Below are 72089 nucleotides of genomic sequence, written 5' to 3'. Positions count from 1 at the left end.
AGTTTCTCGCTCTCTGCACACTGTTCAATTGTGGGTCTCTGTATTGGTTCCTATCTACTCCAGGAGGAAGTTTCTTTAATGATAACTGAATGAGACATTGATCTATGGGAACAGCAGAATACTATTAGGAGTCATTTGATTGCTGTGTTCCCTTGGCAGAACAATAGGATTTGGTTCTTCTCCTAGGTCCATGGTGTATCAGGTTCTTGGCCACCTGAGCAGACATGAGCACCATCTCATGGAGTAGGCCTTCAATCTAATCAGATAGAGTGTGCTTACTACCACAATGTTCGTACCACTATTACACGAATGTATCATACAGGCAGGTCCCCATTGTAAATTAAAGCTTGTAGCTGGGCTAGTGTTTACCTTTCTCCTCAGACAGCATCAAAGTGCCTTCTAGTACCACAACACTAATCAGTATGGCTATGGTTGAAGGCTCTAGTTAGAGACCAGTTCAACTTCTCTGCATTCAAGGAGACATGTAAGTGATGTCTTCAGCAATAGGAGCTTATCATCTATTTGTGGGGAGAAACCAGCAGCCGTGGCAATAGTCTGAACTGTTGGGTGTTTCCGTGGAACCCCTTTGGCCAACAGCCCAGATGTAACCCGTTCCTGGTACTGAGGTGGCTAGAGATGTCTAGCTGGGTTGCCTCTCCGTTATTTCATGTATGTGTGTTTCTTGTTCTTTTTCTTTGTTTGTTATTGTTGTCGTTGTTTATTTTTACTTGCCTGTTTGTTTTCTACAGAGAGAGAAAGAGGGAATGGAATATGATGGGTAGATCTAGGAGGGGGAGACCATGATTAGAATATATTGTATGAATCCTGCCAGGCGGGCGGTGGTGGCGCACACCTTTAATCCCAGCACTCAGGAGGCAGAGGCAGGTGGATTTCTGTGAGTTCAAAGCTAGCCTGGTCTACCTGCAAAATATGCTAGGGCAATGATGGCACAGAGCTTGTGGGAGTAACTAACCAATGTCTGATCTGACCCACCCCACATGATGGAACCCATGCCTGACACTGCTTGGGTGACGAGGAATCGGAGATTAGATGGCCCAGGGACCCAGGATAAAACCAAATGCTATCAGGCTTTTAAAAAGTTGTAATAAAATGACTCCTAATGACAACCTAATATAGTTACAGATCAGCGCTTTATCCAGTCATCATCAGAGACTACATTGTAACTAGTTGGAGGTTTCTAAATCCTTTAAGTACACGTCTGCCTTACACCTACATCCCATTCCCAGGCATGGTCCAGTGAAACAAGACCCAGGGAAATTCATGGTCAGACTGGCGGGCAACCGTGCACACAATGGTGTGCTGTCCAGTGGTGGAAAGCGCATGCTGCAGATGCACAGAAGAGCCAAGACGAATCTCAGAATAAGAAGGTCAGCAAAAGACGTTGGGCACAAAAAGAACACAGCCATGTGGCTCCATTTCTCTGTGACTTCAGAACGTGCAGGGTTAGTTTGGGAGTTTGAGGGAAAAGGAGGTGAAGAAATGTTGAGGACGAAGGATGTGCTCCCTATCTCGGATGTGATAGTTTCACAGTCTATGTACGCCAAAATTTCCCGAGTATCTTAAATATGTGAGGTTTACATCAATTATAACGTAACCATTTGATAGGGGTGGGGACTAGAGGAAGAAGACTAGCTTTAACAAGGGCAGTCAGGAAAAGGAAACAGAACACCTTTTTGGAGTGTTCGAAGACCCCAGCAGTTCTGGCTCAAGGTCAAAGGGAAGGTCCCTCTCTCTGACCCTCCTTGCCTGCAGCCTGAACTCAGTTCACTCACTGTCTCCTGCTTTCCTGTCCAGGCCTCTGAGCCCTTCCCTGGGCCAGTTCCTGGAACCAGGCTGGCCCAATGCTCCAGGCACTTGGCAGCTTCCCACGGGATTGTGGGGTGGAAAAGCGAAGGCAGGAAAGGTAGGAAGGTTTGTCAATACACACAGCTCAGCCTTGCAGGAGATGGAGTTGGCTAAGTCAGTCAAACCCAGCACCCCTTCTCCCTCTGCAGTGATTTGAGCTGGTGTGGTAATGGTGGCAGCATGCTGGGAATGACTAGAAAATGCTTGGCTTTCCTGTACTAAAAGGAAAAGGACAAATATTAATTATGCTTCCTTCCTTCTTTCATGCTGTCTGGAGTGCAGTTGCGATGCCCAGAGTTGTGAACAGGAGAGACAGGAGACACAAGATCAAGAGGAACGGCCACCTGCCCTCAAACTGCTGCCCTGAGAGGGAAGTAACCCCTCTGTGGCAGCCACTCTACTTACCTGTCCCCCACCGCAAGGGAAGTCTAGATGCTGTCATCAGAGCAACAGGGACAAGGACTAGGAAATAGGCAGACAAGAACGTCTTCAAGGTGATGGAAGGCCTGGGCGATGGAAGCCAAAGGAGGCAGGAGAGGAGAAGTCACTGAAGGCAGCTGAGGCCATGACAAACATTCACGAGAAACTGAGAAAGGGTCACTGGAACGTGAAGAACTAGGGAGAGCCATCAGCAAGGAAGGCTGGGGTCTGGATGCTTCAAATCCTTCCAAATTTGGACTGCATAATAGGAGCCAGGACTCACTCCTGGGACTGCAGATCCACACCCAGGAACAGAGGCAGGTGGTTGATGTCACTTGTACCCAGGTCCTCTGCATCCAGAGGGACCACCTTTTACCATTCTACAAATAGCTCCCTAAGCCAATGTGTAGCCAGGGCGGGGAGTTTCTGGGAGCATTGCCTTTTGACAGAGATAGGATAGTAGGTAATAGGGTGGGGGTAAACACACAGCACAGGACAAGCCTCGTCTTAGGGTAATCTGTAACCCCACACTGCAGTGTAGATTGTAAGCTGTCAGGTGGGCGTCTCAGCTAGGGTTTCTATTGCTGTGAAGAGACATCACATCCACAGCAACTCTTACAAAGGAAAACATTTAATTGGTGCTCGCTTACACTTCAGAGGCTTAGTCGTTACCGCCATGGCAGGAAGCATGGTGGTGTGCAGGCAGACATGGCAATGGAGAGGTAGCTGAGAGTCCTACATTTCGATCCACAGGCAACAGAGTACCACACTGGGTGGAACCTGAGCATATGAGACCTCAAAGCCCACCCCCACAGTGACGTACTTCCTACTCCAACAAGGCCACACCTACTCCAACAAGACAACACCTACTCCAACAAAGCCACGCCTACTCTGACAAGGCCACACCTACTCCAACAGGGCCATGCCTAATCCAACAAGGCCACGCCTACTCCAACAGGGTCACAACTCCTAACAGTGCCACTACCTATACGTCAAGCATTCAAACACATGAGTCTCTGGGGGCCATTCCTATTCAAACCACCACGGTGGGTTTTAGCAGTAAGGACTTAGAATAAATCTAGTAGTGGGCTTTTATCAGCCTTTCTTTCTGGTTTTTTTTTTTTGGTTTGGTTGATTGGTTAGTAGGTTTTTTGAGATGGAGTTTCTCTGTGTAACAGCCCTGGGTGTCCTTGAACTCAGAGATCTGCCTGCCTCTGTTTCCCAAGTGCTAGGATGTCCCACCACCACCCAGCATTTATCAGTCTTTCTCAGGGTTTCCAGTAGCCAGCTTGTTCTACTGGCACCATCTGACATTTCTGACTTTGTAGACATCACCCTTTTTTCTCATTTGGCTTACAAGTGAGGAAGTTGAGGCTCAGAGAGGTTAAGGAACTGGCCCCGGTCACACAGCTGTCAAGCAGTAGCACAGAAGCAAAATCCATCCTGGGTCATTCACCCTAGAGTCCAACATGAGAGGGAGTTGGTTGATGGAGAGGCTTGTGGATTTCTCCAGGCCCGCTTTCCCACATCGGCCTAGTTCATAAAGCCACAGGTTGTATTATTCTTCCAAAAGCAGCTTCTGGAAGTACAGTAATACAATTCTCCCTTACGCTCAATGCATGTTCCTGGCAAGGTGGGGAAGGAAGGGGCAGCCACATCAGTCCACAGGAAACTAGCCACTCGAGGCTGCTTCTCTCAGGGAACTCTGAAATTCATGGATGTTGTCAGCATCACTCTCACCATAATGATTAGTAAGCATTGAGCTGCTTTATCAATAAAGTGATGAATCCTCACATGGTTCTTGATACGGATGCTATTATTATCCATATGGTCTACAGAGCTTAGACTACCTGTACAGCACATGCAGCAAAGGCAACAGCTCTACACACAGGTCTTGATGTTGTAGGAGGCTGCTTGTTCGTTTCCTGGGTACCCAGTCTCCCGAAATAACAATACACAAACTGTATTAATTAAATCACTGCTTGGCCAATCACTATAGCATATTCTTAGCAAGCTCTTACATCTTTTCCCTCTGGTGGCTACGTGGTGTCCCCTGGATTCTGCCTACTGTCTCTCTATACATCTCTTCCAGCCTGGCTATATTCTGTTAAGCCATTAGCCGAAAGCAGTTTTTTTTATTAACCAATAAAAGCAATACATAGAAGGACTTCCCACATCACTTCCCCTTTTCTGTTTAAATAAAAAGGAAGGTTTTAACTTTAGTATAGTAAAATTACATATAACAAAACAGGTATCAAATAAAAATTACAGTTACAATATTTATATCTACCTTATCTTTTATCATAACTAAGGAAAACTATAATTATAACTATCTATTCTTCAACTCCATCAAAGACCCAAGAAGGATATACTATTACCTAAGTTAGCAGGAAGTGCATTGGAAGCAACTTCTAAAACCCTAGAATTGACAGACATCTCACTGCCTGGACAGTCACCCAAAGTTCTTATGTAATGTTGCACATACCCATCTTCAGCCATAGTATTCGGCAGACTTTTCCATGAAGCAGGAAATTTCAAAGACAGTTCCACCTATATTGGCAGTCTGTCAGTCACTTTCTTCTGTGTCCTGCAGAATGTCTGTCAGACTCTTTCATGAAGCAGGAACCCCTGAGAATTGTCTCACCTTTAGGTAAGTTCAGCAGTCATCCCGTCGTGGATCCTGCACATACAGCTCATACAGCATAACATCAAGCAGTCCAGGCAAGAGCAGTTTCTTGCCCAAATGGCTAGCAAACTCCATAAGGAGCCTCTTCGATGCCCATCTTAAAGTTATTGGTGCTGCCAGGAGCAAATGTGTCTCATGTCATAAAAAGTCCTAGTTATTAAAACATTTTAAATGCCATATTCTGTAGGTCTTTGAAAGGTTTAAAGATTATCTATCTAACTGAAATATATCACTATATATCTAGAAAACCTAACTGACCTTACTACAAGCTTGACTATTATAGATGACTCTCTATTAACCTATATTTCTTAATTATACATTACATTTTTAAATGAGCTGGACAAACACAATACCTTAATCAAGGTCAGAAATACATATGCACAGTATAACAAAATTGATCTTAAATTTGTATCAATAAACCAAGACACATACCAATGCAAAGTATCCATCTCTATAGCATATCCCTCTTTAAATGTAAATAAACATTTATAAACAATCATTTAGGGAATTTGGACATAGTTCTCTCCAAACTACTTCCTGCTTTTTGTTGGGTAAAGTTATTTTTGGGGGTGTTTACAGGAACCTTTCAGGGGGTCTTGGTCCATCAAATCACATTAGTCTGGAACGATTCCACAGGTTCTTACTCTCTGTGGAAACAAAAGAAGAACCTCTTTTCCAAAGCAACATATTCATAGACTCAAACTTTGAAGTCAAGAAACCTTTAAAACATATTTGTTGGTTTAGCTTAGCAGTACCCAGAATCAAATATCTCTTTGCAATCAAAAAAATCAAAGAAAACACAATAATATACATAATCCAGACTCTCTGTGTATATTCCATTTTTACATAGCTTATTTTTCTTTATTCCTATTACTTTTTCTGCAAGTTTAACTTTCTATACTCTTTTTCTTCTCTCTCCCAAGCCTATGTACATTTATCTAACACTGAGACCCATTTAGATGTCTTTTTTAATCTGAATATGTCTTTATTGTATATCCGTAATTATTATTATTATTATTACTTAGTGGATGTGTCTAGGGCCAACAAGGCTTCTTTGCCTTTTGGCTCTGCCCAGTCCAACATGTCAGAGGTCCGTTTATTGCCTCTGAGAACCATTCTCCCCATCCCAGATCCAGGGTCAGGTGGCAGCAGGTCTGTATAGCCATTAAGCAAGTTGAAGCGCTCTGTTCACAAACCCCATTTAAATGCTCCATAGCTGGACCTCCCAAAAGAGTCAGAGTTCATGCTGGCAGTTCGGCCCAAGAAGCTGCCGTTTCAAAACCATGCAAGGTTTTTTTGTTGTTGTTGTTGTTGTTACCGCTGAATTAGGAAGACCTCTTCTAAAGGAGCCATGGCATTAAGCCATGCTTAACTGTTCTTTGTGTCTAGAATTTCTTTCCAAGCTTTCTCAGGTTTAACGTAGATATAGTTGACCACGTTGGCATGCCACCTTGAGACAAGCAACAAAGCCTTGATGCTGCTGAGGTGGGATGGGAGATGAGCTTCCACAGTGGTGCCTACTGTGGTCCGAGACACTGTCTCTGGCACAGCCAGCCCATTGGTGACCCCACAGTGGCCCCATGGGACTAGGGTTTCACACCCAGCATCACACCGCTGATATAGCCTATGCTGTTCAGCTTCCCTTACATACCTGTGATAAAGTGTACCCTCCCACGAGGCCAAGCAGTTAACCAAGACTGACAAATTTAGATTCAATAAACCAGTGGAAAATATCTTATGAAGTCCAGTCAGATTATGAAGAAGCTATGAAAAACACAAAAGTCACTTCACTGTGATTAACAAAGTGTTGGCACACTATAAAGTCAACCAAGTTCCTCCAAATTCTTCCTTCCAAAGGATGGCTCACCTCTTCATGGCAGCCAACTTCATGGGCCACCCTCTCTCTCCTCCACCTCTCCTCTGACCGTGACAAACTTTGTAGTGAAGGCCTGAGGTAAATCCCTACCAAAATGCTCCCATATTCTCAGTCTCTTAATTTCTAAAATCCACACAACATTCAGGGGTAATATTGCCTCAGAAGAACAGAGGACTCTCCAATATTAGACCTGAGTTTTCCCTTCTAAAAATCTTTATCCACAAGGCATTGTGGTACCTTGTAAGACTTTTTAATAAATTTAATTCAGTTGGCTTTGGTCAAGGTACTTCAGAGTCAGTGGCCAAAGTATGAATTCTTCTGCCTCTGGCCTTTCATAACAATAAATAGGCCAGTTGAATTCTCTGATTGGCTGCCTCTCTGGGTTATTTGTGCCTCATGATTCAAAGAACTATAAAGTATATACTTAATAGTATTTTAATAAACTCAATAGCTTGAGCCTCCTCTCCACACTCCAGGGACATTTCTATCGCTCCTAGACCTCTCAGAAAGCGCCTACCAGTCGGGGATCATGAAGGGGCTGACTAGTCATGCCTTCGTGGGAGCAGCTCCTCCTTCCTGCCCTGGCTACAGAGAAGCCAGTAACCCTCAGGACCTTGGGGTCTTGTTCAGCATCTCAGTCACTGAAACTGGCTAAACACACCCTGCCTCATTTGCCTGTAACTAGATCAGTCCCAGGGTCTTTCGATTGCAATAAGGGACACTAAAGCCCCTTCCATTGGTTTCATCGACCTGTTGTTCTCAAACCCTGCCCAGCATGGATGGCTGCTTCTCCCAAAACAGCAAGTATCTGCAGGTCTAACTCAGGGTACCATGCTCACACCAAAATCTGGCTTCCCTGTTCAGTCATCTCCCCTACCCTCTCGGCCAGCCTCTGTACCTAAAAAATCTCTAGACACTGAGAAGTGTTTACACTCCTAAGCCTCCTTCCCTCAACCTCAGACCCAAAGTATTACCACTGACTGGAAGGAATAGACCAACTAAAACCCGAAGAGAGCTGTGCCTCTCTGGTTGTCTGCATGCATGAAGGGGAGGGAGAAAAGGCCAGAAGTACAAAGAACTCACCCCTGAGCTGCCCAAGCCCATGACTGCGGCCCAACCACCAAGCCTGCTGAGTCCTGCGCCTTTGCAGCCAGCTACAGGCCTTGCCCAGCAATAGAGGCCTGGACTAAAAGCCCACTGATGGATGATTGAAAACAGATCTTAGGAAGATGAATGTTAGGCTCTGAAGACCAGCGGTGACCACTCTAGCAGCTCTCTGCTGCTGTAGCACACACCAATTTCATCTTCCTAAGTGCTAACTAATAGCATTTAAACTCCCCTGTCTGGAAACCAGGGAGCTCAGAATAGCCCCACCAGCCAATTACTCACAGGAGAATGCTCAACCTCACGTAATCCCGGATATTAACAATGAAATGCCCGTTTCACCTTTCAAGATGACAAATTCATTTTTGTTTATAACTAAAGGAAACCGCATACAGCTGGTTAGTGACACACACAAGCCAGAAGTGACTGTGTCTGTCTCCAGTCCTAATGCCCTGCAGTCTGAGATGGAAGGTGGCTGAGTCTCAGTGTTGGAGATTAGCTGGGCCTGCACTGGGGGAAGACATAGAAACAGCACAAAACAAAAGAAATGTATACAGCCTTATCCACACCAAACAAAGGTTTATTTGTTTGCTTGCTTTAAGTTCTGGGGGTTTGGGAGATAGCTCAGCAGGAAAGAGTGGTCCTGTGTAAGCGTGAAGACAGGAGTCAGATCCCCAGAACCCACATAAGTACCAGGTATGCATGGTGGGTCACGTGTGATCCAGTTCTTTACAGCAGCAACATGCTCACCAGAGCAAGATGGCCAGCTAGACTAGCCAAATGGCATGCTCTGGTCTCAAGTGGGAGACCCCATGTCTGTGTACAAGGTGGAAAACAATCAGCTTCTACATATATGTACACCCATATATACACATGGGGGCATGCATGTATGCATGCACACACAACATACATTCCAAAAAAAAGGTTCTAGGGTTAACAAAATGGTTTGACAGGTAAAGTTGTTTGTTGCCAGGCTTGACCACCTGAATTGGAATCCCTTGTCCCATATGACAGAAAGAGATAACCAACCCCTACAAACCATCCTCTGACCCCCAAATCACAGCATGGTGCACACCCGCCCTCAACCCACACATATTAAATAAACAAATACAATTGTTTAAAATTTTAAGTGCTAAACTTTAGTATAAAGAATAAAACTTATGGATATCCATCACATCAATGCTTACAATAACAAAAAAATAACAAACACCATGGGTGTCATGTGACAGAGATTGACTAAATAGACTGGCACCTTCCTTATCATGAGTGGCAGGCAATCAAAATGATATTGTAGAGTTACTTAACGACAGAGAACATATTGCTTATAATACAGTATTAGATGAAAACACTAGTTTAAAAATAGTTAATCTCAAACCGGGCAGTGGTGGCGCACGCCTTTAATCCCAGCACTTGGGAGGCAGAGGTAGGCGGATCTTTGTGAGTTCGAGACCAGCCTGGTCTACAAGAGCTAGTTCCAGGACAGGCTCCAAAACCACAGAGAAACCCTGTCTCGAAAAACCAAAACAAAACAAAACAAAACAAAACAAAAAAAAACAAAAACAAAAAAAATATAGTTAATCTCACTTTTAAAAGGATACGTGCATGTGCACACAAATGTGTGTAAGAAAGCATCTGTACATTTCAAATAGATGTTTCAGAAGGTAATGACTGTCACCCAGTTAATAGAGGGCATAGAAGTGTGTGTGTGTGTGTGTGTGTGTGTGTGTGTGTGAGAGAGAGAGAGAGAGAGAGAGAGAGAGAGAGAGAGATGATGATGATGATGATGATGTCTGTGTGTGCGACATGATCTCATGCAATCTATGCCTCAAACCTACTATGTAACTGAGGCTGACTTTGAACTCATGATTCTCTTGCCTCTGCCTCCCACCTGTTGGTGCTGCAGATGGGTACCACCCCTCCTAGCTTAATTTTATTTTATGTGGAATCTTCTCTTTATTTTTAACCTTTCCCCACCTTGAATGTGCAATAGTTTCTGATCAGAATCATACACTCTTGCTTTCTAATGCCCTTCATAGTTAAACCTGCCTATCTGGGGTTCTCGCCAGTCTTCATTTCGCAGGAAATGAAGGAAGGCTGGAGTTTTTAGACATATCCAGAACATTTCAAGCTAGTAGAGATGAAAACAACTCTGAATGGGGTGGGAATGTCCCAAGAGTACAAAGCTATAGTGTGTCGCTGGTCTAACCTTGATGGAGGAAAGTCATTGGTTAATTAATAAAGAAACTGCTTGGCCTCATAGGTTAGAACATTGGTGGGTGGAGTAAACAGAACAGAATGCTGGGAGGAAGTGAGCTAAGACGCCATGCTCCCCTCTCCCGGGCAGACGCGATGAAGCTCCGACCCAGGATGGATGTAGGCTAGAATCTTCCCGGTAAGCGCACCTTGGAGTGCTACACACATTATTAGAAATGGGCTAGTCCAGGTGTGAGAGTTAGCCGAGAAGAGGCTAGATATAATGGGCCAAGCAGTGTTTAAAAGAATACAATTTGTGTGTTGTTATTTCGGGGCATAAGCTAGCCAGGCGGCCTGGAGCTGGTGGCAGGAACGCAGCCTGAAGCTCCCTCAACATAACCTGGGAGCCATACCTTCTGTGGCCCTGACCTTTATCTACCAGAGGACCCTGCCGGTGATAGCCATATCTACTCTCCCCCTTGAAAGTGCAGTAATGGAAAAGCACAGGTCGCAGCTGCACAACGTGGACAAGGCAGCTATGGGGAAAATCGTGCTGCAGCTCAAAGCCACGTTGGAGAATGTCACCAACCTTCGGCCAGTGGGTGAGGACTTCCAGTAGTATCTGAAGGTGAAATGTGGCAACTCTGGTGAGGTTTCAGAGAAGTGGCAATATATCTGACTGATGGACAGTGTGGCGTTGAGCGGAGGAGGCCGTGGCAGTGCCTCCAGGGTCCAGAAGTGCAAACTGTGTGCACGGGAAAACTCCACTGAAATTCCGAGCAGCACCATCAAGTCTTACAATGCTGAAGAGAATGAGAAGTTCAAGACAATTGACTTCCAGCCCCAGGCCGAGTTTGCTACCTAAGGTGTGGAGTCAGAAACAGTCTTCAGTGACCTCAATCTGTGAGAAAAGGACTGGATAGACTATGAGGAGAAGGCTTGGGGGTCTGTGGGGATCTTTGAGGTCAGCCATCAGTTTGTGAAGTGCTGAGCTGTGTTCCTACAAACCTGCCTGGAAGAACTGAGAGGAGAAAAGGGGTCCTGAGCAGCAAATCCCACGGAGGCTTCTCATGGCGATCTCCTAGCACCTGTACAAGTCCGCACAGTCTGCATGCCGGGGTTTGTCACGGTTCTGAGTCCCACCAATAAAACCCCACTGGTGTGTGAAGGCAGTGTGGGCAGTACTCCCTCTGCAAATAAGAATGGACTCTGGAGGCCTCTGCTTTCTCATGCCTACTCTGTACCTCATCCAGTTTGCAAAATACACAGGAGCATGCAGCCTAGAAAGGCTCTTCAGCTCTTGGGAAACAGGCAGGTCCACCTACAAGCTCAAAGGCTTGAAGGCCAAGTGGCAGTAAGGGCAGAGAAGCCTATGGAGTGACGCTGTGAGCCCAGCAGCTCCAAACGAGAACACGCCCTGATCACCATGGCTCTCCAGTAAACCCAGGCATCTGTTAGCAGCTCGCTTCACCCCAGACCTCAGTCCTGGCATGTATCCTTCCACTCCACACTCCTTCATTTGCTGTGATAGAGTCCTTCCTGTCAGAGTCAACATGGAAGCTCTTCCTCGTGTAGAATCAGCCTCTGTGACCCCTGAAGCACTGCTCCCTGGTCCTGGCTTATCCCTGTGGCCCATATCTGTATGTTCTGCTTCCAGACAACTCTTTGGAGTGAAGACAGCATCATGGCCTGCTGAGTCTCCTGGAACCAAAGATTCCCCGCACAGCAGAGTGGGCCAGTGTAGTACTAGGCCAGGAGAATACTGTGCCTTCATACTTGGAAATCCACCATTTGGGAACCTGTTACACAGACTATATTTCTCCAATATTCTACTGGAGCAGAAACAAAGTTTGTTTGTTTCTTTAAAAAAAAGAGCGGTACATGGCTGTTTCTAAGCCAATGAAGGCAATTCCGCTGGAACTGATCATCTCAGAAGCAGGCGAGTATAGAGGCCTGCAATATCTGTGCTTAGCAGCACAGCCAGACTTTCAGCCACTGGGTTCGAGGTCACCTCACCCTTTGAAAGTCATGGGTTGTAGCATCAGTCCAGGGAGAAAGCATATATTCAACCAAGCAAGTGATGACCTTCCAGAGAAAGAATATGGTGTTTTGACATGGTCAAAATTCCTTGCATGGCAATACTGCTGGACAGAAGCGGGACCCTGCAACTCTTCCTTAAGGAGTGAGGCTCCTGCCAAAAACAGCCACGTGAAAAGCGATCTCTAAGGTCGGGTCATACATATACAAACAACATCATAGCTCACAGCCGTGCAAGATTTGCAAAGTTTTACAAAATGGAATGTCTTAGTGGTATAAAAACTGAATTTCAGTATTTAAACCGAATGAGTTGTCAAGACAAAAGGCACCCTTGAAATCTGACCTCTGCTGGCCCGGTGTTTCATGGCATGTGCCTCCCCCACCCCCAGTGACAACAATGCTGGGCATGGAGGGAATCCCTCATACCTAACTGGTCAGCCACATGGCCCCACAGGTCAACTCAGTTCCGGCAGAGAACACTATTCTCTACAGAGATGGGCACGGTTTACCTTTGACAAGAGCAGGATTGCTTTGGAGACATCCTCCCTCTCTGGGCACTGTCGTGTCTCCCTTCACACAGGTGCCGCAGACAACTCTGGATCGTAAACAATGGGACATTGGGACTTATGAGCCAGATACTGAGAGCGACCAGATCTGGGCAGGACAAATACATCCACTGTGCCGCAGTCTTGTAAGCCCCATGGTATGGCACTCGGCCCGCTGGAGCGAGTCTTCAAAATTAATCCGCAGTATGATAGACAAGATGTGACTAAGGATACTGTTTAGGGGAGGGGTCAGGCCTGGGATGTAGTGTAGTTGGCATAGTCCTTGCCCCGTGTGCACAAAGTCCTAGGTTCAATCTGAATAGAGCAGATATGGTGATTTAGACCTATAATTCCAATATAAATTCGTCCTTGGCTACTGTGGTAGCTTGAATGCATTTGACCCTCATAATCTCATAGGGAGTGGCACTATTAGGAGGCGTAGCCTTGTTGGAGGGGGTGTGGTCTTGTTGGAGGAGGCCTTAATCCAGACTTTGAGGCTGGCAGGTACATCTTTAATCTGGGCCACACCTTCTGTTGGAAGTGTGTCACTGTGGGAGCGGGCTTTGAGGTCTTTTTCTCAAGTTTCACTCCGTGTGACAGTCAGTCAGCTTCTGGTTGCCTGCAAGATGTAGGACCCTCCACTATTTCTCTAGCACCATGCCTGCCAGCACGCCTCCATGCTCCCACCATGATGGACTGAACCTCTGAACTGTAAATGAGCACCCCCAATTAAATGTTTCCTTTATAAGAGTTGCCATGGTCATGGCCTCTCTTCACAGCAATAAAAACCCAAACTAAGACAGCTGTACAGAGTTGCAGGCTAGCCTAGGCTACATGAGGCTCCCTCAAAGAGTAAATTGAGGCTCTAGGGAGATGGCTCAGTCAATAAAAGTACTCGAATTGAAAGCATACAGATACTAAGATCCCCCGCACCCATAGAAAAAGCCAGCAGCAGTGATGTGTGTCTGCATTTTCTTCAGTAGAATCTCAAGCTCAGGAGAGCCAGCAGGCACTCAACAAACACCTCCGTGCCAGGAGGAATCTGGAACTATCGGACCCTGGCCCTCCCAGGTCAGAGCCCAGGGTACAGGGATGGCAGGCTGGCTGTCTCTGATCTTCTCCCATTTGTACTGAAGATAGAATGGAGACAGAGATGTCTCGTATGGGCCACATACAAGCAAGCACGTGCACACGCACGCACACACGCACACATCTAGGAAAAGCGGCTCCATCACTTGCTTACAACCAAATTATCCCATTTCCTGACCTTAAAAAAGAACAGCGGGTTTCCTTAGATTTCAAACCTTATTAGCCACAGTGGGGAACGATGCTTTAATGGGACTATGATGGTCTCAGCCTCGGGTGTCTATGTACGCTGCCGTATTACTTAGCAACACCGTGGCCGTTTAGGTTTAATTTCCTAGCTTTCCTGATAAGGAGACTGCAAATGTAATTTGTGAGGCTGCAAGCTGGGCAAACCTGCAGGGCTATTAGATGAGTCACTGGGTGAGCCAGGCGACTGTGCCCGGCTCTGTGGAAGAAGAGAGATGAGCTCCGATCTGCCGGGGCTGATACCGCTGAGGCAGACACAATTTTCCAGGTGTCTTGGAGCTGGCTTCCCTCCTCTCCTCCTGCTTGCTGGGCTGGTGCCATCATTCATTAAGGAACGCGTCGTTCAGCTCTCAAATCCTGTTACAATGATCTTCTAGCTCTCCGGATTCTGCCTGAACGCTCAGAGCTTGGCAAGATGAAGCAGCAAAGGTAATAGCCGCAATAAGAGGGATAAGACGGCCGGGAGAGCAGCAACAGCAATAGTTTAAGCACTTGGTAAGCACTGCATTGTGCGTTATAAGAATGACCTCTGTTAGGCCCAGAAAGTAAGCATCACTGCTACTCTGTTTTCCACTAAGGAAGCCAGGGCTCAGAGGGTGGCCACCAGCTGTAAGACAATAGAGGGCTGGGGACACTGCCACTCTCTGAACATAGCATGGCCTGCCAAAGGACCCAGCTGTCATTCAGCCCCTACCAACACAACCACGCTTCTCACTGTTCTCCGAAGAGCAGGAAACCCAAGGTTTTTTGTTTTTTTTTTTTTGTTTTTGTTTTTGTTTTTAATTTTCGAGACAAGGTTTCTCCGTAGTTTTTTGGTTCCTGCCCTGGAACTAGACTTTGTAGACCAGGCTGGCCTCGAACTCACAGAGATCTGCCTACCTCTGCCTCCCGAGTGCTGGGATTAAAGGCGTGCACCAGCACCGCCCGGCGAAACCCAAGTTTTCATACAAATTTATATGAGCTGGCTAATTCAGTTATTTGATAATACCTTGAAAACCAAAGCCAACTGGTCTGCCAACCAGATTCAGCTGCTCCCTACCCTGGGAGATTGGCTACCTATCTACAATCTTCTCTGTAGAACAAGCAAGCACGCTCATCAAAAGACCTACTCCAAATGGGATCTCTCCTTCCAAGGGTGGCTGGTATCCCAGGCCCTCTTAACGCCCTCCTTCAGTGTGGCACCGCCCTTCTTCAGTGTGGCACCGCCCTTCTTCAGTGTGGCACCGCCCTCCTTCAGTGTGGCACCGCCCTCCTTCAGTGTGGCACCGCCCTTCTTCAGTGTGGCACCGCCCTCCCATCTGCTTCCGCCTTGGTTGTCTCCTCTCGCAGCTCACCCTCACGCTGTCCCCAGATCCAGTCCGCTCCACCTTTAACACCCAACCACGATCAGTCTGTTTCTCACATCTCCAGCTCGACTACCCTGGCTCAAGGCACCACCATCTCTGGCCACCAGCTCTGCCCCTACATTCCCCCCTATTCTGGTCTTACCAGAACAGCCCAAGTGTCCTTGTTGAACCTGTTTAATCCGGATTCTCTGCTCAGTGTGGTTTAGTGGTTCCCATCCTGCTGAGTGAAAGTCGGCATGCTACGTGGCCACAAGGCCCCTCCTGGTTCCACCCCACCTGCGGAGATTCATCTTCCCTGCACCCCAAGTATGTTACTTCCTCTTGATTCATCTTCCCTGCACCCCAGATATGTTACTTCCTCTTGACTGTTGTCATTCCTACCCAGGGAGTGCTAGCCTCAGGCCCAAGACCCTCACTAAGCCCCTGAAACCTTTGTCTGTGTAAGCTCTGGGCTCTGTTCAGTCTCCACCAAGCTAGAGACAGTTTCCTGGACAATTTAAGGAAACAGCAGTCTCTCACCTTATCCCCCTCATTCCTCACTACTGCCTGCCTCCTCTATTGGCTCAATTATCTGCCCTCCAAGTGGAGCACAAAAGCAAGGGGTGTGATCTCTTCTTCACTGTGTGCCTGGGGTCGGAAAGCAGGCCTGGTGCCTACAACTGTTCATTAGGTGTTTGTTAAATGGATAAGAGAGGCTGTTCTCTAAGTACAGCATACGCACCAGCCTCATCTTGGCCTCTTCCCTCATACGTACCTGAGACAGGGGAGGCCTAACCTCTGCCTATTGTCACCACCACCTCCACCACAGTCCCCACTGAACCGAGGAAGCTCAGTGTGTTGCCCGAGTGACCACTGGCTGGAAAGGGACAAGGAACTTGTGAGTCACCGGTCACTTGTGATCTGTGTGTGCCTTGCCCTGGATGCATTAAGAAACATGAATAAGCAGTCATAACACTGCTTGATTTCATAATCAGCCGTGATGAGGCATGGAGGTTTGTGTGAGGGTAGAACATTCTAGTCCTTGATTATAAAACTAGATAGAGGAGCATTACTCATTTATCGATAGAGTTTGCATGTGTAATTGTTGACCTCATTTTGGTACTATTATTTCTTTGAACACTTACATACAGCGGAGGTCTGCACGCGAATGGACCCCATAGAATCATATGTTTAAATACTTGGTCCCCAGCTGGTGAAACTGTTTGGGAGAGATTGGGAGATTGACCTTGTTGGGGAGATGCATCGCTGGGGGCTGGCCTTGCCATTCCCAGTGTGCTCTCTGCTTCCAGCTGCTCCTTGCCACCACGCCTGTGCTCTGTCATCATGGACTCTAACCCGCTATAATCACAAGCCAAATCAAACACTTCCTTCATGAGTCACCTTGGTCATGGTGTTTTATTACAATAGAAAGCAGTTAAATCCTATATTCCAGGAAGGTAGCTGCAGTTCAGTATTTATGTCAAAGAAACACTAAGGATTGATCACACTACCAAAGACGGAATGTTGGAAGCGACAAGCTACAAATGTCGCGTCACTCTTGAAACCATCCAGCAGTTTGGTGGAACGTTCATTTTCACGGATTTTTAAATTTTCCTATTTTCCCACTACATTCGCCTGTTTCATCCCTTGGAGGTCAGAAAAGGAACTTGATTTAACTTTAATCTCCTTAAATTTAAGACTTGTTTTGTGACCTAACCTAGGTTCTAGCCTGAGGTGCTAGCCTTGTTCACATGACAAGAAACTGTATTCTGTGAGACACCAGATTTTCATCAGAAATATAGGAAGGAGTGAAATGATAATTTCAAAATGCTAGGAGTAAAACCTGTCAGCATAAGAATGTTATGCGCAGAAAAAGCATTCTACAAAAATGAGAGGCGGCTGGGGAGATGAGTCAGTGGGTAAGGGGTTTGCTACACCAGCATGTGACCCTAGTTCAGATCCTCGGTACATAAAAACAGGGCACAATGGTGCACATCTGTGATCCCAGGCTTAGGGAGCCAGGTGGATCCCGTGAGTTCTCTGTCCAGCCAGCCTAGCCAGGCTGGAGATTCCAGGTTCAGTGAGAGACCCTGTCTCAAAAAAATCAGGTGGAAAATAATCAATGGAAATACTTGAAGTCAACCTATTGTATCCACACACACACAGACCCACAGGAATACACGCATATAGCACACACACACACACACACACACACACAAGATGGAGACTTCCCTAGACAAACAAAACTAAAGGAGTTCATCACCACCAGTCTGCCCTGGAACCTAGAGTCGAAAAGGAGGTCTTCAGTTGAAATGAAAGGGTGTAAGTCAGTAACACAGTTGCGTGGGAAAGTACTAAACACATTGATACAGGAAAATATGTAGCCACATATAAAACATGATATCACAGTAATGGGAGTGAGGACATCACTGTTGAACGCATAATAAACATAAAAATATGAAAAATAGCTATAGCCAAAGTATGCTAAAAGATGCATAGTATGAATATATGTAAAACTGTTAAATCAATAAAATATATCATTTTGCAGGTGGTTGTAGCTACATTGTCACTAGTTGATAGTATACTGTTAATATATTTTATGTGTGTATCAAGAAAATACCTGTAGACGTTATACAAAAGAGAAAAGAAGCGACGCTTATTGTTTTAGCTCTCGGAAGGGACATTGCTTCAAATCATAGCATTGCATCCCACCCTTGGTCCCTAAAGTCACATTTGCATCTCATGATACAAAATACATTTAGTCCATCTATGAAAGTTCCTGGAGTCTTCAACAGCCCAACACTGTTCAAAAGCCCAAAGTCTTTTTTGAGGCTTAATATGATCTCTTAGCTGTGAGCAATTTCAGAAATAAATTGTGGAGCCAGAGAAGATGGCTCTGCAGTTAAGAATGCTATCTGCTCTCCCAGAGGACCTGGGTTCTATTCCCAGCAACCCAGCAATGACATGGTAGGTCACCGCCACCTATAACTTCAGTTCCAGGGTATCTGACAATCTCTTCTGGCCTCCAGGTGTACTGTATGCATGTGGTGTATAAACTTTTGGGGGAAATACCCATATACGTTTCTCCTACTCTTAAAAAAGTAAGAACATAAGTAACATACTTCCTATATACAATGACACAGAATAAATATTTTCATTCCAAAAAAAAGAGAGATGAAAGCATAAAAAATCCATCTGGGAAAACACCAAATTCTGCAAATCCGTGTCCAGTCTCTGGAGCTGTGATCTGGACTTTAACAGCCTGGGCAGCTTGGAGCACCCAGCTCTGTTGCCTGCAACTTGTGAAACCTCCTCTCGGGGTTGGCTGTACCATGTGCCTGCAACTTTCTTTTGTGAACATCCCATGGTCCTGGGGTTTCCACTGAGCCGTGGGCCTCTTCACGACTTCACACAGTGGTTACCACTACCAGAGAGTCCAACCCTGTTCCACACTGCCTGTTCTCAGTGGCCCTCTGGGACCAGGGAACAAGACACCATGACCTCCTCAACTGTCTATCTGTCATGCTTTCAAAACCGGAACCATATGGACAATGCCAACAAGTTCTGTTGCCAACTCAAAATACATCTTGGCACCCTTGGACCAAGGTAGAAGTGGCCTCTGTGTGTCGTCGTGACTGCTTTCAAGCAGGGGACAGTTCTCAGCTGCATTCTTAGTTCAGGTTCTGTCCTTTCAAACGCATTTTTATTTTTACAAGTTGAAGGCTGTGATGGGGAGGAGCACTTTTCTCACAGCTCTGGGTCTCTCTTCATGGGGCTCATCCCTCTCATAACTGCTGCTGGATGTGTACCTACCTGTGTGCAACTTTAAACGCTACCCTTTCCCTGCCAACGGGCACATTCTCCATGTCTTCCGGCTCCACTTGCTGCCTTTCTCTCTGTGGACCTGGACAACAGCTTTGAACAGAGATCGGGACACAACTTGAATTTCTCCTGTGACACAGTTTCCTCTGCCAGATATGTAATCCACTACCTCTTAATTCTGTCTCAGTCGGGTTAGGGTGCTGGCAGGATGCAGCCACACAAATGGCCTCTCGCCCAGCTCCTGACAGAAGCCTTACTCTCCTCTATAACCTTACGAGTTGGGCCTCCACTGCCCACATTTCTCTCAGCCTCTGGTCTTCCAGCCCCCTGTGAGCATGGCCGTAAGGTCTGCTTCAGTGTTCTAGCACTCCTCGAGCCCAGAGTTCCAAATTCTACCACTTTCCCCCTTCATTTAGTTCTGAAGGCCTAAGAACCACGTGGACTAGTAAGCAATGACCCAGTCCAGGTACTGATTTTTATGTATTTGTTACTTCTCTCGTTGCCTGACCAGAAGTCACTAAAGGGAAGACGGACTTACTTGGGCTCATGGTTTAAGAAGGAATGTAGTTAATCAAGGCAGGGAAGAAAACTGTGAGGGTCACATGGTACCTACAAGCAGGAAGCAGAGAGATCAAGGCTGGTTTGGGTCGCTCTCCTGTTTTTATTCTGTCTGAGATCCCAGACCTTGGAACAATGCTGCCCACATCCACTTCCAAAGTGTGACTCCTCTGTTTAGCTAAATCTTGCTAGAAATATCTCCACAGGAACATTCAGAGGTATCTTACCATGGAAATTCTAAATTTTGTCAAATTGACAATAAAAATAATCATCACAGCATGTATAACCTTCAAAGGTTCACTCCCAGTAACCTAGTTGACCAGCTGAGCCCCATTCCAAAGGCTCCATAGTCTTTAAGTGATCACCACAGGCAGGGGACTAAGTACTCAAAAGATGAGCCTGTGGTGGGTGGGGATTCCAAATTTAAATTGTAGCAGAGAGGTCAGAGCAGAGGTGAGGAATTTTTCACGTAATTATGGAGGAACAGAAAGCCTATGACCTGCTCTCCAAAACCTCACACACCAGTGATACAACTACTCTGAGGGGTTGAGAGCCAGGCTAGGAGACGAAAGGGCACATCCCAGCTTAAGTAGGCAACAAGCAAAGGAGGCTACTTTCCTCCTCTTCCTCTCAGTGAATTAGATGATACCCAAACACAGTGAAGAGGAAAATCTACTCATTTAGTCCACCAACTCAAACATCTCCCAGACTTACCCCAAACCAAAGTTTATTATGAGCATCCTATGACCCACTGAAATTGGCACATAAAATTAACCACCATGTACATGAGTGTGAAAGCATCCAAAAATACAAAACACACAAAGGGAGAAGTCAGAGAAAAGGGCCATCAGATGAATATAAGACAGTTAAGAGAACAGCAATAGTAAATCCTTCCTCATCAATAATTACCTTAGATGCAAGTGGATTAAACTCTACAGTAAAAAGACAGATGTGGCAGAATGAATGAAAAGAAGATGCAATTACAGACTGTCTACAAGAAACTCGCCTTCGACTTCAAGGCACAGAAGTGTAGCAAAGGCCATAGCAATGCAGTTTATCACAATAAGAACCTATGTTAAAGAGAAGAAAGATGGGGTCAGGAAAATGTCTGTGACCAAGACCATTGCCAAGAAGCCTAATGACCTGAGGTCTCCAGTGGCAGAAAGAGACAAGTGTGTTCTAAAATTGTCCTCTGACCACCAAACACATGCCACACTGTGCACACACACCTCTTCCCACGCATAATAAGTAAATGTAGTACTTTGTTGTTAGAGACAAGAGTTTCTCTGTGTAGCCTTGACTGTCCTAGAACTTGCTCTATAGACCAGCCTGGCCTGGAATTCCTGAGATCCACCTGCCTCTGCCTCCCGAGGAGCTGGGATCAAAGCTGTGTGCCACGAAAGATACAAAATAACAATCAGTTTCTTGCCTCCAGGAATTAGAAAAGAATAAGCCATACATCAACATCAGCTTAACACAGCTAGAGTCTTTTGGGAGGAGGAAACCTCAATTTAAAAAATGCCCCTCCCCAACTGGCCATGGGGAAAACCTGTGGTGAGTTTTCTTTGATGATTGATGTGTGTGGGGAAGGGGTGGGCAGCTCACTGTGGACAGCGCCACCTCTGGGAAGCAAAGAGAATGAGACCACAGGAGGAGATGATGTAAGCGAGACAGGGAACAGAAAGACAGTTTTTAAAAAGTGAAGTAAATCGTTAAAAATCCAGAAAGATAAATACATTGATAGATTAACTTAATAAGAAAAAGAAGGAATGGTCAAATAAAATTAGGAATTAATGGAAGACAGTATAGCTGATGTCAAAGAAATTTTAAAAGGACCATTCAAAACTACGATGACCAATTAATTATACACCAACAGACTGGATAACTCAGAAGAAATTAATTAATCAATTTCAGGAAACACAATATAATCATACCTAAACAATAAAGAGACAGAAAAGTGTATGCCATCCGTACCCAGTAAAGAGACGGACTCGTTGACCAAGATCTCAAGAGAAATTCATTCAAAAGTCCCACAAGTTTAAAATCAATGCCACTCCATCTAACAATCTTCCTAAATGTTCAAGAGGAATAAAGAATTAAGAAGTCAGAATTATTCTGGTATCAAAGCCAGACAAATACCTCAGGATAAGCATCTACAGACCTGTGTCTCTAATGAACCTAGACACAAAGCTTTAAAGGAATTTTAATTCTCTGGTTCTTCACTGATAATTTTTTTGTAACTCAACCAAAAACCAAATTCAACCAGTTGATGTTTGCCTTGGGGAGGTAAGAATGGCTCAACACCTGGAAAACAATGAACAGTTCGGGCTAAATGGCTGAAATTTCCCTGCTACTAAACTCCCACCTCTGGCAGCCTACCTGGTCAGGTGGATTTACTTACAATAGTTATGGTTATGGCTTAGATCTGAAATATTACCCAGGCTCACATGTTGAAAATGGTTCCTAATACAGTTCAGAGAGGGGACATTGTGAGTGATGGACCATGAGCGTTCTGAGTTCATCAATGGATTGACTCACTGATAGGTTCAGAGGTGATGGTAACTGAGGAGATGGGACCTTGTTTGAGGGAGTGGGTGAGGGTGCTCTTAGGAGCTGTGTTTTAACCTAACCTTCTCCCTGGCCCTTCTCCGACTCCTGCTTCTCTCTGCCTCTCCCTCTCTCCCACCCTCTTTCTTGCTGGTGGCCTCCCCTGGCAGGGGTCAGCACCACTGTCTTGCCTCAGGCACCAAACAGCGTGAGTCAGCCAGCCAGGAACTGAAACTGTAAAATGAAGTCGCTCTCTCTGCTTTAAGTGGATTTTCTCAGTTACGTTTTCCCACAGTAACAGAAAGCTAGCACAGTATACAGAATTATTGCACAGATCTTGAGGAAAGAAAGACAAAACATAAGAAAATTTAACTAATAATTACTAAGTTATAAGTGAACATTATAAGGTAATATTTTCTATTACTTGCATATTTTGCAGAAAGCCAACTAAAACAGAATCTGACAGAAGTGATAGCTCAATAAATATTTTCTAAATCATGAGAGTTCTCCTTTAGTTTCTATTTTTTTTTCACATTTTGATGGCTTGGTGGCGTTATATCATAAGACGTGCTATGAGAATTCCACTGCTGATTGTGTCTGCCATTTCAAGTTCCTAACATTACAAACTTCAAAGTAAGCATCTGCACAGATACACACGTGCACACACCTGCCCCGTATTCTCTCTTTCTGGAAATCTCCTCTTGCTGTCGGATGAGTCATCTGCCACTGTTTCCTGAGCCCTGGTGGTGGTGTGTGATCTTTGAGGAGTTATTTCTTCTCCATTTTCCTTGCTCTTCATCCTCTCCCTGGCTGGCTTCAGCTCTGGGGATGACTTGAGTCTGTCTGCAAGCAGCTCAGCCCTCTTTCTGCTCATCTTTACCACAGAGACTTCAGTGAGCAATCCTGAAGCCGATGGCTCCTCTGTCTTCCTTTGTCTCCTTGACGCCCACTAATAGTTTGCATTTTTGTGAAATTCCCCTAACAGGCTCATGGGTTTGGATACTTGGTCCCACCTAGGGGCTCTGTTTGGGAAGTTGTGGAACTCTGGGAAGATAGTGTTTGTTTGTTTGGTTTTTGAGGCAGGGTTTCTCTGGGGGAGATGGGTTTTATCTGGGGTAGGTCGGCTTTGAGATTTCTAGACCAGCCTCCCCTCCTGTCCCAGATCAACATCCTGTTTCTCCAGGACGTGAGAAGGGGCGGAGTCCCACCCTCATGCGCCTATGACTGTGGAGTTGATTGCTGTTTTAGCAGGTGGGTCTCTTGGAGGCAGATGCTATAGGCTATAGCTTGCCCCAGTTCCAGCCCGACCAGTTGCAACCTGATATAAGCAAGATGTGTCCCACTTCTGTCTCCACAGGTCCGGAAGAGTCTTCCCAGGCTCAGTGAGCTGAGATAAGCCTCTTCTCCCTCAGTTGCTTCTTGTCGAGTATTTGGTGCTAGCACGGAGAACAGGGGCCACTCTATCCACTCTGGTGGTGGGCACGCTCTTCAACTCGTACCTTCTAAACTTCTCTACCATCTCCTCCCCTCAGTCTCGGGTGCACTGACCTGCTTTTGCCCAGAGGTAATGTAGCCCCTATGATGCCCCTCCTCCGATTCGGATCACAGCCCCAACGCTGCTTGCTTGAAAGCCTCCTCCTAGCTTTTCAAGGCTTTCCACTGCTTCCGGGTCCGTTCTTGGGCCCTCCGAGGATCTCTCCAACCCTCCGTCTCTAGAACCTCCGTCCACTGTGGGACCCACACACACTAGAACTCTTCAGTGCATTGCAAACATGCATCTCCGTTGCAAACATGCATCTCCGTTGCAAACATGCATCTCCGTTGCAAACATGTATCTCTGCTGCTCACACCGTGCCTGAGTCTGAAGAGGCAGGACTGTCTTCCTGGCCTTTGTATTTCCACAGACAGCACAGTCAAACCTATGGGAACAAAGGCTCTACACAGGCATCTCAGGAAAGTGTCCTCACCACAGCGGTGCCAGGAAGGAGCCTGCAGGGTTATTGCTCTGGGCAAGTAGGACCTCACTCCCAGTATTTACCTGGGCTTTCCACCTGTGACAGGAAAGAGGGCCTGACACCCCAGAAGCCTCTTGAGTCCATACCACCAGAAGTCTCGGGCCAAGGTGCCCAATCCAACTGTCTTGCATCAGAGAGCCCAAACCCCTCCCTCTACAACCGTCAATCATGGGCTGGTTGGTTTTTGTCAACTTGAGGCAGACCCAGACATATTTGGGAAGAGGGACTTTCTATTGAGGAACTGCTTCCATCAGCTATGGGAGTTCCTGTGGGGTGTTTTTCTTGGTTAGTGATTGATGTGGGAGGACTCAGCCATTACGAGCAGCCCCACCCCTGAGCTGGTGGTCCTGGGTTCTATAAAAGAGCAAGCTGAAGCAAGCCGTGGAGAGAAAGCCAGTAAGCAATATTATTTATGGTTTCTGCTTCAGTGCCTGCCTCCATGTTCCTGCCATTAGCTCCTGTCCTGATTTCCCTCAGTGATGAAGTGTACCAAAACAAACCCTTTCCTTCCCAAGCTGTTTGGGTCACAGTGTCCATCACAGCGGCAGAGGGTAAGTAAGACGGACCGTATCTTTCCCTTGCCAATAACACTAAGTAGTCACTAAACTATGGCTGCATTTGCAGGGATGCTGCTAAACACAGACACTTAAAAATACTTTAGAGGAGCCGGACAGTGGTGGCACACGCCTTTAATCCCTGCACTCGGGAGGGAGAAGCAGGCAGATCTCTGTGAGTTTGAGGACAGCCCAGTCTAAAAGAGCTGGTTCCAGGATAGGCTCTAAAGCTACAGAGAAACCTTGTCTTTTAAAAAAAAAAATTACAGGGACAAGGGAAATGGCCTCTTATGTGAAGTGTTTGTACACAAGCATCAGAATCTGAGTTCGGATCCCTGGCACCCATGGGAAACCCGGGCATGGAAGCATGCATCTCTAACTCCAGGGCTGGGATGGGCATGAGCGGATCCCTGGAGCTCACTGGTCAGCCAATCTAGCCAACTCAGTGAGTTCAAGGTTCAATGAGAGATCCTGTCTGAAAAGCTAAGGTTGAGAGGAAGAGAAGAAGACACCCAACTTCACCCTCTAGCCTGCATGTGAACACACAGGTGTACACACACGCACACACACAAATAATTGAGAACAAGGTCGGGAAAGAAACAAGGAGGCTAATTCTCTAGGGTCCAATAGGACCTCAAAGCCCTCTGAGGCAATCCCCATGGCTGTGTTTTCTTGCCTGCTCCACAAAAGCTCCCATAGCAGTCCAGATGGCTGGATCTCTTTGCTATGCATGTGAGGGGACCACACAAATGTGTTGGGTCCAGAGCGAGTGTCGCCAGTGACGGGCTGCTGGCCAGTTCCTATCCTCCTGCTGGGTCCAGAGTGAGTGTCGCCAATGACAGGCTGCTGGCCAGTTCCTATCCTCCTGCTGGGTCCAGAGTGAGTGTCGCCAGTGACGGGCTGCTGGCCAGTTCCTATTCTCCACCTGTTTGTGTATGTGCCATGAGCTAAGAAATGCTTTTTACATGTTTTAATAACTTAAAAAAAAACAATATTTCATGACACATAAAAATTACATAAGGGGCTGGAGAGATGGCTCAGCAGTTGATATCATTTGCTGCTCTTCCAGAGGACTCAAATTCAGTTCCCAGCACCCAGGCCAGGTGGCTCACAGCACATGGGATTTCTGCTCTCTGCCCGCTTCCTTGGGCACCTTCCAACACATGGTATACAGAGAGACGTGCACAAACAGTCCTGTGAAATCCAAATGCCAATGGTCATAAATAAAATTACTCCAAGACACGGCACACTGCTCCATTCATGTGTGTCCTGGGGTTGTGAATGAGAATGGCCCCCGGGCTCAGATGTTCGGATGCTGAGTCTCCAGGGGCGTTTGAAGGGTTGTAAGGATGGCCTTGCTGGAGAAGGTGTGTCCCTGGAGGTGGGCCTATGCCAGCCCCAGTCTCTCTCTGCCTACAGGCCAGAATGCACTGTCCACTGCTACTGCTCCAGTGCCTGCCAGAGGGCCACCATGGCCCCCACCATGATGAAATGGACTGAACCTCTGAAACTCTAAGCTAGCCCAATGTAATGTTCTGTCTTGTAAGAGTTGCCGTGGTCGTGGTGTCTCTTTACAGCGATGCAAGAGTGACTAAGACATTTTCTTCAGTGAATTTCACACTATGATGCCAGGGTAGACCAAAATCATGTTACCTACAAAGTGGAAAATATTTACTTCGAGGCACTTTCCAGAAAAAGGTTGCTGGTCTCTGATCCAGACTGCTCAACACCTGTGAGTACAGAGAAATGAAGATGCAAAAATTCAAGCCAGGTAAGATTGTCACTTTTAACAAAGTAAATAGGTCTGAGTTGTTGTTGCTTTTGTAGATTTTTTTTAAACCATGGGTATATTATGGGGGCAGCATATAGGTGTGTACACATGAATTCAGGTGCCCTTGGAGACCAGCTGAGGGCATTGAGTCCCCTGGAGCTGGAGTTACCACCTGACATGGGTTCAGGTCCTCTGGAATGATCTGTATTCTTTGACTGCTGAGGCATCTCTCCAGCCCCATGTGTGGTTTTGAGGTAGTTTTCACTATGTCCCCTAGGCTGGCCTTAAACTCCTAGGGTAGCCCTTGGCTAGTCTCAGACTGTGTGGTCCCAGATTAGCCTCAAACTCCTAGGGTAGCCTTAGGCTAGTCTCAGACTGTGTGATCCCAGGTTAGCCTCAAACTTCTAGGGCAGCCCTAGGCTAGTCTCAGACTGTGTGGTCCCAGGTTAGCCTCAAACTTCTAGGGCAGCCCTAGGCTAGTCTCAGACTGTGTGGTCCCAGGTAAGCGTTAAAATCGTGGCAATCCTTTTGCCTCCTGAGTGCTAGGAGTATAGATACCTAACTTTTGAGCATCAAATAGTGACAGAGTTAGACAAATGTCTAACTGAAGGGTCCTTTGTCTCTCGTGGCTCTACCTCCTCACTGAAAAAGACAGGTATCTGTGAGACTTTCAGCTATCGCCTCTACAAATTACTTCACGGAAAACTTACCCTTCAGTTGTTCTTCCTGGCTGGTCAGTTTAGATGCTGCGCAAATGGTTGGACAGCGGAGAATGGCGCTCACACCATCCTTCCTCCCAAGATAGCTCAGTCTTCAGTTAACTCAGCAGCTGCTGTTCAACTGTGACTATGTGTGTGTTTCTCCCAGCAAACACAAGTGAAGCCCTAGAGAATTCGCTGTCTCCTTCTTGTGTTCTTTTTCTGCACATTTGAAAGCTTTAGTAGGGGAACTCCATGAGACAAAACTGTGAGAAGTTCTAGGTCTTCCCTGCTTATAGTGCCCTGCAGATTATTAGAGCGATTATATATCTACAAAGCAAACCATACAGCCCAAGTGTCCCTCTGAAAATGAGCATCCACAACCACTGTGTCTGTTTGGAGAACACTTAGTCCTGATCCGCCTGCCCTTCCTGCTTCAGACCCTGAAAGTAACAGAAGAGCAAGAAGATTATGCTCCCAGGTCCACATTTGTTCACACACAGAATTACGAACATTTCGAGGGATTCACAATGAGAACCAGCCAAGTCCTGCCCAGCTCAGAACTGTGCTTGGCATGAGCTACAGAGATGAGGTGAACAGTGGGTCAGGGAAGAAGGACCCTAAAAATCAATCCAAACCCCATGAGATCATGGCACATGCTTTGTGCTTAGAATAGACTTTATAATATATAAGAACTTTAAAATACCACAATAAATAGCCATATATCCAGGAGTGATCTTTATATGCAGAGAGAGAGAGAGAGAATAAAAAAGTCCCCAAAGTAGAATTGTTGGGACAAAGTATATATAACATTGCTGTTGTTTTAAACGGCATGTATACAGCATACATACATGTATAAAGATACTTTAGACTCTGATTTTCTTTGTCCATACTCTATAATTTCTTGACTTAAAATATGCATGACTAGATGGTTAAAATTAAAGTATATCTTTGTAAATTAAGTCTTCCAGGTTAACTGGGGACTAACTCATCCTAAATTAACTATTTGATAAAGTACCTCCCCACTTACATTTGCTTAAGGACAGTCTTCCGCATGCCATCTACCTCTCTACCCCACACAGGGGGTGGCATCCTCTCTATTCCAAGTTCATTCTCCACTCTGTTGCTTATAGGGACTGCAGACACTCAGACCCTTCAGCAGAAATTTGAGCTCACGACGCAGCCAGATCCCACTGACATCACGCAGACCACTAAGCATTCTGACCCCACGAAGGAGACAGATTACCTAGCTTACCCAGCAGGAAAAAAATGCATATTTTCAAAACAGGGAAACTGAGCCCCCTCCTCAGAGATGACTTCAAACAGAGAAACTCACACACACACACACACACATACACACACACACACACCTGCCAGAGGTGATTTCAACTTCAAGAAAAACAATTTTTATTAAATGTTTTGCAAGTGTCTTTTGAGTTAGATAGAATCCCTTTAACAATGTTGGCAAAGGCTTACAGTCTGCCTATAGCCAGAAAACCTAATAAGAAAATATCACTGGGGGAGGAAACTGGGGTTTGAGTTCAGTTAGCAGAACTTTTGTCTACCACACACCAACCCCTGGACTCGGTTCCCAGCGCTACCTTAAACCAGGGAGGTGGTAGACATCTACAAATCCAGCACTCGGGGTGAAGGCAGGAGGATCAGAAGTTCAAGGTCACCCTCAGCTACGTAACAAGTTTGAAGCGAGCCTGAGCTATATGAGATCTTACCTGAAGAAGAGAAAAAAAAGAAAGAAGGAAAGGAGGGAGGGAGAGAGGGAGGGAAGGAGGGAGGGAAGGAAGGAGGGAGGGAGGGAGGGTGAGAGGTTTAGGAATGTCACTTACTGGTAGAACATGCATAGCAGGACCTTGACATGTGCTTAGTGTATATGTAGCATGCATTTAGCGTGTATATGGCATATGCTTAGTGTGTGTGTGGCATGTGTTTAGTGTGTATGTGTAGCATGTACAAGGCTGTTTTATTTTAGTTTTGACCCTCAGCACCAAACTTGAAATATACCCATATTGCCTCAGGCCCACAAGCAGTGCTTCTGAAATGGACAGCAGCTTTGTTAAAATGGAAATCCACATGCTATTGCATTTGGCAGCTTCAGGAATCTGACTTTCACTGAAAATAGTCTCTCCAAGAACTGGACAACCAGAGAGGAGGAACATGTGTCCCTTTCCTTGTAGGAGAATAGCAGCAATGCTTGGGAAGCTGTTGGGGACTGCAGACCCTCAGACCCTGAATTTCCTGAGACCCCTTGCCTGCTGGAGTAAACAGCTTGTTTTCCTCATGAGTTCCTAATGGCAGGGGAATGGTTTCTGGTGGACTTGCAGCTGAGAAATCCTGAGAGCTAGGGTCTGGCCATTAGTCAAGGAGAGCCCTATATAAGCTGCCCTGAAACACAATAAAGGGAGTATTCTTGTTTCAAGGATGACCCGTGTCCGTGTGTGTGTGTGTGTGTGTGTGTGTGTGTGTGTGTGTGTGTGTGTGTATTTCATGTGTTTCAGTCTCCAGGCCCTTGCTCCACTCCTGAACTGCCACGTGGTAGACAGGCGGGACTGTACAGGTGAATGGTACAGGAAGCAGATCTGATGGTCCACATTCCAGAACTTTAACATAAAGCTAGACATTGTCAGTATTATCTGAGGCAGGACAGAAAACCATGAGGACACAGGAAAGGAAGAAGCCCCAGCCCTGAGTCCAGGAAACCCCTCGCCTGCTGAGAATCAGGAATTCAGCATTAAAAAAAAAAAATCACTTAGCAGTGGTTCTCAACCTGTGGGTGACGACCCCCTTGGGGGTTGAACAGCCATTTTACAGGGGTCACATATCAGATATCCTACATATCAGATATTTACATTACCATTCATAACAGCAGCAAATTTACAGTTAGGAAGTAGCAATGATAATTTCTTGGTGGGGGTCGCCATGACAGGAGGAGCTGTTTAAAGGTGTGCAGTGCTACTGAGGTTGAGAATCGCTGCTTTCCCTTGCTCTCCTTTCCTGCTGGAAAGCCTGTAGTCTTCCAGCAAAATCTCCCCTAAAGCCATGTTAGCGGAGAAAGGACCTGCCCTAAAGCCCTTTCGCAACCTGCTGTCTTCTCCTTTAACTTCTCTGATTGCCTTATTCTATCAAGAGCAGTGCTAAACCACACTGTAATCTCATTCCTCAAAGGGGGCCCAGGCGGAAGTCTTAGCAACCCTTCAAGAAATAACTTGAGAGTCACCAAAATAGACACAAGGCTGATGCCTCTCTGAGGCGACCCATTCTCTCACAGTGTGACTTTCTTCCTGAGAGCTTTTCTGTTAACCCCCCATTCATAAAAGCCGTGTCAAAAACATCATTAATAAACTCCATGTCATACTGGTTCATCCCCAAATTCTTTTCTGCAGCGAAGCAAGGATCCTGCTCTGAATTGAGGATCCTCAAGATTAAAGGATCTCCTCAGACTGGGAGAGCATGCAGGCATGACCTGGTGGCCAGCCTTCTTGGCACACTGTTTCTAAGTAAGAAGCTTTGGCAAGGCATGCTCCTGAGCGTCCCTGCGTACACCCTGGGTTCTGAAGCGGCCGGCCGGGTGATGAGCCTGCGCTGGCCATGTTCCTTTTAGGTGCTTCCTCCTCACAGAGACCCCAGTGGTGTGAACGCTCATTGTCCATCTGAGGCAGCATGCTACTCAATCACAGAGGCTTCCACTATAGAGCGCAGAGATCCCCTGGAATTTTCTCTGAGGTAAGTGGTTCATCTTGAGAATCTTTACTGACCCACAGTTCCTTTGATCTTGCGGAGGGGAGGGTTGGGGGGACAGGAGGAGAAGACCCTGTTAACTGTTAAGTTTCTAACCAAGGAAAAACAGCTGAGGTACCTATTTGACATATCAAAGCTGGACAGGGTTGCCAGGTTCGGCCAGCATCCCTCCATCCCTACCCTGAACTCTGCAGCCCAGAGCTGGGCTGCCCTTCCCCCAGCTGCTCTTCCCTATATAATCTAGCCACGTTCGTTACACACCCCTCCCTTCCCTTGGGGGCCTTTGTCCTCCTGGCTGCAGCACTTGATTTCTCTCTCCTCCTCCCCCACAGGGCTCACTCTCCCTGGTGGCCCTGTCTCTGGCTATGCTCTCCCACAGATCTAAGATAACCTTTCTCTTCCATCACATCCAGGAGCGGTCCTGTCCTTTCCTTTCCTTTTTATTCCTTTCTTTTCATTCAGTAACCACAGCAAGCTTGCTGTGAGTGACAGCGCGGAGCTGAGCCTCTGCTCCACCGACTCTGACGTCACCTATTGTTGGGTCTCACGGGCATCCATAGATCTAGAAATGAGCTCAGCTTGGGCTTAGAAGGATTTCTGGAGGGTTAGGTAAAAACCATCATTCCTAGGGAATTTGTGACCAAAGGGGTCACTTCTCTTACTTCTGACAGAGGGACTGTGGCTACCTGTGGTGCCTATCAGCACATCAAAGCCCATACTAGCCTCAGCCTCCCTCGGTATTATAAGTACCTGTTATACATTTCAAAGTCCACACTAGTCTTCTGGTCCTTCCCTCTCCATAGCTACATCCTCCTTAGAGCCCACTATTTTCTATTTTTTACTATTCATATTGTCTCTTTCTCCTCTCTAACCACACTTCCCCATAGTGATATTTCATGTGTATTTTAATAAATAAAGCTTTCCTGAAGATCAGATTGTAAAACAGCCACACTGGTCAGCCTTACAGACCAGACAGTGGCGGCACACACCTTTAATCCCAGTAGCCACAGTAGTTTGCCATAGAAACTGGGCAGTAGTGGTGCACGCCTTTAATTCTAGCCCTAGAGAGGAATATAAAATGGGAGGAGACAGCTCTCACACACAGTCTCATTCTGAGATTCCTGGAGGCAGGATCACCGTTTCAGCCAGTGACTGGCTGTTTTGCTTTTCTGGCCTTCAGGTTGTTTTATTTATTAAAATACAAATGAAATCTCACTACACATCTATCTTGCTAGCTCACTATCTCCACTATTGCCCCTCATTCCCACTTCCCTAGACCTGGCCATGTCCAGTCTGCTTCTTTCTCTCTGTTCTAGACTCTTCCAGGTGCCTCTGGATATTTTATCTCTTGGATTCACAATAAAAACCTTACCCTAATAATGAAACGGTCACGTTGGCAGTCTCTTTACCACACCCCCTCGGATAGATCTAGTGACAAAACCCTTTCATATACCTACCTAACAGCGTGTTACACTTTAAAAACGATACACTCGATGATGGTGTATCATGAATTTAGCATGAATTTAGTAATAGCTCATCAGGAAACAATTTGAAGTATATGCCAAAAGTCTTTGAAATGGAAAGGGGCTGGTGGCGAGTGGTCAATGAAATAGGCAACTTGGTGGGCCCCACAATTGGAACTCTCAGTATATTCATGGTCATGGTGGATACATGACGTACCCAGAGTGAGCTGATCACAGCATCTAATACACACACACAAGGGAGGTACAAGCAATCTCAATATTGGTATGTCGTCCCCATAAATTTGTGTGCCATTAAAAGTTTAGCTATAAGACAGTTAAGATATATGAGGACAATTGTACCAGGCAAAAGCCAGAGGCAGACAAATAGCTCATCTAAAGACATCCATTCTTACTGCTTTAGGGAAACAGACAGATGAGTTATTTTGTTTCAAGGACTCCACTAGAATCCTACTGTAACCTCGTTTGTCACAAGAAACTGGAAACAATTAAAAGTTTGTCATTGTAAAAATAATTTTTGCCTGTGTTATTTATACCATAGAATTCCATGAGATGCTTTAAATGAAACTATAAAGATACAATACCAAGGAAGGGTAGGGAAAGCGATGTGGCCTTTGGAGCCTCCAGGGCATAGATAGTTAGATCAAGGAGAATGGGGCAGAGCGGAGGAACAGATGTCAAAGTCTGACTCTAAAAGAAGTTTAAAACCACCTGGGAAAGGCCAAGACGGGGTTAGAATCAGATAGGAATTAATCATTACACACTGGGGGTGGGGTGAGGCTTTGTAGCACCTGCACTACAAGACGGTTCGCTAGCTGGGAACTAGGCTGGAGACTTACAAACATACCCACAGAGACAGACAGAGACACAGGGACATGGGTCACCCTTGAAACAAGAATGTTAACTTTATTGGGCTCCAAGGAAGCTTATATAGGAATCCTTTACACACCCCAGTGCTTAGGATTTCCAGCTGTGAAACCCACCAGAATTCACTCCCCTGCCATCAGGAACTCATTAGGGTCTCGTGCTCAGAGCAGCTGCAGGCACAGGAAAACAGTTGTTTTGCTCAGTTCACTCCAGCAGGCAAAGGGTCTGAGGCAGGCAAAGAAACTCAAGGGGGCAGGGGTCTGCAGCCCCCAACAAGGTTTTTTTTTAACTCTTTACTCCTTATCCATCAGTAATACAGCCTGAGGTAAATACAGGTGAAATGTCTAGATGAAATTGCTTTAAATCACCATTTTTATTTTTATTTTTATTTTGTAAATAGAAGTTTCTGTCCAGGGGCTGGAGAGTGGCTCAGAGGTTAAGATCACTGACTGCTCTTCCAGAGGTCCTGAGTTCAATTCCCAGCAACCACATGATGGCTCACAACCATCTGTAATGAAATCTGGTGCCCTCTTCTGGCCTGCAGGCATACATGCAGGCAGAACACTGTCTACATAATAAATAAATAAATCTTTAAAAAAAAAAAAAAAGAAGAAGTTTCTGTCCAACGTAGTCCCACAGCTTTTCAGTCCCAAAAAAACACACAGAGGCTTATATTAATTATAAACTGTTCGGCCTATTGCTCAGACTTATTACTAACTAGCTCTTACAACTTAAGTTAGCCCATAATTCTTACCTATGTTTACCCACATGGCTTGGTACCTTTTCTCAGTGCATCTTCACCTTGCTTCCTCTGCTTCTGGCTGGTGACTGCATCTCTGCCTTTCTTCTGCCCAGAATTCTCCTAGTCTTGTTGCCCTGCCTATACTTCCTGCCTGGCTAGTGGTCAATTAGCATTTTATTAAACCAATACAAGTGACAAATCTTTACAGTGTACAAGAACATTATCCCACAGCATTTTAAAATATATATTATTTATACAATTAATAAAAATGAAAGAAAACAAATATTGAAAAGTAGTGACTTCTGAGTGATACAATCCAGTAACCAGTATTTTTCTTTTCACCTTACTCTGTTTTCTCAGTTTTCCGTGACGAATCAGGGGGTGGAAGTAGGGTACATTCAGAAAAATCAGACCAGAAAAATAAGTTGCTCATACATAGGTAATTTAGCACTGATTGTATTAATCTGGAGACAGTCTCTCTTAAGGGGCAATTTACCGCTAGCCTTATCAGCTGAGTGGTTGCAGATGCTCTTAACTGCCCTAACTAGATCTGGAGCCCATTCTCCCATAATAATCCATGTGCTGCTCCCGCCCAAACTGCCCAGGCAACACGGTACCAGTTTCCTGGTGGTCTGGTTTCGTGGGTCTGAGGAATTGTATTTTTAGCTAATTATTCTCAACAGAAGGAGTTCACTGGGATAACAAAGGGTTTTTTATTTTCCTCCCAATTATAGGATACTGAGTAGTTCTCCATAGGGTGCAGGCATATGTAATGACAAGCGCTTCCTAGGTGGTTTGGGGGAGGGAGGCACATGTAGCCTGGCATCCCTGATATAAAGAAACGTGTGTGGATGTGCACGAGATCCTTCTGGAAGAATACATAAGAAAGTGGGGGCAGCGGGGAAGGGAGCTGGGAGGCAAAAGAGAGGGGAGACCTTTTTCTTGATCTTTGATCTTTCTGAGCTTTGCACAAGCATGTTCTAAGATCACGTATAGCAAAGGCGGAAGGAAACCAGATTTCAAGAGGCTCTGCCTTGGCACTCAGCTCCCAGACCCTCCTTTTCTCACACCAGGTTGTTAAAATTTCTCCAAAGGACACATTTTTTTTAATGCAGATATTTTTGCTTTTCCATTTTTCACGGTTAGCATCCACCCTGTAAAAACAGTCATGAAGAATTTCCAGCGCGACTCCTACAGAAGCCACTCCCACTCTGAGGCACACATCTCCCCCCATGGGGATGCTCCAGTTCATCTGAACTGTGAGCTAGGCACAGGAACGCCTATTACAAGTGATCTTAAGACAGTTTGAGCATTTAATTTGGACTAGATGAAACGACAAGGTGATACACACTCTTTTTTTTTCCCTAAGTTTTGAAATAGGGACTGTCGCTAAACAGCCCAGGGTGGCCCTGAATGTGCAATCTTCGGCTTCCACATCACGCCCAGCCTGTGATTATTTTCCCATATTGAACTAATACAGAGATGCTGCTAGGGCTGTCAACCCTGCCACAGAAGTCGATCTCCTCGCCTCCCTCAGGACAGCTGGGCTAGAGGTACTCGGATGAGGACTTCATGTGTCCATGCTCCATGCTTAGAGGCACATCAACATTCCGAAACTCAGAGCTGAAACTAATGAGAAAATTTCATCTGAGATTAACTGCCCTTAGCTGGTTAAGGGAATTTCAAAAATGATTGCCAGAATATAACTCTGGAGTCCCTGCTACTCAGAATTGTTTTAAGCTGGTGTGTGTGTGTGTGTGTGTGTGTGTGTGTGTGTGTGTGTGTGTGTGTGTGTGTGTGTTGAGTATGGTATGTATGGTAGTGTGTGTGGTGTGGTGTAGACAAGTGCACAGGTTCACATACTTGCTTGTGTGCCAAGGTCAGAGGTCAATATCAGGTCTCTTCCTCAATCATATTTCACCTTGATTTTTGAGATCTGGGGCTCAGCAGGACTGGCTAGTCAGCAAGCTCTGGGGAGTGGGGAGGAGCCACCTTCCAAAACTGGGGTTACATAGGTGTGCTATCGTGCCTGGCATTTACACAGGTGATGGGACCTAAAGTTAGGTCTTTGTGCTTATGCAGCAAGTACTTTAGCCACAAAAGTTTCTCCTCAGTCCCAGCTTTCGTCGGTACTATTCAGTGTACCTCTGTTCTACAAGTATAAAGCCCTTCAGGAAAAACAAACAAAATGCAGTGATATTTTGTTTGTGATCCAACAATTAACTCCTGTCTTAAGTTCAGAGTGCAGAGCTAAACCACTTTAGCCATAGAGGCCAGGCAGTGGTGGCGCACACCTTTAATCCCAGCACTTGGGAAACAGAGGTAGAAGGATCTGTTAGTTCAGGGCCACCCTGGGCTACAGGAGATTGAATCTGTCTAAAAGAGAAACACAGCTCACACAAAGGTGATCCCAGCACTTGTGATCACATGCCTTTAATCCCTGCTAGGAAAGTGGAGGCAGGAGCGATATGGCTGGGTGGAGAGAGGAATATAAGGTGGACGTCAGGAGCTCAGTGCAGTCTGAGGCAGCAGACTGAAGCAGCCAGTCTGAGGACAGGATCGCCCCTTTGGTCTGAGCCTTGGTAGTGGCTGACTGCTCTGCTTCTCTGATCCTTCAGCTTCCACCCCTTAATATCTGACTCTGAGTTTTTATTATTTAGACCAATTAGAATTCGTGCTACAAAAAAAAACTTCCATAAAGAAATTTATAATTGGGGGCTAGAGAGATGGCTCAGAAGTTAAGAGCATTGACTGCTCTTCCTGAGGTCCTGAGTTCAATCCCCAGCAACCACATGGTGGCTCACAACCATCTGCTATGAGATCTAATGCCCTTTTCTGGTGTTCAGGTAAAACATGAAGCCAGAATATTGTAAAGCCATTATAAATAAATAATAATTTAAAAAGAAATTTATAGTCAAGACAGAACAGCCTATTTTAAAAAAAAACCCTATCATCACCATGTATGTAGTAGAAAAAAAACACAAAAAGATAAATCAGAAATGTGTCTTGTTTGTCTACCTAGGGCAGGAGAGGAAGAATTCCACCTCCTAAAGTCAGAAAAAATAACCAATGACCCCTGGAAGTTTCACCAAGCCCAGGCATCACGCCACAGGATCCCCTCAGCTCACCAACCATCAAACCCTGCTTCCCTGGCCAGCAGAGTCAGTTCCAGAAGCTAAGGGAGTTCCCAAAAGGTCAGACTTGTGTGCATGTTGCTTAGAACAAGCGGTAGAATATAGAAAAAAGCAGACCGGTAGGACGATCCCATGCGTTGCTACCCTGTGACGGCGAGAATGCAAGAGGCTGCTGCAGGGCTGGGGCTGGACATCAGTGCTACAGTACTTGCCCAGCTTATAAGAGGACCTAGGCTCAATCCACAGTCCTGCAGGGAGGAGGGGAAGAGGGAGGGAGGAAGGTAGAGACAGAGGTGCAAGCCCTGAAGTGTCACTATCCCCCCCCCACCCCAAGCCAGATTTTCCTGCTCAGAGGATCACCAAAAGGGGAGTGAAGGCACTCCTACCACCCGAGTTCATTCTTGGGGTTCCCGAAGATAGGCCCCGGAAGAGATGCACAGCCTTGTAGGATTCATTGCTTCCAGTCCTGGCACAACCTTCCATCTTAACCAAAACCTAGGCAGCCGAACAACCCTTTAAGTTGAAGCTAAAGAAGTCGTGTGGCAGATATTTTAAAACTGAAGCCTGTTTCAAAAGGGCAGAAACGAAGAAAAAAGGAAGAGAAAGGAGGAGGAGGAAGGAGGAAGAAGAAAGAAGGGAAGAAGGAAGAGGAGGAAGAAGAAAGAAAAAGGGAGGAGGAAGAAAAGAAGGAAGGGAGAGAGGGGTGAAGGGAGAGAGGGGAAAGGGAGGGAGGGCGAGAGGAAAGGGAGGAGGAGGAGAAAGGCTAGCTGAGAATTGTTTTGCAACAGTTAAGTCAGGATGGAGGTGTAGAGAAGCTGTCAGAAGCTGTAAGAGGTGTGTGGGGGTTCATATGCTAGTGTCTCTACTGCTGTTCACACAGTAACAAAAACCAAACAGGCCAGGTTTCTTCGGGGATTCCCTTCCCCTTGAACTCATCTCCTAGGGCTTCCTCTTTGCTCTGTGAAAGACCCGTGCCCATCATGACAGGTTTGTAGAAAGCCTTGTTTTGGTTTTGTTGTTGTCTTGTTTCGGAGACAGGGCCTCACTGTGTAGCCCTGGATGGCCTTGGAGTCACAGAAATGCCCGTCTCTGCCTCACGACAGGGTTAAGGCATGCACTGAATCTGGAACACAGACATGCCTCTGCAGGGTGTTGTAACAGTGGGCCACTTCAGTGCCTGGCACCTAGACACACAGCCAACCAGTGAGCACTGGAGCCACTGTCCAGAGGATAGCAGGAAGGCCATGATAAGAGGGCACATGGACTCGGGATTGAGGCAGAAAAAAAAAAAGTAAAACCCTTGCATCTCACCTCTGGTTGTCCCCCGGAAGGTCCTCCTAAAGAGGAGGGCAATCCCTTTCCACTTCCTGCCCCAGCCACCTTCCTTCCTTGTCAGTTTCTCACACATGAGCAGCGCCTGTCCCCAGAAGGCTGCAGCTAGCCCAGACCTCCCTGTCCTGACAGCACCAAGAGGCTAGAGCCAGTAACACTCAGATCACTCACCGCAGAGGAACTCAGAGCCTCAGATGGCATTGCATTATCGTGGAGATGTGTGCTCTAACACTTTACTGGATGAACAAAGGCTTCGTGATGGGTATTTTAGCCAAACAGAACCAAAACAATCAAATCAATTGATATGCTATATTTATACCAGAGATTGAAAAAGAAACATTCACAGGAACAAAATTATAACACTTTAATCATTTAAATAGAACCAACTTCAGGGACATACATACACATACAGAAAATCCAAACCACGTAATTGAACAGTATATGTAAATACATCAAATTCTTAAAAATCTCCCAAATGGACTCAGTGCATGGTGTAAAAAGGCAACTTTGAAGCACTACAGACCAGAGTGAAACAGACAAGGCGGTCACTTTGCAGCTACTGACGAGACTAGCCTGTGGACACGTCACGTTTTGTTAAGAGTTTCTAGAAAATGAGCAAACAGAGCTTTTAGAAGGAATATAGATGATCACCCCAGAAAGATGAAGGAATAGCGAACAATTTCTTTGGTCCTCTAAGCCAAGTCACACCGGTTTTTACCTTAAAATAGCAAGCAAGAGTACTTAGCATTCTACCTAGAAATATCTGAATAGTAACTGGGCTAACATTATTATCAGGTCAGATCTTAAAAGGGAACTCAAAATAACCTAACTATACCTTAGATACTAACTGTGGAAAGTGCCAGGGAGAGGTAGAGATAGGAAATTAATAAAACAAAAAGCCAGCTCCATCGTTGCTTCACCATAAGCTGGTGAGTGGCAGTGGCAGTGGCAGGGCCAGAGGGAGACACTGTCAGCCAGTGGGAGACCTCGTCATGGACCGGCTCTGTCCGTGTGTGTGCAGAGGAGCTGGATGCTGTGCTTTCCCTTGACCCACACTGCTCCAGTGCAGGTCTGAAAGTAAGCGGTAACGAGCTTCCTGAACAGCAGCACCGTCTGAGCGTTCTTGTACTGAAGACAAGACACACACTGACAAGGAAGAACCTAGACCAAAGTCCCCAGTGCACCTGCACAGACACCAGCAGCAGCAGTGGGCACAGCCCCTATGCAGGCTCCCTCAGCCCCTTCTGTGTTCTTCCTAGTTCAGAGGAGCTAGGAGTTTGCAGAGCTGACAGGATAGGAAGTTTCAAAGGGTGCTGGAAATACCTAGAAAAATACTTCGTAAGAGTTTTTGAAAATGCTTTGAAGCCTCTCCTTGGAACAGACAAAACCAACTCCCAGAACTCCTCCCGGGAAATCACAATGGCTAGTCACCTGCAGGGCTGGCCCTTGTCAACTTATGAAGTAATGGCTTTTCCTAAAACGTGAAAGTCCCTCCACTCCAAATGGTGTGATATTCTCATCAAGGCACAGAGTCAACCTCGACATCCACGCATGCCGCCACAGAATGCACTCAATCCAGGAACGAATTCCCTCCACTCAAGTCTAAAATACAGGAAGTGCCTTTTTAACTCACAGCAAAGCGAAAGCCAGACAGCCCACCGCCCTCCCTCAGAAGCTGGTGTTACAGATAGACAGCTAATGACTGTCCCAAGAGTAAAACGTCACTGGCACTTTCACAAGCCTGAGGACAGCAGAGTGGAGTCTACGGTCTCTCTCTGCACATCCAGCGTCCCCAGCACTTCCTTCAGCATTCTACCATGCCCTCTGGAGGTGGAAACCCCGGCACAGTGGCCACAACTCCTGGAATGTCCAGTGCCCTCTGCTAATGAGTCAATTATGATTTTAACCAAATGCATGAGTTCTCCTCCTTGGCAGCACCCCGGGGAATCTGCATGGCAGTGGTTGGTGCAGTTAACCTATACTCTTGGCAATTCACTCTGAACGCTGCCACTAAGAAAGTGGCAAAAAGAAAGCAGAAGGCTCACCCCTCAGTTAATTTCTCTTATTTGACATATCTATAAATAATTATTAAATACAATTCATGGTGAGAAACAAAATTCAATCTGTACAAATTGAAACTGGAATGCATGATTGAGACAGACAATGCCGGGAGCAGTGGGGTCTGCACACCGGGCCACGTGCATACACCGGGCCATGTGCACACACCGAAGTTCAGCTCCTGATGAGCGTGAGAAACTCTTCCCGGGTCTTGGGGTCTTCCCGAAACACGCCCAGCATGGTGCTGGTGACGGTCTTGCTGTTCATTTTCTGCACCCCTCGCATCACCATACACATGTGTCTAGAAAATAAAACGGCAGAGCTGGTTCAAAGGCATAGACAGTGCTGACTTATTTTCAGTTCAACAGAAAGCAGGGCAAAGATGAATTCCAGTTCACAACTATCAAGCATGTCAAAACATCCCTTCTTAGGAAACTATTAAACTTTTTCTTGAATCATTTTTTTGTAATACAGCTATTTGTGATTCAGTCCTTGGTATATGCAACCGGAAAGGAATAAGGCCTTGGTGAAGAAACACGAACGTTCTAAATCAAAAGAAATTCAGAAACCGTGCTTGACCCACCCCCAGGACCATGACGGCTCTGTGCTGACGACAGTGTCCCGAGAGATACTCGTGGACACTGATCCTGCCCGCAGAGAGAAGGTAAAAACTGTCAGTGTGTCTAAGCAACATGGTGAAGCCAGACCGCATGCACAGAGCTTGGGGACTCCATAGCACGGGCAGAATGAATGGCCTCCACAATGCGTGCGATTCTCATAACTCACTCCAGCTTCAAGAGTGTCTGGAGATCACTACACAGAAGGCTCGCACGCTGGTGTGGGATCTGAGAGAGTTGGTCCCATGAACGAATAGTGCTACCCAGTGGCTTAAAGCACTGACTTGGGTAGATGGGCTTGAAGTTAGAGCTAAGTCCAGTGAGAACCTGGCCCGCTGTTGTAGAGGGGTGAGTAGAGATGGCAACGCTGTCTGCATTATTTAATTTTTTTTTACTCATAGGGGAATGATGAATGTCTGGAAAATAATCCAGTTTAAACACTGCGGTCTTACAGCCATCAAGACACCATGTTGTAAATCATCAGCAGGTTGTTTACATGTTTACTAAAACCTCAGTTAACAGTTAAATTGAAAAACAGAAAAAAACTTGCTCTTCTTTTAAAAACAGTGTCTTCTTACTTTTCTTGCAAATCAGTACTCACTAAAAAAAAAAAAAAAGGTAAGGAAAAGGGCAACATAAAAATACTACGGACTGCACATATAAAATTCTGCAGTGATACATACGACTCCCAAGAGCTCCGAAGTTCTCACAAGAGGGAAAACCAAAAACCAGGGGCTAGAAAGATGGCTCAGTGATTCAGAGGACATCAAATGACCTGAGTTTGGTTCCTAGGACCCATTCCGGGAGGCTCATAACTTCTGTCACTCCAACTCTGGCCTCCACAGATATCACCAACACACACATACACAGGATTCAAATAAGATTAAAAACAAACAAAACTCCCTTTTCTATCCCCTGGCTCCTCCATCAGCACCACAGTGAGGAAGCAGCTGCAGGCCCATGAATGGGGGCCACCAGCAGCTGCAAGTGGTCCTTGCTTGACCCTGGAGAAGCTGAGTGGCAGTGAGGTGGAGGTTGCTACTGATTGTCCTGAGACGCATCAAAGGCGGTTTGGACTTACGTTGCTTCAATCACTACCCCAACGCCGGCAGGCTGCAAGGCTTCTGTGATGGCCACCGCAATTTGTTTGGTAAGGCGTTCTTGAACTGTGGGGTGTGACAGAGGAATAGGTTTAAAAGCCAGACACAAACAACTGGAAGTTTTTTTTTTCTTGTCTCTAGAATATTTGTGATCTTACAAAATTGTGGGATTTAACATCCATGGCATGCCAGCTTTCTCTGAGATTATTCTATCTGCTACAGCTCGAAGAAGCCCCTGGTGTGTGTCCTCCCAAGCACGACAAGTCCTGGGGAAACTCTGCAGGGGAGGGTCTCGAGCATCAAGATCTCTTCTGTGTGCATCAAGAACACCGATACCAGCTCACAAGCATCTCCATGGGTCTGGTGGAGTGAAGAGCTCATCACCATGCGGCAGAGTTAGCCTGGAAGCCAACTGCCCGACTGCTGAGAGCCGATGCTGGAGCCTAAACAATTCAGTGCTTGTGTTAACAAAAACAACTCGTCTTTGAACGCATATAAGGGTGTTCTCAGAATCGTGCCAACATCAGGAAACTGACAAAAGTCCCCAAATGTCTACCAAAGCAAAGACTGGCTAGACTTGAAGCATCCACAGGAGTGAATGACACAGTTAGGGGGTGGGATGAGGGGCTGCTCAACATGTGGGAAAGGAAATGGGGAGGGAAGTGAGGCCAGTCACACATGAGCCACCTCTGTTTACATGTGTACGATCTGATTTGAAAATGTCGGCACATGCACGGACACAGAAAGAATATAAAAGCATGACAGGGTTTCTGCTAACGGTGTAAAAAGACTATCTCGTACCTCCCTAGGAAGGCTCCATTTCTGCCCTTCATATTTATTACACTTGCAACAGAGTAAAAACATTTGTTCCACGGGGAAAATGTTTTCTGTAAATAAAACTTGTAAATGTTTACCTTGTAGTCTTCTACTATAGATTTCTACAATCCTGGAAAAGAAGGAATTGTTTTAGTTAAACATTTGAAATGAATTTGGCAAACCTTCCTCATGAGAGGAAAAGGACCTTGTGGCAGCAATGGTGGGATACGGGCAGGAGAGATGGCTTATGGGAAAGAAAGAGATACACACACACACACAAGCAGAGACCTCCAGTCACACTTCAGCTCTGCCCCCTGTGTCCCCAAGGAGAGAGAGGAAGAGCTAGTAAGTCCTCGAGTGTAGCGTTCACTCACGAAAAACAGAATTGCAGGGGTGTAACAAGCCTTGATGCTCCCTGGTCATCAACTTCAGGCTAAGTCCCAAGCACTCTAATTAATCATATTGTCTTATCAGAGCTTAAAGTTCAAGTTAAAAATAAAAAGGCATTTGTTAATTAATAGTAGGCCAACTACTGAACCAGCTAAATCTATTAGAGTAATCAGATTAGTGCGATTAGATTTCTTCAGGCATTTCTTTATGAAAGGTTTATGTAAGTATTTCACGGGATTAATGCTCTCCCAAATAAGAGGTTCCTGGCCTTAAAATGAAACCTGCCAGGTGGCAGTGTGGACAACCCATGAGAAAGTGGAGACTCACGCTATAGACCTATCCTTACACACACACACACCCTCTATACCTCTCTGGACTTGAGTCTCTAACCTGACTTCCTTAGGTGATAGAGTATCACAGAAAAGTTCTAACATGAAATAAACCTGTCCTACCCAATCTGCTTTGGGTTATGGCATGTTATCAGATGGTGCAGTAATCCTAAGTACGAAAAACACCAGTAGCTGAGAGTGGATTATTGCTGCGACCAACATGACCGTGCTGGTATAGGAGGACTGGAAAGGACTTAGGAATTTTGGCCTGGAAAAGTCTTCGTGAGCTGGTGTGGGAACTGCGAAGACAATGAAGACAATGCTGAGAACTATGCAGACAATAGAAGCCAGGTTTGTGAGGTTTCAGAGGGAGTCAGAGTCTATGAGGACCATTCATGTGATATTTTGAATTAAGAATCCATAGCGTCTAGCAAGCTGGAGTTGAAGAATCAGCTATGATTACTAACAAGAGTCTAACACTACTGAAGTGAAACCTTTGCTTTGCCGGGGCCATCCATACGGTCCAGCCAGGGCTGAAGAATCAGCCGTGATTTAGAAGAGACCAGCATCACTGAGGGGAAATGCCCTGAGATGTTTCCTTAGGGTCAGCACACAGAAGCTATAATCCAAAGTGACCCGAGGCTGTATCTCGTGCTGGTAGTCGAACCTAGTCATGTGCTGCCAGTTTTGAAGACATGAAGGGGTCAGGAGAGGCCATTGGTGAAGGAGCAGCCTCGGGGGTATTAGAAGCCTCAGGACTGGGATTGAAAGGGTCATGGAGAGAAGTGGAGACTTGGCACCCTGTGGCAGGGTCACAATCCCTGAAAAGAACCCAGGAGGCTATCGCTGAAAGTACAGCCCCACCTCAACAGAGACCCGAGCATCTTGGAGATGCCAGTACCACAGGATGACCACCAAGTACAGCAGCAGCTGTGGGGTGAGCCACCTGGAGCCGTCGGTCTCCACGTGTGCTGTGGATGTGCGGATGGAGAGCCAGGTGACAAAACTGCTCCAGCTCCTGAGGCCCAGGAGATGAGAGTCCCAGACCCCGACACTGGACTTCATACTGTTGCACTGTGGCTTTGCTTTGATCTGAAGGTAACTGTGCCCTGGGGCTTCCCTCTTGGAGTATGAAAGTGTTTATCAAGCTTTTAATATTTTTTTTCCCTACAGGAACCCACAGTTGAGAGACTTTGAACTTTTAAAGAGATGTTGGATTTTTAAAGAAAACTTGGTCTTTTCAAGTATTGACATATTTAGAGATTGTGGGACAGAACCATCTGTCCATCACCGTCAACCGCACCACCTGTCTTGGTGATATTCATTCTGAGCAGGGCTTTGTGAACATGAACCTGTGGGCGCTTCTTCCGGCTCTTCCTAATCAAGATTCACATCCCTCCTCTGTACCGTGGGGACAGACTATGGCTGAGTGCTGAGTCCTGTACATCTCACTGCAGTTGCCTCTGCATCCCCAAAGCATAACCACTCACATGCAGGGCCGGGCAAGCATCAACAAGTGCATTCACTGCACCTGTGTGAGTGGTTGTTGATTTTAGTGTAAAGCGCTTATATAGCAATGAGTCCCATTGGGTTGAAAACAGCATTGTAACTAACATGTTAGAGGAAATTTTTTTTATATTCAGAGTTTGTAGAACCATATTTGTAAATGAGCTCAATCTATAACTGTTATCTAGTCTTAGCAGGCCCTTATCAGGAGTAGGTGGCATCATCACTTGACTCAAGCAATGTTACAGGTTCTTCTATGAATTCTTCTTGGCTTTTTTGAGAGAGGGTTTCAATGTAACCCTGGCTGTCCTGAAATTCTTTGTGTAGACCAGGCTGGCTTTGAACTCAGAGATCTTCCTGCCTGAGTGTTGGGATTAAAGATATGTACCTCCATACCATTTTATGAATTTATTAATACATCAAAAATTAATGGTTATTTTGGTTAGTCAACAAGGAAGGACTGTTCACAAAACTGGCCAGCTCTGACCCCTTCTTTCCCATAACATTAATCTGACTTCCTCTGTAGTCATGTGCAGTTTCCCTAGCTTTCAATGGACTGCATGAAAGTAGCTGGTCAGGGCAGTAGCTGGCCTAGACAGTCCTTCCACACCGGGGAAATCAATATACAGGTTGGCCAAGGCTACCCCAGGAACTACAGTTCCAAATTCAAGATTTAATTATATTAATTTAGGCAAGAAAACAATCAGATTTTTAGCAACAAAGAGAATTTCTATTTGATGTGAGTTTACTCTAGACTTCCCAGAGAACCAAACCAGCTTACTTCTGGTGTCCTCCTGTTACTTAACAGCTTCCCTGCCTGATATTTGACTTTACAGGAATGGAAAGGTCATGCATTTAAAGGTGAGCACACAACAAACTTCACCACAAGATTAAAATGAACAGTAAGGCTTTGCTAAGATGCAGCTTTCTTTATTACTCCTTATTCTCTAAGCATTCCTACTTCCTAAAAGAAATAGACAGTTGGATAAAAACCTCAGTTGACTTTTCTGTTTAACATGCCCTCTCTTTCAGTTTTTTACAGTGTGAAAGTAACACATACTCAATGCCTTGATTTGGAGTCCCCTTTTATTCCTAAATTTTAATCCTATTAGCAAACGGCAAATCCTCATGCAAGCAATCGGCTTCTTTATATTGCTCCACAGAAGGTTTAACTAGTTAAGATCTTTTCCCCAGGAAAGGACAGAATTAAGACTGTCCTCCTGTGCTTCTGAGTCATCATTTGTTCCATGACCCCACTGGATCACCCTAGAAGCCACTGTTCATACTGTCAGTCAAGACAAGCAGAGGAAGTCTTCAAGGTCTTCTGGGGTCTTGGAGGTATGACTCAGAGGCAGAGCCACTCACTTGCCTAGACTGAGTGAAGCTGTGGGCTTGATCCTCAGCACCAAAGAGAGGGAAATAAAAAGATCACACCTAAGCTTACAGTGCTCTGTGAAACTTTTTTAGTATGGAAGCCATTCCCCAACTCCATCTTCCCTGTATAGACAGTCTGTTACGATCTCAACAGTGCCAGAATTTCCATAATAAAGGCATATAGTTATTATGGGAATTCATTTAGCCAACAGCTTTTGAGGGTACTAGATTTAAGGGCATGGTCTTCTGTCAGTGAACTGATTGCTTTTAAGAGAAAGGAGGGGCTCCCTCACTCTCTTGGGTGGTGGTCGGAGATCTGATGGCAGCTCCTAGCACCCACAGAGCAGAGGACCATCATAGCTGTCTACCTTATTGTTCATGAGTGTTCACCAATAAATATTTTTTTTTCCGAGACAGGATTTCTCTGTAGCTTTGGAGCCTGTCCTGGCAGTAGCTCTTGTAGACCAGGCTGGCCTCGAACTCCCAGAGATCCGCCTGCCTTGCCCAAAAGTGCTGGGATTAAAGGCGTGTGCCACCACTGCCTGGCCACCAATAAATATTTAATTCCTCCCTTTATTTTGTGCTCTCATGGATTCACTTCTTCACGCTTATACCTGGCGCCCAATGTGAGGGTGGAATATGAAGTTTAGGCTCAGGAATCTCTTTTGGAAAAGAAAAAAGAGGGAATGGATAAAATGAGATAATAGGTAGATCAGAGTACCTACTATTAGTTACAGACAATTTACATTGGTGTAGATTCTTGTACATTGATATATATGTAAAATTATCTTTGTATTCCTAAGCTAATTTGTATATTGATACAAATTCAAATTATATTTGTTATACTGTATATACTATTTCTGCTTACAATATTTGTATACATATGTAACATTATTTTCTCATAGTGTATGTATATGTTTCTACCTCTGCTTAAAATATTTTGTATTTTGATGTAATTTTAGGATTTTTTATCATAATGCACTATACATTTCTACCTCTGATCAAGATATTTTATATTGATACAATTTAAAGGTCATTGTCCTCGTGCTGCACATCTACTTAAAGATTGTTTATGTTTTTATATGAAGCTTTTAGTTATACAGGCTATTTAAGAATGACAGGTTAATAGTCACCCATGTTTGTTATACTATTAATCATGTTAGTCAGGCTCTCTAGATGCACAGAGATTGTACTCTCCATAGATAGGAAATCTTCAAACACTTCAAAGACCTGAAGAATATGGCATTTAAATAACTCAGGATTCTGTAGACTTGAGACACGGTTGCTCCTGGCAGCAGCAATATTCCTGAGAGAATGTTGGGCTCTGAAGACACTCCACTCAGAGCTTGTTTTCTTCTTGGCATAACTGGCCTTTGGGCAAGGAACTGCCCTTGCAGTATGCATGCTGTTCAAAATTGGGCAAGCAGGATACAAACAAAAGCAACTGCTAAACCTTGCCAAAACAGGGTAGGACAGTCTTTCAAATTTTCCTGCTTCTAAAAATGGCCTGTCAGATATTCTAGGCCCCAGTCAAAGTTGGTTGTCCCAACATTGCCAATGAGATTTTGGGTGACTGTCCAGGTAGCCAGCTGTTTCTATCATTTCTTACAGGCTTTGAAAGCCACTTGCTTGCACTTCCTACTTACTCAGGTAACATTACTTTTCTTCTCATGTCTTTGATGGTGTTGATGACTAGACAGTCATGGTTAATATCATCTCATAACTTAACTAAGACATTTTAGGTACAAGACTTTGAGTTCTTAGGATAGGACAACTATTGGATTACTCTCTGTTAGTTGCTTATTTATCTACATCCGGGACATTTAGTATGTGTGTTTCATGCTTGATGGTTGTAGTTCTATTTTATATGTGTTACTACCTTTTCTTTCTCCTGGTTGACACTTGATATTTGTCCTTACTGTATATAGTTTTGTACTAGATTTAAAGCCCTTTAATTCAGGCAAAAGGAGAAGTGTGTGGGAAGTCATTCAGTGAATAGCTTTGGGGGTACTGGACTTAGGGATGTGGTCATGTGTGTGTGTGTGATTGCTTTAAAAAGAGGAGGGGCTTGCTCACTCTCTTGGGTGGTGGTCAGTGATCTGATTGGAGCTTCCAGCACCCACAGAGCAGAGGACAATGGAAGCTCTATACCTTGTTGCTCTTGAGTGTTCTTCAATAAATATATTGATATTTCAGGCTCTTGTGGATTCACTTCCTCACACATACATAGAGCTAACATTTCTTTTTTTTTTTTTTTTTTTTGATTTTCGAGACAGGGCTTCTCCGTAGCTTTTTGTTCCTGTCCTGGAACTAGCTCTTCTAGACCAAGCTGGCCTCAAACTCACAGAGATCTGCCTGCCTCTGCCTCCCGAGTGCTGGGATTAAAGGCGTGAGCCACCACGGCCCTGCTAGCTAACATTTCTTGATGGAAAAGGGAACACCAGAAAGAACAACACTGGCCTATGACTGTGTACAAGGAGTATATTAGTAGTACTATTATTCACAGAACACTGGCCTATGACTGTGTGCAATGAGCACACTGGGAGTACTATTATTCACAGTTGGCATAAATTTGTTTTTACTATTATTTGGGAGTAAGTAACTTGGGGAAGACTGCTCTGCCTTCTGTTGGTGTGATAAAACACCATGACCATGACAACTTATAAAAGGAAGGGCTTATCTGGGCTGTGGATCCAGAGGGATAAGAGTCCATCGCATATTGGTAGGGAGGTATGGCAGCAGGCAGGCACAGAAACTGGAACAGCAGTCTTGAGAGCTCACATCTTAAACCAAATGCATAAGGCCAGAGAACAAACTGGAAATGGCAGAAGACTTTTGAAACCTCAAAGCCTACCCGCATTAACTTACTTCCTTCAGCAAGGCCAGACATCCTAGATCCCCAAACCATGCCAGCCACTGGGGACCAAGAGTTCAAACACATGAGCCTAGGAGAAGCATTGTCATTCAAAGTCCACAGGTTTATACAGATACCAAAAAGGAAATGAAAAATATGAGGGCTACCACTTCGGGACTAGGGCAAATCTCACTTTGATGGGTTATACATCAAAGCCATGGAACAGCCAGTCATATTCGTTTCAGTCGTGACTGAGGTCACTGTAACCTCAATCAAGTGATTCAAACATAGCTTTAAATGCAATGACTGCACATTCATTACTTACCCCTTCATTTGGTTCTCTACACACACGCACACACACACACACACACACACACACACGCACGCGCACGCACGCACACACACACACACACACACACACGCACGCACGCATGCACCTCCACCTCCCAGTATTTCTCCAGATAACCCAGGGTTCACTGTCTCCATAAAACCAAATTAAAACACAAAAGAACATTTAGGGGCAGTAAAACATTGATGGGTAGGGCTTAGCAGAGATCTATGAACACAAACCTTCACACTAGACTTCCAGTTAAACACAAATGGCCAAATACACACATCACCTCTTCTCAAATCCCAAATAAAAGTGGAAGTACATTTTTTTGTTATTACTTTGTTTTATTTTTTTGAGACAGGGTCTCTCTACATAGCCCAGCTGTCCTAAAACTCACTATGAAATCCAGGCTAGCCTTGAACTCACAAAAATCTGCCTGCCTCTGCTTCCTAAGTGATGGGATTAAAAGGTGTGTGCCACCATGTTTAGCTCAAAAATGATTTTTTTTTTTAAATTCGTGAACATGTAAGTAAAAAAGGATGAGAGTAAGCAAAGTAGCGGGTGTGTGCCCTGTGCTGCAGGGGCAAATGGCCTAGAAGTGAACGCACTAGCCTGCAGGGCTCAGAAACACAAGGCATGGGGAAAGAAAAGCAAGAGGAAACCAGAGCCTCACATGTTGGTCTGTCACAAGTTCAAAAACACACATTTCACATGCTAACAGAGCCCCCAAGTGGCTTGGCTCGCATTACTGTGAGCCCGTCAAGAGTCCTGGTTAAGATACCACAACACTGTAAATACCAGGAAATAGAAAATAATGGAAAGGCCAGGCACTGAAATACTATAAAAACTCTAGAAGAAAGCTGTGAAGTCGAGTGGTAGGAAGAAAACAGAACACTAAAAAAAGGTGGTCCATGCAGAGAAAACTTTACCCCATTTCCAGACCACGCAGTGAATAAGACAACTCATCCTCCTGTAAAACCACACAGGAACAACGAGAGTGGAGAAGTCCCACTTGGCTATCTGTCCCTAGGCACGTCCACTGGGATTCAATTCTATGAATATCAGGAGCGCAGACAAAGATGTAAATGCAAGGAGGGCAGGAAACCCTCAGTCATCCTCAGTGCTTTCTGGATTCACACCAGACCGCATATCGTGTATCTAAGGAATGTGGGAAAACCTTCACTGGTTAGAATCCTTTCTGTGGTACAACAGAACTCACACTGGAGAGAAACTGTATGTGTAAGCAGACAGGAAATCCTTTCACACGAAGGGTGCACAGTGGACAGAAATCCCATGAATGTGTTCTATGAGTAACTTTCAAATACATAAGTAAGTATTCACTAGAAAGATACCATATGGTAACAGCAATGTGGAATGTTCTTCACTTTATTTTTTTTTTCTTTTTGTACCCTCGCAAACCTGAACGTACTCACACTAGAAAGAAAACTTATCTGTGTCAGCCATGTCGGACAGCATCGATCAGTCCAGTTCCGCTTGATAACATGAAGGACTCACAACGGGAAGAAACCCCAGTAAAGAACACATGAAGACTGTATAACCACAAGCCTCTTCTAGCACCCAAGAGGATGAAGAAAACTCACTAACATGAAGTGTGTAGTCTCTAGTTGCTTCTGTTCAGTTCATGAGCATAAAAGAATACACCCTGGCAGAAAACTTTGAACAATGGGACAATCAAAGCCTCTACTTGAATTCGCTGGGAACCAGTGTAGGAGGCAGTGACATGTCTTCATTAGACTAGGCCTTACTGTGAGTATGAACCCAAATCCAGTCTTCTGGCTCTGTTTTTTGCCTACAAGACTTATATAAACATCCAAGTATTTCCTACAATGCCCTTGACACTGTTCTCCATATATGCAGGTGCTCTTCAATTCCCTGCCCCCCAAAATATAAAGCAGTTAGATCCATGTATATGCTTCTTCCCCTCACTGTTAACTAACATCTCCTTAAGACCCAGGGCTGAACTGGGGGGTGGGGGAATCTTGGATCTTTTTCAGTCAGGGGAAACTCTACAGAGAAAGTTGTGAGCTCATATGTCAGTGATGTGCTGGGGGAGAGAGGAACAGGCAGTGAAGGAGAAGCAGAAAGAGATATAGCGTTTCTAATCTTGAAAGCAGGGCTGCCCATGCAAGGACAGATTTTTAAATTATAATATAACGTATACGCTAGAGCCACAGAGACAGAGGTAAGGAATCTTGAGGGTCTCAGCAGATAGGAACAATTCTATAAAGTTCATTCTTACCTGGCAAGTTTGCTGAGGCCAAGGACCTGCTTGTTAGGAAGATAGCCGATGTGGACCTTCAGGGAAAAGAAAAATTATCAGCAAAATGAGGACCAGTAAGAGGAAACTATACAAGGACAGACTTGTTGCTGAAATGATAGAAGTCAAGCTGGAGCGCTCCAGGGTAAAGTTGGGTTCTTGATTCACATACGAAAGTCTGTCCTCTATCTAGGAAAAGAACACTTGACAAAGGGGGGAAATGATCCCATAACGTGACGGTATCATCAGAAGAGACTCCTCTAAATGGCAGAAACTATATACAAATGTCATTATTACGTGTGTCACACAGCTTTAAGAATCCCACCCTGAGCCCTGTGCACAGTTGTCTCTGCGTCCTTTTTCTCCTAGTTGTCCCTCCTAAGCTGCTGGAGAGCTCCAGCATCCTGGCAGAAGAAAAAGGACGCAGTCTCCATGTGATGGCTCTTAAGGAACATGAATTTATGACCCAGGTTCTCTAGTTTTTCTTTTTTGAGATGGGGTTTCTCTGTTTAGCCCTGGCTGTCCTGGAACTCAAACTGTAGAACACACTGACCTCAAACAGGAGATTCACCTACCTCTGCCTCCCAAGAACTGGAGCATTAGCATCTTAAAATGTATCAGTGGATGGATATCTAGGGTGTTATCACTTTCTGAGCCAAGAATTGAAGTATGAGAAAACATGCCTTTAAAAGGACTAATAAAGTAAGGGGCCATTTGTTGGCAGTTGACCAAATTTAAACTTCCAGTACAATTGCATCCTAAATGCCAGCATGAACTAGCTTTCACATCCTCACTTAATGCTGATCAGACATTTAGAGAGTCCATGCAGTAGCACTGTGTTGTAAGAGTTTGAGAACTGTCTTCCTGATAGAACAAAGCCAAGAGGCACAAACCCGGGGATCATCACAGAAGGCAGCAGGAAGCAGCAGTGAGGAGCCGAGAACAGAACAAAGAACCCTGAGTCCAGCCCAGTCAGGGCACTAATCCTCTCCACCATCTTAGAGACAAGCTTTCTCACCCACAATAAAAGTCAGGGATGAGCAAAAAGGTTCCCTCAACATTACCTGTGGATAGCCTGACATTGCATATCTCCTGGTGTGATAGACTATGACGTCTTCAGCATTCTGTGAACTACTTGGGTCAGAAATGTTCAGACTACAAATCTAGTCTAGTTTATGGGCAATCCAGAGGTTCCAGGAGCAAACCCAGAAGGTTGGACAACTTACCAAGTTGTTTATTTAATTCTTATCTTTTACAGAAACATGTTAGACGATATTACAGAATAAATAAAATCTGGGATTGGACTGACTGCAGTAGCAGTAAGTGGCTCCATATAATACGGTTGGTCCTGTATTGAGAACTGCTGGTGTTGATGATGGGAACATGGAACGCCAGTAATACTAGTCTTTCTGCTATTAGATATGTTCCCTCTTTCCTTTATAAAAGTGTTCAGAGACAGACAGACAGACACGGAGTGTACAGATAGATGACAGATAACTATGCAGTGTACTGAATACTAAACTTCAGAGGAAAGTGCCAAGTGGTGTTAAAGTATTAAATATTGATGACTCCCACATGCTCCTGGGAGAGCAAATTGGTACAACCCCTTTGCAGAGCCAATGGTCAGCAGGGAGTGAGGCGAATATGGACACACTTATTACCAATAAAGACTCAGGAGTCATATTGGATGAAAACCTGATAGATCACGGTAATGGTGGAGGAGCAACCAGCTGACCTTCTCTCTACAATTCCCAGATCGAAGAAAGTCCCAAAAGCCTGTGAGTCTCCAAATGGCTCCCTATCTATCCTCGGTCCTCTGTACACTCTATGACTGATTCTTGTCAGCTAGTCCCTGGCTCCACCCTGATTCAAAGTTAACGTTATTAACAGAGTCTTGGGGTGTCACCGTGCTATCAAATATCCTGCAACACACTTATGATCCTACAGTCGCACTCCTAGGCACAGCCGTAACAGAAATGAATGCATATGTGCACCGAGAGAAAGTTGGCGACCACAGTATTTTCAGTTGTGAGAAAAGAAAACACAAATGCCAACCGAGCCCTGAACGGCAGTTTGTACAATGTAATAATGCATAACTCCGAAAATAAACACATCTTTGTGTGTTGTTCTGTTTCTCTGTTTTACAACCATAAAAAAGCAAAACAAAATATTTTAATGTAAAAGCAAAGTAGATATTAGTACTCATTTTATAAATTTAGATAATGGGTAAATATTCAATTATTCCCTATTAGTCTTCTGTTGGAAAATTAATAATAGAAAGTCAAAATAGAATTAAACTATTATGATAGTGGGCATAACAAGACATCTCTGTTATAAACATACATGTTCTCAAAGGTGCACTGAATGACAATGACATGACTTATCTAGCTTGCACTGGATTATCTTTTTCTAATATAAAAGGGATAGAATCCAATTAAATTCACTAATGCCATAACCTCTACCTCCAGACACTTTGCGGTCATCCCTGTTTGTGTCATGATGTCACACTCTGCACACATGGATCTTAGATCAAACAGTTCACTCAAAATATAGCTAAACTCTCCAGAGCTGCAGAAGCCACCTCTAAAGGAGTACATTTTAACCTCACTATCCCAACCTACTCTCACGGCATCAAAGACGAAAGGCTGGTTCTGGGCATCTTTGGTTGTGTTCTGTTTGGTTTTAAGACAAGGTCTCTCTATGTAACACAGGCTGGCCTCAAACATCCTATCCTCCTGCCTCTACCTCATGAGTGTTGATGTTACAGGTGTGAGAACCTGGCTGGTTCTTTTTTTTTTTTAATTTCCTTTTTTTAAAAAATGCTTTTTCAAGATAGGGTTTCTCTGTGTAGCTCGAGCTGCAAAGGAACTCACAGAGATCCGCCTGCCTCTGCCTCCTGAGTGCTGGGATTAAAGATGTACACCCACTGCCCAGCTTAAATTTCCAATTATTAGGTTACCCAAAATTGATAGGATAAAAAAAACTATATAAACTGTAAACAGAGACTATTAAGAATCAGTAGATAATTTAAATATAATTATCCTATTTCAAAACTTTCATTATACATTCTTAAATTATTAGGCAACAAGAAGAACCTTACCCTTCCCACAAATGGAACAAGGTGATGCTCACACATGGAAAACATATCTATGTCCTTCACAATCACCATCTCATCATGGTCCTCGTCAAATATGGCGTCATTCAGGACATCTGAGATCAGAAAAACACAATAGAAAAGCCAGTTTGGTTAAATACAAAAAGACAGTAAATATTTTTAAACACCCACTAAGACATTAAGAACATAAAAAGGAAAACTGTCAAGTTCCCATTCTGAGTGAGCACTCTCTTCCTTCAGTTGATATAAAAATCCTTGGGACAATGTATCCTGAGATTTGGAGGAAGGGAAGCGAGGAGCAGGTATGACAAACACAGGCTGTTTCTTCCCACTCTCACACTCTCTAACACGTGTACAAAGCCGTCGATGAGAAAAACAGAGGCCTTAGCCCTCTCACTTCTGAGGCCTGTAACCTTGGCCTCTATTCGATCCAAATAGTTTTCTACACTTCACAAAGTTCTCCAAAGTTATTTGGGGAAGCATTGGACTTACACGACATGGTTGCCTTCCTAAAGAAATAAACCCCATAACCTGCATGTGTATTCCTCTCTAGGGAGCAGCGATCATAGGAAAGCTGTGAACCTCAGATATATGGTCAGGCATACAAGAGACATTTCAAACAAAATGCTGTGTGTTTAAAAGCTGCACTTAGTTAAGTGTCCCTTCCTAATCTGCAAAGGAGAAGATTAACTAGAGGATGACCAAGAGAGTTAACCTGGGCCAGCAAGAGCACCCTGTTCTGGCTCCGGAAAAATAGAGGAACAGAAGCCACAGCCACCACCACAATATAGCCATGAAACTGACAAACTGGTGGATGCCCTAATATTGAATGTCATGTGTCCTTGTCAAATAAGATGAGACGTTACACAGCGGGTGCTTTCTCACTTTTACAAAACATATCCATGGATAGGAAAACCCCGACCTCAGCTTGGCAGACCACATAACACAGACAGCCAGTGTTAACTGAAAGGATTCGGGGAGTGCCCAGTCCACAGAGTCTGGGGAGAGGAGCATGGCTTTGCAGCCGCCCACACCTATTCCCCCTTGGGAAGGCAGGCTCTGAGTCAGAGATGTGCAAATGCCCACCCCCACTGCCTGACCTTCATGGCTCTGTACTGAGTCACACTTGAGCCTCTGTCCCCGTACAAGTCAGGTTACGTGGAGTCACCTAGAATTGGGTGGTCAAAGAGTCACTACTGTGGCCACCAAGAATGGACATGTGTAGGGCTTTAAACACACAGAACAATAAGGGCAAGAGCAGGGCAGGGACAAACTCTCTGTCATTGTCTAAATCAATATTCCTTCTCCAGCAGCCATCTCCTATGCAGAATACCCTGCCCTAACCTTTGGCTGTATTTCTGAAAACAGTTTAAATATAGCTCCTTGGTATTCCCGGAAGTACTCTGACTCTCTCCAAGAGTTTAATATCATGATAAGGCCATGTACAGTTCACTAAGATCTTTAGTCACGTGTGAAATATGATTGAATGTGAACACAAAACATTGTTTCTAAATGAACAAAAGAGGATCATGGGATGTCAGGCATCCATTCTCTCTGGCAAAGGAAATTGTCAAAGTTCTCACAGCCACACAGCACACTTAAGAGTCAGCCTCAAGTGAGGCTAAGCCGGAATCTGGTTCTGTCATCAGCTGGCTGTTGGGCCTCAGGCAAGGCACACAATGGGGGAAACCTGGTGGATGGGGCAACTCGGCCATACTCTGACATTGGCAGCCACCTGGGTAGCATTAGCACGGAGACACACTCTACACTGTGGCCTTACTCTGACATTGGCTGCCACCTGGGTAGTGTTAACAATAAGGCACACGCTACACTATGACCATACTATGACACTGGAGGCCACCTGGGTAGCCTTAGCACTGAGGCACATGCTACTTTAAGATCACTTTATGTCACGTTTTCATCTTCTTTTCTTTTTCTTCTAGAGCCAAGTCTCACTAAGTTATCTAGGCTAGTCTTGAACTCCTAGTCCTCCCAGCTCAGCTTCCCAAGTAGCTGGGATGATAAGAGTAGACCACCAGGCATAGCTCAATGGATATTCTTTTGAATAAATCATTAAGGCCATAAAAAAATAAAAAAAGCAGTGAAATTTCGGAGTTGAGGAGATTAGTGAAATATAGTAGCTAAGTGCAATTAAAACCAAAGTCAGAACCTAAAGTATGTAGCTATGCCAATATTGACTTCTTCAGTCTTAGTAACCATACCGTGAACATGTAAAGTTTTTTTTAGGAGAAGCTGGTGAAATTGTATATGAAACTGTCTGTACCGTTCTTATCATTTTGTCTGAAGTCTTAAAAATTACTTCAAAATTTAAAATAATATCCGACAACTGCAATACAAAAACAGTGGCATATGATTCAGTGAAAACACAGTGACCTGATGACAACAATCTCCCGAGTCTGAGTGGCATAAAGTCACTGGAAACATGAAAGGCTGCTCCTGTGCGCTGCACAGCAATGCTCAGCTGAGGACAGGCCACAGGCAGTGGTGGCCCGAGAAGACAGTGCCTCTTCGCCATGAACCGGCCAGTTCCGTTCTGTGCAGCCTCGAAACTGCATAGCGACACTTGATGGTCCTAGCGATGAAATTCTGGGAAGGCGAAAGAATAGTCGTAGAGAAAAGATAGGTAGCTTGCGGGGGCACAGAAGTGGGAAAGGATTTGACTGCAAAATGACAGGAAGAAACTTTCAGAGTGGTTGAAAAGGCCCATACAGTCATTGCCCTAGCGGCAGCATGTGCGTGTGTGTGCGCGTGTGTATGCAGGTGTGTGCGTGCGTGCGTGCATGAGTATGCGAGTGTGTGTGTTCATCTCAACCCACACCTTGCAGAGTTGGGAGATCTTTGTTGTTCCTTAATAAAGTTCACTTCATTTTTTTCATGTGTAACATATAAATATGCTTGTTCCCCAAAAGGAACAGTAGATGTCTAAATCACAAAACTAGTAAAACAATTACTTATAAAGGGCTACAAAAAAGCAAAAAGGGAAATAGCTGCTTTAAAATATAATGTCATATTTTTAAAAGAATTCTTAAAAATTAATTATGTATTAATTATGCACAGAGTATGTGCACATGTGAACGCAGGTGCCTGTGGAGTCCGCAAGAGGGTATTGGATCCCTGGAAATGCTGGGAACTGAACTTGGGTCCTCTGAAGAGCAGCAAATGCTCTTAACCACTGAGCCATCTCTCCAGCCCAAGTCATGTAGTTTTGACTTTGAGTTCATATAAATGTTTATATACTTAAGATCAAACCAAAAAGAAACCTTAAGTGTCCTCATACGGCTTAAGGTTTTGTGTAGAACTGAGACACCAGTGTGTTGCCTTGCCTATATCCCATTTCATTAAAACGAGCTCAGACTACAAATTTGACCGCACCAAGTCATTTTTCTTCAATAATGAAGCTTCCCAGCTATATTTACTTATGTTTGCTCTCCCGTATCTGAAAGCTGCCGTCTGTGGATAATAAGAACAAAGCTTTATCACAGATTGTTTTAATTTCCTGCCTGTTATCAGTAGCAAGAAGGTAACCCTGGAAACGGGGTCCACACCACTCTCCCTCCGACTGTCCGCTAGTCACAGCCACAAAGGAAGCCAGAGCAGCCTCCTGAAGTCAAGGTTTGTCCGCACCACCCCTGCACTTGTCAGCTCTAAACAATGAAGTAACACGGCCCAGCACCCATCCCTGCAGCTTTTAGCCTGCTAGGACCCGTCCTGGAAACACAGTGAGGCCGCAGGGTGAGGCTCTCTGCGCACCCTTTGAAGCGGGGATTGTCAGACCCTTCCAGTGGTTGTGCTAAAACACAAACTGCTGGGTCCCATCCACACAGTCCTCTGTATGTCGGGATGGGCTTGAGGATCTGATTTCTGAAAAGACCCCAGACCTGTGATTCAGTCTGACCCATGTTCTGAGAACCCCTGTTCTGAAGTCTCAAGGCTACAAGAACGCTCATCTCCTAGATGCTGCTCAAACATGCACGTGCATATTTAGGACAAGCACAGACTTTTTCCGCCAGGAAGAAAGGCAGAAGGGAAGGACTCTGAGCAACAGGACACTCCCATCAGTGGAGTCTGTTTTACTGTTTTACTGTTTTCAGTGTTTTGGGCACGAGAAGGCCAGGCTGTAACACTTGATGCTTCTTCCAGCATTCGAACCTGATGAAAGATGGCTTTGGTACCTTCAGTGTTCATCCATCCTAAGGAAAAAGATATAACAGGGTCTGCCTACAGTTTTTAGGAAAGATAAGGGAGAGGAACAGTGGTGCCCAAGGATTGAAAGGGGGCAACACAGCCCAGGGCGTTAGAACTCTTTGCTCTTGCCCAGGATTAAATCCTTTAAGGTACCATCAAAGATAAGGCTATCGTGTTTGAGAGAAACAGACCTGCACCACAGACCCACCTCCCCTGTGTCACTACATCAGAGGAACTTCCAAGGACCACAGCACTTGTGTCATTGGCTGCCTGACTCCACAGGGAGTGGGTTCCAGGCTGCCAGAGTAAACACTCCATCCTTGGCTTTGGATGGAGTTTCCACAGTGCCCTTGGGACACCATACACCAGACCCCTGCAGGGTTAGCTTGAGGGCTCTCTCACACCTCCCACTAACAATTCAGACATCCAAAAGCCTCTGCCTTCTGCCTTAACGCACTCAGGCACTCTCTGGGAACTTGGAAATTACCAATTTCCACTGGTAAATCACACATTTACATCTCTAGCCTAAAACTGTTTAGGGCTCTCCCTTTACTCTGTGCAAATGCAGGGTTGGTGAAGATCTCCCATTCAATAGGACGCCTTTTTGTCTTAATGACAATGTCCTTTGCTTTACGGAAACTTCTCAGTTTCAGGAGGTCCCATTTATTCTCTGTTGCTCTTGTTGTCTGTGCTGCTGGGGTTATACGTAGGAAGTGGTCTCCTGTGCCCATGTATTGCAGACTACTTCCCACTTTCTCTTCTATCAGGTTCAGTGTGCTCGGATTTATATTGAGGTCTTTAATCCATTTGGACTTGAGTTTTGTGAAAATTCTATGTTTCCTCATGTCAGAATCCATTCTAGATGCTTCTGCTGCATAATCAGAAGTGTCCTACAGCTAACTTCTTAGATATATAGATTCTATGGACCAGAAATGAGACAGGGTTTAACATAGTCAGGCGATGGTGGTGCACGCCTTTAATCTCAGCATTTGGGAGGCAGAGGCAAGCGGATCTCAGTGAGTTCAAAGCCAGCCTGGTCTGCAGAGGAACCCTGTCTCAAAACAAAAGGAGTTTAACATAACAATCACCACCCGGGATCATGGTGGTTTATTGTTGTCTAGCATTGGTGTTATACACAGTTGTGTGTGCTATGATCCTAACCTACTGGCAACAGAGGAGCTTGACACGCATCAGTAATGGGGTGTCCTGACCACCAGGGCTTTTGCTCCATTACGATCTTATGGGGTCACGATAGCATACATGAGTGGTGCTGATGGAAGCCTGAGGAGACCCGGAACTGCATGTGCATCCTCTTCTCTTGAACTGCAGGACCAAGTTTCCAGCGCTACACCTGCTCTTGCCGGTCGCTTAGTCTTGGGTTTGAGCTGGCTCAGTCAGCGTCCTCACAACAGCTAGCTGGACACTAGGGGAAACCCCTTCCAGGCGTCCACCTGGCTCCCAGCGCCCGATGCCTGAGTCTGGGCAGCCCCCCACAGTCCCCTGCGATCATTTCCCACCTCTACACCTCCCACAAAGGGCACCAGGAACCCTGCGGGGAAGCTGTCCCCGCTCAGGTTCCTATAACACTGAGGAATTTCTATGAAAGCAAGAATTCTATAATTCAAATTACATTTCCTCTCTCATTATCACTTCTGTCACTTGAAAGAGAGCTGCTGCCAGGAATGGAGGTGCACACCCTTAGTCCCAGCACTTAGGAGGTGGAGACAAGTGGGGTCTCTGTGAGTTCAAATCCAGCCTGGTCTACACAATGAGACTTAGTCTCAAAAAAAAAAAGAGAGAGAGAAAGGAAAAAGGAAAGAAAAGAAATGCCATGCTGAACTATTCTATAATATATATGCAATTGAATAAAAGAATGTATTTTACTGAAAATGCTTTTTCTCAGAGTATATAAAATATTTGGGTTTTTATATTTATTTTTGTGGGGGTTTATTGTTTTTAAGTAATCTAGGTAATCTAGGAGTAGCACTGTTTGTCAGACCTAGCATTTATCTGGGATTTTTTTTCTTTTCCTTTTTATTTTATATTTTGCAGTTCCCTAATATTTAAATGTCCATATTTAGCTATTTTTCTTTGGTGAAGCACAGCTTTCTATTCATGGTCCCTGATCAATTTTAACAGCTGAGCAGCACGGCTAGGCTGACTGCTTTCTGGGCAGACTCTTCAGCTTGAAGGGTTTGCAGGATACCCGTCAGCCAGGGATTGGAGGGACTCTGGAGACTGGAGCGTGTGAAGTAGCTCTGAGTCATCAACTTCCAGCAACACGCTAGTGACCTTACAAGCAGGAGCTGGGTGAGTGACATTAACTAGAGAAACAACTGTCCACCCAACTTTTGCTTTTGGTGGGGGACCGATGCCAACGTGGAAGCGGTCCACGGTTCTTGGCCTTGTACGTGGACAGCAGGCTGTCGCACGGTGAATGAACATTAAGTCCACCGTGGAACAGGGACTCCTGCAGCATATTTTCACTGGGAAACAATGTGAAAAGCAAGAACAGCTACAGCAGCAGCTGCTGCAGGACCAGACCCACCGTCTACAACTGTTGTGTTAGCTACATGTGTTGTTTTAGCTACATGTGTTGACATTGCTTGTACAACCTGTAAGGAAACTGGGTTCACGGTACTAAATGATGACGTCAGAGCAACTGGGTAGATAGCACTGGTGAGGAACTGGAATGGACAAACCCTGAGCAGTCCAGGAGGACCTGGTCTTGATGGAACAGCCATTATGAGTGACATGAGGAGGTGCTGGCTGGCAGAGGTCGGTTACAGGGCGGGGCCATTTTCTACCTATACTGGGTAGGAGTGAGCATGGTGCTCTTAGCTCACTGAGCTGAAGCTACATACCGTGGCTGTCATAATATTTTTAATTTATTTGAAAATCCGAACATGTACTTAGAAAATTAAATATACTAAATACAGTAGACCCATGAAGTTGACTGTGTTAATTTACTTATATATAGGTTGCTGAGGATATTTCTGACAGCTTGGTAGGGGGCGAGTATCAGAATCAAGTAGCTTACCAACATTTATAAGATGAAGGCTTGTATAAAATAGATACCGTCAGCAGTCTGCTTTAATCATTTACTACTGTGGAAATACACACAAATCCATTTTTAAAGTAAATATTTGGGATGGGGAAATAGCTTAGTTGGAAAAGTGCTAGATGTACAAGCTTGAGGACCTGGGCTTAGGTCCCTCAGAACCAATACAAAAGTAATTAATTAATAAAAAACTAGGCTTGGTAGCCATAACGGTGGCCACAATCTCAGCACTGGGAAGGCAGAGGCAGGAGGAGGATCCCCAGGGTCTTGCATGGACCATCTAGCCAATCAGAGAGCTGCAAGTTCAGGGATCCACACTGTCCCAGAAATCAGTTAACCTTGGTGTCCCACACACATGCGCATCCACGCACACAGAGTGAAACGTCTCCAGGTGTGTGCTAGTGGGGCCCACGCTGTGCCATTTGTAGTCAAACACTAACAAACACTTCAGCATTAAATCATAACTGGAAAAGCACTAACTGGGCTGGTGGAACAACTCACCCTTGCCTAGGATGCTCAAGACCCCAGGTTCAACGCCTGACCCACAAAACTATTAACTGTCGAACCATTATGATTTCATAGCTTCCCCCTTTGTCATGAGTTTGTGTTGACTTTCTCTGCCAATCTTGAGCAGTTCCTCTCTCTAGTAAGTTGTATAACCCAGTAAAAATGATCTCTCATAGTTTGTAAATGTTTTTACTATGTATAATACATATAACATTATCACCTCTGTATTAGTCTGTTTGTTATTAGTAAGAGTTCCTGTCAATAGCAGATTACCAACTCTTAGAAGACTTGGAAGCTCGACAAGAACGTAGAATTCTACAGGGGTTGGTACCTGACACTAGCATTGCTCCAGACAACTGTGGAGCACCGCCGAGCATTTTTATCCTTGCCCATATCCCTATCTCAAAAACAGCAATAAGTAGACCACAAGAAGAGTATCCCAGTATAATGTGGGGAATTTGTCTTAATCAAGATCAGTTTATGTAACGCCTGCACTACTACAGGACGGTTTGCTAGCCGGGAACTAGGCTGGAGACTTAAAAACATGCATACAGACCCTCTTAATGTGGCTGACAATTGAGGCAGACTGAGAAGCCAATGATAATGGCACTGGGATTTGTCTCTACTGCATGTACTGGCTTTTTGGGACCCTAGTCTATTTGGATGCACACCTTCCTAAGCCTGGATGGAGGGGGGAGGGCCTTGGACTTCCCACAGGGCAGGGAACCCTGCCCTCTTTTAGGACTGGAGGGGGAGGGGGAAGGGTTGAGCGGGGGAGTGGAAGGGAAGTGGGAGGAGGGAAGTGGAAATTTTGAATGGTATTATTTATAAAGTAATGAAAAAATTATTAGAAAAAACAATAAATAAATAAATAAATAAATAAAATGACTGGGTTTGAAAAATGCATACAGACAGAGACACCTGGACACTGGTCATCCTTGATACAAGAATGCCAACTTTATTGTGCTCCAGGGAAACTTATATAGGGACCCTTAACTGATAGTCACGCCCTAACTCGTAGGATTTCCAGCTGCAAAACCCACCAGAATTCACTCCCCTGACATCAGGAACTCATGAAGGTCTCATGCTCAGAGCAGCTGCAGGCACAGGAAAACAAGTTGTTTCACTCCAGCAGGCAAAGGGTCTGAGGCAGACAAAGCCAAGGGGCCAGGTTATACAAAGAAACCTGTGAGAACCACAACTGCAAACATTTGCTAAGACACTTGGCATTAAGGGGCCATGGTCAACTGGACGTGGGCGCATATGTTATTGTGTTTCAAAGCCTATTATTTTAGAGATCAGCAGAGTGCTTACCAATGAGATCATCACATCAGGGACTTGCTTTAAGATGATTCAGTGAAGAAGGATTATGAGGCAGGGGGGGACAAAGCAAGATAGATCTGTATTTATGTCAACAGTTGCAGAGGCTCCATGGTGGGGCGCAGCCTCTTCTTCTGCACACCGAAACCCTTCCGCAAGAAAGGATTTAAAATTTCTAATTCTTGGGCAGAGAGATGACTCAGCAGAGGACCAGGGTAAGGTTCCCAGCACCCATATGGCAGCCATCTGTAACACCAGTTCCAGAGGATCCACTGCCCTCTTCTGGCCTCCATGAGCACTACACATAAACAGTGCACAGACAAACAAGCAGACAAACCCCCACACAAAATAAAAATAAGAGTCTTTTACAAATAATTTTTAAAGCCATAGTCCTAACAAAGCACCAAATGATCTCTCTCCTTCAAAAACAAATACAAATATCCATTAAGTCCATCACTGTGTCTGCCAAACTGCTGAGAATTCAAACAGGAGCATCCACAGTCCCTTCTTTTCTGAAGATGTTCTACTGTAAAAACAAAATTCTAGTAAATCAGTATCTTCAGCCTTGAGCATAACAGATTTCCCAGATAGTTCAGATCATCTCAGCTAACTCACTTGAAGTTTGTCCCCAAGTATAACTGCCACAGACTCAACCAAGAATCTATAGCTGTCAGAAACATCTCCCCTCACACAGGCTGGAATTAGGATCCCTGCCATCCAAGACTCCTAATCTAGAAACCAGTTATCAGGCATCGGTCCTCTCCTGGTCAGTTTTGGTACTGCAGTCTCATTCACCCAAACACTGAACTCAAATAGGATGCTGCAAATGCAAACCTGGGAGATTCCAGGATGTGGAGGAGTTTCTAGAGCCAGACAAAGCAACGGCGGGAAAAATGCAAAGAAGGAAAGAGCCAAGTAAACTAGTAAATATTGTCATTGCCTGGAAGCCATGTCACATGATGCCCATGACCCTCTCAGCTCAGCATCTCTCCATCCACCCCCTGGAGGCTGTGCTCCCTGCGCGTGCCTCGGTGTTCTCTCCATGGCACAGGAATATGGCATGCTCTACAGGGCAATAATGGGGACAGAGAGAGGTGACACCTGCCAGGCACTCAGGGCGGGCAGCTAGCAGCCCCGGCCCACTGTACCTTCCACGCTGCCATCTCCCCGCGCTAGTCAAGGGCTTTTGCTAAACGCTCACAGAGCCATGTGGTTATTGTCATATTTCTCCTGCCTGTGACTACTTAATGTTTCTCTCCTTTGGCAGCTGTGAGCTCCTGTCAGGGTAAGAAGCAGATTCGGCTTCACTCATTCTGTGCCCAGCACAATTCCCAGAACACTGCGGAGAAATTAAATGACATTAGGCCTGGTGGTACACATCCTTAGTCTCAGCATCCGAGGGGCAGAGGCTGGTGGGTTTCTGTGAGTTCCAGGAGAGCCAGGGCTACCTAGAGGGATCCTGTCTCTAAATAAATAAATAAAAATTCCCAGGGAATATTATGAATAATATATTCAGTACTGCTTTGGATTGAACCCTCCCAAGAAAATCATGCTGAAGCCCTGGGTGCCTCTGCATGTGACTCTGTTGGCTACAGTGTTGCTGCAGGTGTAACTCAGAGGAGATACACGACAACATGAGTCTACAATCACCAGTGTCCTCAGAAGACAAAAATGTGGGCATTGACAGAGACAGAGATTGGAGTGTGGGCTGCAAACCAAGGATCAGGGATTGGATTTCACAACCAGAAACGAGGATAAGGCATGGGAGGTCTCCAGTACAGTTGCAGAGGGTTTGCTGGTTCCGCATTCTCAAACTTAGCCTCCAGGACTGTAAAATCACTGATGTGAGCTGCTTAAACCCCCAGTGGTATTTCCGCATGGCAGTCCTAAGACACTAAGGCAAGTACCAATGCTGTTGTGGTGGCAGGGAGAATGGCCCTCAGAGGCTCATGTTTAAATGCCTGCTCCCCAGTTGGTAGAACCATTTGGAAAGGATTAGGAGGTGTGGCCTTGGTGGAGGTGTGATACTGAGAATAAACTCTGAGGTTTCAGGAGCCCATGCCAAGCCCAGACCCCACCACCCTGCCTCCAACCTGCGGATAAGATGTAAGATTCCAGCTACTGCCGGGCGGTGGTGGCGCACGCCTTTAATCCCAGCACTCGGGAGGCAGAGGCAGGCGGATCTCTGTGAGTTCGAGACCAGCCTGGTCTACAGAGCTAGTTCCAGGACAGGCTCCAAAGCCGCAGAGAAACCCTGTCTCGAAAAACCAAAAAAAAAAAAAAAAAGATTCCAGCTACTGCCCCAGCACCTTGCCAGCCAGCCTACCGGCTGCTACACTTGCCAACATGATGGTCATGGGCTCGCTCTCTGAAACTACAAGAAAGCCCCCACTTAAATGATTTCTTTTATAAATTGCTTTGTTCACGCTGTCTCTTACAGCAATAGAAAATTAAGGCACGTGACATGCTTGTCCGTCATTTTAGAACTATGCGTGGTGCCTCTACCCACCTACTCACGCTTTTCTCCCCGTTCTCATAACTCTGATCCACATAAACTGCTGTGTCAACGGCTTCCTGATTTCCCCTTTACTCACAGGTCTCTTTCTGGCAACGAATATGCTCTATTTAACAATCCACTAACAAAATTAACAACCGGAAGTATTCATGAGTCAAGATTTAAATGAGCCACATGTCATCTGTCCATTGTGACAGTTCCTCTCTTAAGATGAACTGTTCTGTGTGCGCATGTGCACACGGCCAGAGATCGATGTCAGTTGTCTTCCTCAACTTCTCATCTTTTATGACACTCTCCATGAACCTGGAGCTTGCCAGTTTGTCTAGACTGGTTAGCCAGCAAGTCCCGGGGATCCTCAATGCTAAGATAATATAAGTGTGTCACCATGTGTTGCTGTCTCGTGTGGGTGCTGGGAACCAGAGGTAAGTTTTAATGGTTATTCAGTAAGCATTATATCAACTGGGTCATTGCCCAAGCTCATAGGACATGTATTTTAAAACAGAGGGCATGAGTTTGTCTTTCATCTGTGATATAGGAGGGAATAGGAAAGAATTTTATTTTGAGACTAGATGGATGGCTCAGAGGTTAAGAACATGTACTGGCCGGGCGGTGGTGGCGCACGCCTTTAATCCCAGCACTTGGGAGGCAGAGGCAGGCAGATCTCTGTGAGTTCGAGACCAGCCTGGTCTACAGAGCTAGTTCCAGGACAGGCTCCAAAGCCATAGAGAAACCCTGTCTCGAAAAAACCAAAATATATATATATATATATATATATATATATATATATATATATATATATATATATATATAAAGAACATGTACTGGAGGACCCAGGTTCAATTCCCAGCACCCATTCTGCATAGCTCACTACTGCCTGTAACTACAGCTTCAGGAATGTGATGTCCTCATGTGGGCATATTCTCTCTCTCTCTCTCTCTCTCTCTCTCTCTCTCTCTCTCTCTCTCTCCCTCTGTAACCCACATATATAATTAAAATGTAAAATAAATCTCAAGAATTGTATTTTTGTCTCTCTTGATGCTTCAGAGCTATCACTTTTTTGTTCACTGATGCAACCTGATCTAATAAATCAGACACATTTGTGATTTCCCAAGGAAAACCTTCCATAATTACTGACTTTTCTCATGAAGTAGTGAAGACTGTTTTTATAAAAACAAACTGCCCCATTGTCAGGATAAACTCTTCAGGGAGCAGGGACAATCTGCAACACAAACGACTCAGAGGGACCGTGGTTTACTGTCCTTGCCAGTGCCATGGCCTCATGCTTGACTTTACACATGCTTCCTGAAATCCGGGACACTGTCGCCATGGTCATGAGGACTCTTGGCAGTCCAGGAGAGACAAGCAAAAACACAGCCGTGAAGAAACGCAACAGAAGGGTGAAGTCTTGTGCATTTTCACAAACTCAGAAGAGGAACAACTGAGGATGGGGCCGGGCAGAGCATTTAACCTTCGGTGGTTAATGCTGCCGGCAAGATGGCTGTCAAGATTCATACCTGGAGAAGACAGCGGAGAGCAAGGGCCACTCCAAAGGGCCTCGGGGAGTGGAGTAGCAGAGCTGCCAACTCAATTAGTGAAGGTTCTGAATAAAAACAACGTAGACTATGTCTTTATGCTGTATACCTGTAACCCCAGCACTCAGGAGGCAGTGGGAGAAAGGTGCCCTGCACAGAGCAACCCTCCAAGGTTAAAACCTCACCTCTGAAAGAGACGAGGGTTTGGTTAAACTGAAAGGAGACAGAAATGGAGAAAGAGGACTTGGTCTGAGTTAGACCAGGGATCAGCCTGTGATGCTAGATTCAAAGGGAAGTCAGCCCTGGCAGGGGTGCTGGCTTCTCCTCCACCCCACCTCCTGGCCCATAAGCTGTATCCCAGGGAGACAGCCAAGGGAGACTTGGTAACCCTGACACATGCAGTCCTGTCATGGATGACCACAGTCTCTCCCATGGAAAGGCAGTACTGGAAAGAGGAGAAAGGCCTGACAAGGAAGGGTGATGGGAAAATGACCAACTCCCCAGAGCCAAGAAACAAACAGAAAAGAAACTGTAAGAGAATGGATAAAGGGGTAATATGAAATACCACACGGTTTCTGACAAGAAATTAATAGATAGGGCACCAAACATACAAAAGATCTAAATCCCTTCAGGCTGTAGACAGAAGCAGGGGGATCCCTGTGAGGTCTAGATCAGCCTGGCCTACATATCCAGCACCAGGTCAGCCAAGGCTACATAATAACTTTTATGAATTCAGTTGATAGCTATCAATAATCTTAAACAGTCCGTGTATTATTGTGGTAAATATCTATAAAATTCTTTTTTTTTTTTTGGTTTTTCGAGACAGGGTTTCTCTGTAGCTTTGGAGCCTGTCCTGGAACTAGCTCTTGTAGACCAGGCTGGCCTCGAACTCACAGAGATCCACCTCCCTCTGCCTCCCGAGTGCTGGGATTAAAGGCGTGCGCCACCACCGCCCGGCTAATATCTATAAAATTCTTAATTTTCACCATCTGTGGTGTGCTGTTCGGTAGTACCCACAATGGGTGCAGCCACCACATCTGTGTAGTTCCAGAACATTCTATCACTAGAAAAGGAAACTTCATACACATTAAGCTGTCACACTCCTGCCCTCCATCTTCCTCAGCTGACAGAGGCCAATCTTCTGTCTCCATGTCAAAGGAGTTCCTACTAAGAAAGTGGAACGCAGGGTGCTTTGGAGTCCTTACACTTCTGTAGCTGAAGCTCAGTTTATGAGGCAAGCCTGGGGCAATAGTTCTCAAATAACAGGCAAGTCTCTCTAGAGAACGATGTGGCTTGTATCAAGGCTAGAAACTCCTCTCCTTTGGAGTGATGAGCCCCACAGAAGGGAGAGACTCCGCTGTCTGATGGGACAACCATCTTTGTATACCCACTAGAGGCAGAATGAACAAGGCTCCATCGGGATGCTCCTCGTTACATCCTGGACTACCAAACACACCGACACTCCCAGATACTGAACTCACAGGAAATCCTTTAGTCTTTGCCATTTTTCAAGCTCTGCTTTTGAGACCCAAACCTCCACAATCAAAAGAGTGAAGCCCAGACTCAGATCTAGGTCTAGGCCGGCTTCCTAGCACTAGGAAGTGGTTTGCTTCCTTTGGGGCCCCACCCTTCTCAGGCTCTCATTTCCCACCCTTCCTTTGAGGTGGGGAAGGTTTGGTAGAAATAATTGTTCTTTCTGGGGCAGGTTCTCAGTGTCCCAACATCTTCGGGGAAATGGCAGGGACTGACAGGGGACAGGGTGGACTACCTTTCAAAGCAGTGCCGTTTTTTGTTGTTGTTTTTGTTTTTTTTTTTCAGGAGAAATTGGTGGACGCAAAAAAAAAAAGTCAGAGGTGCACAGATGTGAACTGAACATGAGGCCTTTGAGCTCAGCCAAAAGAATCAGGTTTTTGTTTTAAAATGGAGACCAACACTGCTCACCAATCAGGCAGCGAGGTCCTAGTCATCCTCCACTTCCCCTTCACCTGCCTTGGCATCCTACCTCACCAACTGCTTCCCCATCACTGGGTGGGAAGGGCTTGCTGCCTGAAAGCTTAGCCTGCTGATTTTAGTCTGGGGAGCCCACAAGCACGGAGTCCCAGGCCCACTGAACCTCCCCACGAGTTCTCAGCAGTAGCGGGGGGCAGGGGTTACTTTATTTCTTTTGATAGAGCGAGTGTGAAAGGCTCCCAACAACAATACTAGCTCAAGAAAACCCCGCACCTCAAACTGCAGAAGCCTGAACCCAGAACTGTACCAGGTTTTGGCAAAGTCCAAACCTGAAGTAAACATAAGGAGGTAGGATGCAAATTACAACTCCGTGAAGAAGCGCCCCCCACACACACACACACGCAAGTACCTAACTTTGCACACTGACATACAAGAAGCCTGGATTTACCCCCAACGCTCTGCACTGCGTCCCTTCCACAGGTGTCCAGGGGATCCTTAAGTCCAGGGGAAGGCGGTGCTGCCTGTGCCTCATCATGCTCTGGGCGCTCGTGTGAGAAGGTCCCACATTTTCTCCCGCCCCGGAGCTCAGTGTCTGTGGCCGTGTCCACGAGAGCCCCCTCTCCCCAAGGCCCCCGGGCGCCAGCCACACGACCCAGGAGGAGAATCCGCCTCAGCTAGGCTGAGGCTCCTGGGCTGCGACTGGGAGGTGACAGTTTAGCTCGCTGCGCCAAAAGTAAGCCAACTCGGGAAAGTTCCCGGAGCTTGCCCCACTTCCTGAAGCCGCCTCCCCACGCCCCACACTCCCCGGCGGCCGCACGGACCTGAGATGGTCTCCTGGTATCCCTTGGTGAAGAACTGCATGGCGGTGGCCGCCCTCCAGGGCGTCTTGAGCAGCCCCTGCCGCTGGGGGTCCTCGCCCAGAGAGCGCAGGATGGACGAGTAGGCGGCCGCCAGGTTGGGGAGGTTCAGCTCGTTATCCTCCTCGCTGCGGGGGCGCCCTGCCTTCCAGGCGTCGGCGGGCTGTGCGCCCTTGGCCTCGGGCGGCTGGGACTTCTCGGCAGGCCGACTGGCCCCGGACCGCGACAGCTCCCGCTCGGGGAACCCATTGGTGCACCTGGGTCCCCTCGGCTTCTCCGCCGGCAGCGGGCCCGTCTCCATGGACCCTGCGCGAAAGCTCCCGAGACACCCAGGGGTGCTGCAAGCGCTGCGGCTCAGCTTCGCCGGCGGCCGTGACCTGTGGCCGTCACCGGCACAGGGTGTCAGCCTGGAGAGAGACACTTGGAGCGAAGGGCAGCGGCCAGCTGGGGAGCTCCGCCGCGCCTCTCTTTTTATGGCGGGGCGACTCTGCCGGCGCCGCGAGGTGCCCTCATTGGCCCGAGCCTCTTGCGTCACGGTGTTCACCCCGCCCCTTAGCCCCGCCCTCCTTATTCCCCCCCCCCCCCCCCCCCCCCCAAACCCCGCGATTGCACAAGATTGGCTTCAGGTTAGACCCCCTTGGTTTAGAAAGGGAAGATCTGAGTCAGCAAAGCGACGGGAGTCAAGGGAGCCGGAACCCGGGGAATAGGGACATCT

General features: G+C 45.6%; 1 protein-coding gene and 1 pseudogene across 1 annotated transcript; one reads left to right on the top strand and one right to left on the bottom strand.

Annotated features, from left to right (window-relative positions):
• The first annotated feature begins 10683 nt into the window (after positions 1–10683).
• On the top strand, positions 10684–11136 carry LOC142836016 (CXXC motif containing zinc binding protein pseudogene; annotated as a pseudogene).
• A 27871-nt stretch (positions 11137–39007) lies between these two features.
• Gch1 (GTP cyclohydrolase 1) lies at positions 39008–71851 on the bottom strand. Its single transcript, XM_075949716.1, has 6 exons — positions 71339–71851; positions 55412–55521; positions 52294–52349; positions 43348–43379; positions 42415–42499; positions 39008–41017 (listed from the first exon to the last, which is right to left on the bottom strand). Exons 1-6 carry the CDS (start codon positions 71673–71675, stop codon positions 40891–40893), a joined length of 747 nt encoding a protein of 248 aa, XP_075805831.1. The 5' UTR covers positions 71676–71851; the 3' UTR covers positions 39008–40890.
• Positions 71852–72089: the final 238 nt, after the last annotated feature.

Source organism: Microtus pennsylvanicus, chromosome 15, assembly GCF_037038515.1.
Source record: "Microtus pennsylvanicus isolate mMicPen1 chromosome 15, mMicPen1.hap1, whole genome shotgun sequence".
Taxonomy (NCBI): Eukaryota; Metazoa; Chordata; class Mammalia; order Rodentia; family Cricetidae; genus Microtus; species Microtus pennsylvanicus.
Note: the sequence above shows the minus strand (reverse complement) of the source record. Positions and strands in the feature narration are given on the sequence as shown.

Bases quoted from the DNA above. Each gene is read 5' to 3' on its own strand.
- Gch1 (XM_075949716.1), bottom strand. From the start codon at position 71,675: ATGGAGACGGGCCCGCTGCCGGCGGAGAAGCCGAGGGGACCCAGGTGC. The intron at 42,500-43,347 runs GTAAACATTTAC...CACACCCCACAG, and splicing joins CTATAGTAGAAGACTACAAG to TTCAAGAACGCCTTACCAAA. The intron at 41,018-42,414 runs GTAAGTCCAAAC...TTTATTTTCTAG, and splicing joins GGGGTAGTGATTGAAGCAAC to ACACATGTGTATGGTGATGC.